The 72089-nt window shown below is 39.8% G+C and overlaps 3 protein-coding genes across 6 annotated transcripts in view; all 3 read left to right on the top strand.

Annotated features, from left to right (window-relative positions):
• Nucleotides 1-27499, top strand: part of GOLGB1 (golgin B1) — a 36809-nt gene extending 9310 nt beyond the window's left edge. Inside the window, exons 4-16 of one of the 2 annotated variants that reach the window (XM_072147650.1) lie at nt 4631-4744; nt 5018-5320; nt 7428-7538; nt 7822-9310; nt 9682-9743; nt 9896-14970; nt 15055-16801; nt 19169-19309; nt 20742-20873; nt 22141-22235; nt 23826-23951; nt 24717-24807; nt 25005-27499. In XM_072147650.1, the coding sequence (XP_072003751.1) occupies nt 4631-4744; nt 5018-5320; nt 7428-7538; nt 7822-9310; nt 9682-9743; nt 9896-14970; nt 15055-16801; nt 19169-19309; nt 20742-20873; nt 22141-22235; nt 23826-23951; nt 24717-24807; nt 25005-25136 (9618 nt within the window). In that variant the 3' untranslated portion in view covers nt 25137-27499. The remainder of the gene's footprint in view (nt 1-4630; nt 4745-5017; nt 5321-7427; nt 7539-7821; nt 9311-9681; nt 9744-9895; nt 14971-15054; nt 16802-19168; nt 19310-20741; nt 20874-22140; nt 22236-23825; nt 23952-24716; nt 24808-25004) is intronic. The other variant, XM_072147651.1, reaches the window with a different exon arrangement.
• Nucleotides 27500-33885: 6386 nt separating this feature from the next.
• LOC140127225 (hematopoietic lineage cell-specific protein-like) lies at nt 33886-66703 on the top strand. 3 transcript variants are annotated; one of them, XM_072147647.1, is made up of 16 exons: nt 33886-33952; nt 41773-41856; nt 42956-43029; nt 43935-44064; nt 47068-47178; nt 47700-47754; nt 50158-50213; nt 55378-55432; nt 57290-57400; nt 58435-58490; nt 58763-58832; nt 60699-60844; nt 61999-62109; nt 62183-62462; nt 64257-64319; nt 66376-66703. In XM_072147647.1, exons 2-16 carry the CDS (start codon nt 41773-41775, stop codon nt 66510-66512), a joined length of 1539 nt encoding a protein of 512 aa, XP_072003748.1. In that variant the 5' UTR covers nt 33886-33952; the 3' UTR covers nt 66513-66703. The 3 variants fall into 3 exon arrangements, with proteins under 3 accessions (XP_072003748.1, XP_072003749.1, XP_072003747.1); XM_072147648.1 differs by lacking the exon at nt 33886-33952 and adding an exon at nt 38377-38544 and having other exon boundaries at nt 62026-62109; XM_072147646.1 differs by lacking the exon at nt 33886-33952 and adding an exon at nt 38389-38544.
• A 117-nt stretch (nt 66704-66820) lies between these two features.
• Nucleotides 66821-71440, top strand: LOC140127226 (regenerating islet-derived protein 4-like). The gene is made up of 5 exons (XM_072147649.1): nt 66821-67836; nt 68231-68328; nt 69203-69340; nt 70144-70258; nt 70801-71440. The coding sequence occupies exons 1-5, from the start codon at nt 67767-67769 to the stop codon at nt 70866-70868; spliced, it is 489 nt and encodes a 162-aa protein (XP_072003750.1). The 5' UTR covers nt 66821-67766; the 3' UTR covers nt 70869-71440.
• Nucleotides 71441-72089: the final 649 nt, after the last annotated feature.

The following is a 72089-nucleotide window of genomic DNA, read 5'->3' as shown; positions in this document are numbered from 1 at the left end:
CTATCTGCGAAACTGGAACAGGGATGATAACATCCAGGTCTAGTAGTTTCTGTATTTCTGTCCACAGCTGCAGAGTAAGTTCTGGTGATGGCTGTCTGGTAAGAAAAAATTTTTGGGGAGGAAGAGACGTTATCTCCAGCCTGTAACCGTCTTCTAACAGTGTTAGAATCCAGGGGTTCCGTGTGATATCTGTCCACTGCTGGTAAAACTTTAGGAGTCTTCCCCCCACTCTGGCGTCATTTCCTGAATGATGGGGTGGTGTTGCTGGAGCTGAGGAGGAAGCCCCTTCCTCTGCCTCCTTTTGGGTAACTCCATTTCCCCTGCTTTCCTTTCCCTCTATAAGGGAATTTCTTCTCTTTTGGGTCCCGAAAGGGCTGTTTCTTCTGACCCACTTTTGCTTCAGGAAAGCCTTTTTTCCTATCAGCTGCCTTTTCGAGGATGGTGTCCAACTCGTGTCCGAAGAGGTATTCTCCTTGAAAAGGAAGGCCACATAATTTGGATTTGGATCTGAAATCTCCTGTCCACTGTCTTAGCCAGAGCGTTCTTCTCGCTGAATTAGAAAGTGCCCCTTCTTTTGCGCTGAATCTTACCCCCTCTGCTGAGGCGTCCGCGACAAAGGCAGCTGCTGACTTTAGTATAGGTGTGGTTTCTAAGAGAATTTCTCTTGGAGTACCATCCTTGAAATGATTTTCTAGTTCAGACAACCAGAAAAACAGGGTACGAGACACCGATGTTGTGGCAATATTAGACTTCAGATTCCACATGGCCGATTCCCATGTTTTTTTCAGCAGACTATCTGCTTTCCGGTCCATGGGATCCTTTAGTTGGATAGCATCTTCAAAGGGAAGATAGGTCTTTTTTGCAATTTTTGTTACTGGGATATCCACTTTTGGAAAGGAATTCCAGATTTTCGATTCCTCCTCATCAAAGGATAAACGATTTTTAAACTCTCTTGATAGAGATATTCTGTTTTCTGGATCTCTCCATTCTTCAAGGATTAGATCCTTTAGGGTTTTATTGATTGGAAAGACCCGTCTCTTTTTTTGCTTTAAGAATCCCAAAAAGCTCGTCCTGGATCGATTTTGGCTCTTCTATTTCTTCAATCTTAAGCGTGTCTCTCATGGCCTTTAATAGAGGCTCTAGATCTTCTGACATGAACAAGTATCTGGATTCCATCTTAACAGCAGATGTGGATGGAATAGAGTCTAAGTCTATCGAATCCTTAATTGAATCATCAACTGACTCAGCTTCGGACTCAGATTGGTATTCTACCCTTTGCCTTTTTGATAAAGGCTCCTGGGGCAAGAGATTAGCTAAAGATGAAGCTAATGAACATTGCACCTCCCCCTTAATAAAGCTTCTCATTTCGTCCATAAATGATGTTTTCTCCTCTTTTAAGAGGCTATCAATACAGTCTTTACAGATGGCTTTCTTATAGTCATTAGATAACTTATTAAAGCACATATTGCATCGGCGGGAGGTGACTTTTCTTTTTGCTGCATCTTTTGGAGGCAAATCCTTCGGATCTCTATGTTTCTCCTTCTCTTTCGGTTCCTACCAACCGAGAAGGAGAATAGTATTACTATTAAATAGTAACATAAATACTTGTGTATGTTAGGATATAACCCACAGTAACACATAGACACCCCGAAACCACTCACAGGAGCTATAGGCGGGGGATCTATAGACACAGCTTCCATGGTGCAGGATTCAATACTGCCAATGGTTATATACAGCACCTATGTGTACATACACATATATATAAGCATGTGTCAAAATATGACATATATATATACCCATGAGGTATATGGTACATACTTGCCTTTAGCACACAGCCTCGTGAGGTAAGGCAAAAAAGATGGCCCGGTATGTTAATCCTGGAAGATATACAGCGTTGTTTTTACTAAACTGGCCATCACAATGCACAATCTTACCCTGCTTAAGGATCACAAACGCTGAGTTTAAGGATCACAAACGCTGAGTTTAAGGATCACAAACGCTGAGTTCACCTAACGTATTAGACCTCAGATCACTGTGCGTCCCCGCTACATTTAAATCTTACCGCTCCACGCGCCTGTTTCCACGGCCTGTTTGCGACAGATTACCTCACTTCCGGTGCGCCACCGGAAGTTGTCACTGGCGGCCGTGTCAGACACGCCGCCGCCATTTTGTTGAAGTCCGGGTGTCGTAAACCTCGCGGGGTCGCGGACAGAGCCGGAACTACCGGCCCAAAATGCCGACAAGGGAAGGGTCATCTGTACCGATCGCTGTCCTGGACCGGAGGGGTAAGAGGATGATCCCCGCGCCACACATGCTCCCCTCTCACTGTCCCTCTTGGATGGAAGGATCAGAGGAGAGATTTTCTCTACAACCTGCCCTGTGTAGGGACAGGAAGACACTGGAGTGTAGATGCAGGGGGTGGGTATTTAACTTCTCTGCTTCCTGTCCCTACAGAGGTCAAGGGGTCATCCTCCAAGTGGGGCCGTCATGGGGGACGCAATGGAAAGAGGACAGGTCCTGAATTGTTGCACTTGCCAGATCCTAAGGCTTCTCTGCTTAAGTTTCTTTTTTTTTTTTTCATACAGGCTGTCAGTATACGGGGGTGGGGGGGGGCTGGCTGTATACTGTATAAACATAAAGGGGCACATTTACTTACCCGGTCCTATGGTGATTCCCGCTGGTGCGATTCACTAAGAACGTGTGCCGGATTATCCTGCATGTGTCGCTTCCCCGCTCAGGTCCGCCGGAGTTTACCTGGTGCATGTAAGTGTATGGCTTGTGACACAATTAAAATGTTAAATCCCACGCTCAGTCAGAATCTGTCGGATCGTCCAACGGCTGCCCCCCCCCCACCGATTTCTGTCGTATGAAAGCCGGCGACGGTCCGCCAAAATCCGATCGTGTTGGCACAATCCCCTTCTAAATGCCTGTCTAAGTAAGCCTCACTGTCTCACAGAATTATATTTTAAAATATGTGGTACTTATGGCTCTCTCAGCCAAAAAGGTTCCTGCTCACTAACCTAGAGCCATCCCTCCAGACACTGAATTCACTTCCGAAGGTTCCGCTCTCCTGAGTTGCCTTCCTAGGTTGCACACTTGGGATGAAAATGGCAAAACTAGTGCACTACCATTTGCATATAGGACATTAAAAATAAGTATTTTATGATGCTCACAAAACATATAAAACTCCTTTTCTGTATGCAGGAGTATCATCCGGCTCAAGTTTCACCAATTCTGGCTTCATCTGGGGCATAGTCACTTCCTTTCCAATTAACCACCTTTATAGTGTTGTAATTACCACTAAATCAGAGCCACAACATAAAGTGTATATTGTTTCCATCCATCCCTATGTCTAACATATCACATCTATATTACCTTAGGCTATACAAAAAATAATTACGTTTTAAAAGCACTTTAATTCTACGTCTGCGTTTATTGAAGTTTTAATTGTAAAAAAGGCGGACTTTGAATTAAAATGTCTTTTAACGTAAATATTTTTTGTATAGCCTAGGGTAATATAGATGTTTTAAAATTAAGCTCATTGTTTCCACGGTGGAATTTAGTCAATGGACCAACTCGGAAGAAGACCCCGTGTTTTCCACATTGCTATCAAGTGACCCATCAGTATCTTAAACCCTTTCATCAATCGCATACCTTCTATTGCTAACAGTTTGTACCACTTAACTTGGTTCCTTAACCCAATTTTATCCTCTCCTTCTTCGTAGTAGTAAATGTCCTTCATAGCACATCATAATTGTTGGGGAATATGCCCTGCTTTATCTCTTCAAAACCAAGGAATTTACATTACAATCTGCTTCACTATTTGCTCTGATTTCTCTATGGGTTTTATGATCTTCTTCCTGCAAAGTACTATTTACCCAACCATGTTTATGGCCCAGGATCATGGTTCATATGAAAGCCACGGCAGAGACCATGAGCCTCTAAGTGTTTTCACCTGTAAGCTTTGCAGCAGGGACACATCATATTTTTTAATGTAGGATTTATTTACCTAAATGTAATTCAGTCCATAATTGCTAACTTTGCATTGTATCTTCTGAAGATGCCACCCTCGACCAGTTTCACATAAACAAATTGTAGTCCTAATATTGGGGCAGTATGGCGGCTCAGTGGTTAGCACTACAGCCTTGCAGCGCTGGGGTTGAAGTCCCATTCATGTCAACATCTGCAAAGAGTTTGTATGTTTACTCCGTGTTTGGGTGGGTTTCCTCCGGGTCCTCTGGTCTCCTCCCGCACCCCAAAAACATACTGGTAGGTTGATTAAATTGTGAGTCCCATTGGGGACAGGGACTGATTTGGCAAACTCTGTGCAGCGCTGCATAATCTGTGTGCACCATAAAAAATGAAGGAATTATTAATTAATATTGTACAAGTACTATAACAATATTGCAGTCCACCTTGAGGTCTTCTGACCAATCTTGCAGAACCATAAGGTTCCATTAGATAATATTGTTTTCCATCAATATACATACAATTGAGCATTGGCTGTAATAGTGGTGCAAAAATAGGGCCATAATTTGTTTGTGTGTGAACTTTCCCCTATTGACTTGTTTGCAGTACAATATTTTATCAGTTGAATGATCTACTGTCATTTTACTCTTTTATGCTTTAGTCGGAAAGAGAAGCTTCAGATGCAAAATTTGCCAAGCTCAAACTTCAAGCAAAAGCGAAAGTGACAACTCTGAATAAGCAGATTGAAGAACTGAAGAGAACAGTCGCTAATCAGGTACCTACCTGTCTGTAGTCACTGCTGCATTTCCTTTGATGTTTATACAATTTTGCAATCATTACAATGTATATGGAATTCTCTTGGTATCTTGTGAACAGTTTGTGAATAAACATCTTAAAGTGACTCTGGGCCAAGGGGGAAAGGATTTATGATAAAGGAATATACTCTTCTAAATGTTTTTTGAATATCGGTGTTGTGCACCATATACTTTGGCAGCTAAATGTCTCTTTAAGTTTTGTTTTAAATCTGTTTGTTGCTTTTTGCATTTAGACAAGCCAAGATGGAACTGTAGACCCAAACAGTAATGGGCTAAATGAATCATTCAAAAATGTGCAGGACCAAGAAGATGCTACTTCAAACTTCCAAGATAAGATCAATGAACTTACAAGGCAGCTACAGGAGAGTCAAAGTAACATCAGTGAGCTCACTAAGCAGCTTTCTGAGAGTCAAGAGACTATTGCTGGTCTGACAATACAGCTTCAGGACAGTCATGAAAGTGTGAACCAACTCACAAAATCCCTCCAGGAAAAGGACGATGCTGTTAATATGGTTCTGGAGAAGCAAGAACTTGAAGTAAGAATAGCCACACTAAGATGCATTTTGAATTTCTAGATTTTCATAGTTTTTCATTGTTGCCATGACCAGTATTCTAACACCTCTTTTCTAAGTTTTGCGCAACTCTTTTGTTCACTCAGAACATCAATAGTTAACAAACATTTACAAATCTAGCCACACAACTTATATCAAAATAACAATCATGTCTCACATTATTCATTCATATTTACATCACCTTCCTATACTCACCCCTCATCTATCCCACACCTCAGTTGAACCTACAGCAATAATTGAAATCCTAATTTATTCCAGCTCTCGGACAACACCTTTTAAATGGACTCTACGAGCTCCCATATCACCCTAAAAGGGAAATTGGCATTGTGTAGGGCACTTTACAAGCTTCCAGGTCGCCCCTATCTTGTTTTCTACTGACCTGTCAATTTATAGAAAATAAAATTTTTAACTTTATGCAATTGAGCTTCCTGGTGCACCAAGGATGGGGCCATGTCTGTTGTGCACATTTCTTCTTTCAACACCTTCACTGTGAAATATGCCTATCATTGTATAAAGCCATTGTGTAAACCCAGACATGGCTCCTTCTCTGATGCACCAAGACACTTGCATGAATAAAGGAAATGTATATCTTGAAAGATTGTAAAGTGCCCTTTCCAAAAAAATAATATTACTTCTTACTTTCATTTGGAGCTGGTACACTCCCTTTAAAAGGAACCTGTCATCGGGATCACACATTTTCATCTAATGACAGGTTCCCAAAGGCTGTTAAAAACTGATTTTTAATCTACTATTATAATTGACTTGACTTAATTTAATTAATGGCTCCACTCACTTTTAAAAGATGATAAAAGTATATTTTGCTCCCCTCCAGCGAACAGAATCAAGAATCGTGGGGCATCTGTGCAAGGCTGCGAGTCCATGTTTAACCATCATAAATATATATAAATATTTTCTCTCTGCTCTGCTAGCACTTCCTCCTTCTCCCCTCCCTCCTGTTGATGTGAGCTGAAAGAGATTTTCTTGGAGAAAAATGGCTGTATGAGGAAGGGAGAGAGCTAGTAGAGCAGAGAGGAGATGATGATGATGATGACACAGGAACTCTGATACCCTGTGGACAGATTAATGAATCATCCATGTCTAAACATCCACAATATTTACTGGAAAAAAAATGTAATGATTTCAATCTCCTCAGAACATGCATCCCATTTCCTTGAATGTACCATTATAACATGTAACATTTTTCACATTCTCAAGCCTAACCTTTAAAGAAAATTTACCATCAAAATCGAGAATGGAAACGGGGATAATTATTCATAGATCCAGGCACTGTGGCTTTTGGTAATCTTCTTATATGTGTTATCCATGGCCTCCTTCCTTCTAAACTGTACTTTTAGAACTATGCTAACGTGTCTGGAAACTACTCCAGTACCCTTTCAGAGCCCATCCATGCTGCAGATTCACAGGCTGTTACACTGTCTTACCCTCTGCTCTGCAAACTGCCTCAGTAGCCTTTCCGTTTCATTAGCATAATTTAAAAAGTTGATTTGAAAAAGAGTGAGGCCTTGTATAACATATTTAAGAAGCTTACCACAGTCACAGTGCCTGGATCTATGTGTGTAGTAGGTTTTCCTGTTTTTTTTTCATGATGGATTTTGATGGTAGATTTTCGTTAATATACATTCAAGCTACCTTAATGCCTTCTCTTACAAAATTTTATGGAGTATTTCTCGAACACCAGATTTACCTTGAGTTCACAATCCTATTTTCTCAACAATTTCTCCTCATTGAATATGGATTAATAAAAACACTTGAAAAATGGAAATACCTCACTACCAATCCACTGACTTCTAAATAAGAGTAAGTGTCTTCAACTGCCATTGCAGCTTTATAAGCAAACTGGAGCATATCCAGATCATAGCTTATTGCTCCTTTTAACCAATCAAACTGAATGTTCTCAAATCTGTTCATTATTTGTAGTTTAAGAAGGCAGTGGACCTGTAGTCTCAATACTCTACTGGGTTTGTAAGCTAGGGACACCTCCTTCATTGGAATTAATGTTTCTGCTATTTTTGTTACTACATGTATTCTTATGATATGTTGTTTGCTCTAGATTTGTCAAATACAGAGGACACTGGAGGAAAAGTGTGAAGCCCTCCTCTCCCGCAATCAGGTAGTGGAGATGTTGGAGCAGGAATTGCAGAGTGCAGAACTTCAGAAGCAAGTAAGAGCTCTCTTAAATTCTGTGGGAAGAAAATAAAAACCTAAAACATAAATGCAGGCTTACATAGTGTGTTGTTTCTGGATAGATACAGCTAGACAGGAAGGTTCATAGGAAGGGAGATTTTCTGCATTTCTTTAAAATGTTTTACTAATGAGAAATTATAGTTCATAAATAAACAGAGCCTTATCTAGTCTTCTATCTTTTGCATAGACTTATATTCATTATGCTTTACATTCATTATTAAAGTTGCTTTCCAGTTCTCACTTTAATGCACTCTTTATAGGTTCTGTCTGAGCAGTTTCGAGAGATGGAACAGCAATTGGTATCTGTGCGAGAATCTCTGGTTGCTGAACAAAATGGAAATGCTCAGCAGACTGAACTGTACGAAGACTTGTTGAAAGAAAAATCTATTTTATGTCAGCAGTTAGAAGAAGCTCTTAACAAACAGAAAGATTCAGCAAGTGAGAGAGAATATCTGAAGTCGCAACTAGAGATGGCACAACAGCAACTGGACAACACACCACAGCATGATATAGGGCAAATCAGAGTAGAAATAGAAAGAGGAATGGAAGAGGAGCTAGAAAGGTTAAGAGTAGAGTTGCAGAAAGAAAAAGGAGCCCAGGCAGAGTTACAGCAATTAAAAGCAGACCTCAAAAAAGAGAAGGGTGCCCAAGAGGAGTTACAGGAGCTTAAAGAACAGCTTGAAAAGGAGAAGGGTGCCCAGGAGGAACTGCAACAGCTAAAAGAACAGCTTGAAAAGGAGAAGGGTGCCCAGGAGGAACTGCAACAGCTAAAAGAACAGCTTGAAAAGGAGAAGGGTGCCCAGGAGGAACTGCAACAGCTAAAAGAACAGCTTGAAAAGGAGAAGGGTGCCCAAGAGGAACTGCAACAGCTAAAAGAACAGCTTGAAAAGGAGAAGGGTGCTCAGGAGGAACTGCAACAGCTAAAAGAACAGCTTGAAAAGGAGAAGGGTGCCCAGGAGGAACTGCAACATCTAAAGGAAGAGCTTGAAAAGGCGAAGGTTGCTCAGGAGGAACTGCAACATCTAAAGGAAGAGCTTGAAAAGGCGAAGAGTGCTCAACAGGAGCTGCAGGTACTGAAAGAACAGCTTGTAAAGGAGAAGGGTGCCCAGGAGGAACGGCAGCAGTTTGAAAAAGAGAAGGATGCCCAGGAGGAGTCGCAGGAACTAAAAGAACAGCTTGAGAAAGAAAAAGGTACCCAGAAGGAGTTACAGGAGCTTAAGGAACAGCTAGAAAAGATTGTGCAGGAGGAGTTGCAGAACTTGAGAGCGGAACTGGAAACACGGAAAGAAAACCAAGCACAGTTGGAGGTTGAGCTAGAAAGGTTGAAGGAATCTAATGAGGAGCTGTTGAGTAAAGCAACAGGAGGTCAGCAAGAGTCTCAAAACAGAAATGAATCTGATGGATGTAATCTGCAAATGAAGATGGTAGAAATTGAGCTAGAAAGTGGAAATAAAAGGCAAGAAGAGCTTTCCTTAATGAAGGAAGAACTTAAGAAAATAGAGGAATCTCTCAAAGATTTTGATCAGGTGAAAGCAGAGATTGAAAGAGGGCAGAAAACTCTGAATGAATTGGCGAGTATGAAACAGGAGCTGGAAAAAATAAGAGCTGCTCAGGCTGAGTTGAATACATTGCAAGAAGAGCATAAGCACATTAGTGGACTGGTTGTGGAATCCCAAAGGGATCAAAAGGACTGTCGAGCCTCCCACTCAATTGAAAACCTTAATATGCAGCACCACACTGTGACAACAGGTAAGCTACATGTCTAAAGCTAAGTATTCAACTTTTAGTGTCTCAATGGTTACATACTAATATATATATATATATATATATATATATATATATATATATATATATATATATATATATATATATATATATATATATATATATATATATATAATCTCCTATTTGTGAAATAATTATTCGTTTATCTGTTATTCCACTTCCTTTAGAAATGAAATTCCTTTAAAACAATTATTTTCCATTTAAATTCAGATTAAAGACTTTGGATATTATTGGTCACACAGATGCCATATAGACAAACTTGGGGGCAGAACATTTACCTTTACATTTAAGAAATTTACTGATTTTAAAATGTCATATTAAACAATGTTTTGTAGGTGATGATACTGAAAACATATCATCTGTAGGGGAATGTCGGGAATCTGTCAGTACCCACCAGGTAAGGTACAAGCTGTAATACTGGAGTACAGATTTTATTATTATTATATAAATAATTTTTTTTTTTTTTAATTGGCATGTGGATAATGAATGTGAAAAGCGTTCATATGTACTGATCATTGTCAATGATATAATCTTTTCCTTGTTTTTTAGATATCGCAGGCTACTATTCTGAATGTGAAAACCAGCTCTCTATCTCAAGAGCTTGTTTTGGATGTAACCCTTGAGGACGTAAAGGAAAAACAACTGTCTATTCTTATGATGGACCTACTAGATACCCAAAAAGAAATAAATCAACTAAAAGGACAAATGCCAGTGAATGAAAAAGTAAATGAATGTTCACAAAATGAGAAGGCTATAGAAAAGAGAGAAGATGTATTAGAGGAATCGGACATGCATGTCCATACAAGTGACTCTTTTGACCTAAAATACCAGACTACTATAGTAGACAAAGATGCTGAAATTACTTCAATGAAAAAAGAGGTTGAAGACCTCCACAGCCAAATTGAGATTATAACATCTGAAAAGAAGCAAATTTCACTCAAGCTTGAGGCTCTTCGAAATGGACAGACTATAGCTGAAGAAGGGCTACTCCAGAATGAACAGTTGACTGCATATGAAAGTCAGAATATACTTGTAGAACAAGTTAACAGTTTAGAAAATGAATCAAAATCTAAAGACCTTAAGATCACTGCTTTACAGAAAGACCTAGACCATATTAATCTTCTTGTATCTGAGCGAAATGAAATTTTAAAATTACAGGAAAACCATCTAGAAGAAAAGGAAAAGCATATTGAAAGCCTGAAGGAGATACTTGAGCTTAGTCAAGCTAAAGAGGAGAGACTATCTGAAGAACTTGCCACTAATGAGCATGAAAAAGTCTTACTTCAAGAACTGATTTCACAAAAAACATTGGAGATTGAAGGCCTTCAAGAATCCATTTCAGAAAAGGATCGACAAGTTGAAGAGATAAGCCACAGCTTATCTGATAAGGTGGTGGCTCTTAACGAGGAAAAATATTCCATGAGTAAGGAGATAAAAGCTCTTAAGGAACAATTGAACTCAACCATCCAAGATCAGAATGAGAAGGGTGACGTAGTACTAGAGGCACTAAGAACTGAAAATCTAGAAATGCATGTACAAATAGAAAAGGTTACTATGGAGAAGAGTCACCTTCAGGAGATGCATGACTCTGTTCAGAGAGAGCTTGTGGAGTTGAAATGTCAGTTGGAAAGTGAAGCTATAAAACTTGCTCAAAGTCAAGAAATTATTTTGATTTCCCAGGGAGAACAGGGAACTCTGCAGTTGCAATTAAAAGATCAGAAAAGTGAACTCTTGATGAAACAGAAGGAATATGAGGAGCTGCAAATTCAATTAGATGCCCAGAAGAAATACTATGAACAGGAGTTGAAACTCCTAACAGAAAAACATCAAAATAGTTTAGAAGTTATTGATGGTTTGCAAGTTGAGAAGAGTGCATTGGAGAGTCAGCTACATGCTGACATAACCAAATCACAACCTGAAGCAAGAGAGGTAGGAGGAAGAGAGAATGAAGAACTTCAATCTCAACTAGAGGATCACAAAAAAGAGATTGAGCAGCTAAAGAAAAAGTTACAAGCTGCTCTTATTAGCAGAAAAGAACTAAATCGCAAAATATCTAAACTAGAGAAACAATTAGTAAATCAAGACAAGAACTTGACTAGTGATGTTGAAGTCAAGACCCTTGTTGAAGAAGTATCTCAGCAAAGCATTGTAGAAAGTGATCTAAAACGGCAACTGTCTGAAAGAGAATCTGACCTGGAAGCTGTTCAGAAAGAGCTTGCTGAGAAAAATGCGGCTAATGAACAGTTTCAGAACTTTATTGAAGAATTAACATTCGAGCTTAAAGAGAAATCTAGACAAATTGAGTTATTAAAAACTGAGCAGGCAGAGAGAACATCAGCAGAATCCCACATTTCACATGAAGGAAATTCTGAGGATCAAGAGGCAAGAATTGAACTCAAATCCAGAATTGCAACTCTTGAGCAGGACAAGGAGATCTTGCAGACGAAAGTTCAAGAGGTTTTGAATTCTCGCAGAGATACCATAAAGAAAGCACAGGAAAAAGATCGCCACCACCGTGAACAGTTAAAGCAACATAAGGAAGACTTTAATCTATTGCAAGAAAAATACAAAAAACTACAGTTAAATCAAAAAGCACATCCAAGTGAAGTAGCTAATGAAGAAAGAGGTACACAAACTATCCAGCCCTCCCTATCAGAAAAAACACAAAATACAATGCCTAATATTTCTGAAGATCTCATTTCGGTGTCAGTTGCAGATGAGAATTATGATGGATCACACTGGGGAAGTGATTGGGTAGATTTTGCACCTGCCATTACCGAGGACCATATGGTTGACAAATCCTCTGTTTCAGATGGCACTACTAAAAATTACCAAACAGAAATGGAAGTTTCACATTCCCATAAAAATGAACTGGAATTAAAAGCCTCACAACTAGAAGACAAACTAAATTGCCAGTTAGAAGAGATTTCACATTTGCAAGATATTATAGAAAAATTAGGTCAAGAACTACAAAATGAAAAGGAACAAAATCTTAATTTAGAAATGCGTATCTCTTCTCTAAAAGCGGAACTTGAAGGCAGTATGCAGGAAATATCTAATCTGAATGAAATAACAATAGATCATTTAAAGAAGGAATTAATTCATAAAGGGGAGGAGATTGAGCAACTTCACCATGAGTTGGAGGTCGTAAAGGCAGCTATTAAGGATGCAAATATGTTGGTTGTTGAGAAAGATGAAGTTATTCAGTCCCTTAAAACTCAACTCGAAGCTCAGGCTAAAGAGCATGAAGAACACCAGAGAAAGATTGAAATGCAGTCACTGGAGTCACAGAATAAGCAGGATGAAGAGATGGAGGAAGCAAAGGGCAAGCAACAGCTTCAAAGAAAGCTTCAAGCTGCATTAATCTCTAGAAAAGAAGCGCTTAAAGAGAACAAGACTCTAAAAATGGAATTGGACACTGTTATGGATCTTAAGGCTGATCTGTCCAGCAGACTTCAACTATCAGAGGATTTGGTTAAGCAACTATTTGTAGAAAAAGATACATTGCTTACAACTGTGTCGTCTCAGAAAGAAGAGAAAGATAAACTTATTGCTGAAATTGACAGAAGCTTATTGGAAAACCAAAATTTGGAAGCTTCATGTGAAAGTTTAAAACTAGCGTTAGAGGGGATTACACAAGAGAGAGAGGACTTAATGAAAGAGTTTGAAGCTATGAAATTGTCTCAGAACTCTCAGGTATTTGAATGGCAAGAAAAGCTTGCAGAATTGCAGAAGGAGTATGAGACTCTTCTACAGTCTTATGAGAATGTAAGCAATGAAACAGATCGAATGAAGCGGGCTGTAGAATCTGTGAGACAGGAAAAGCAAGAGTTATTTGGTAAAATAAAAACTGTGGAGACTGAAAAGAAAGAGGTGGAGAAGCAGTTGGAAGAGGCAGAACAGGAGATTGAAAGTATGAAAGACAAAATGAGAAAATTTGCCAAATCCAAGCAACAAAAAATACTTGAACTGGAAGAGGAAAATGACAAATTAAGGGGAGAATTGCAGCCAGCAGCAGGACAGCAGAATTCAGATACAATTAATGCAGAAACCTCTAACTTAAAAGAAGAGCTAGAGCGGCTACATTCAGAAAATCATAGCCTTGTTCTTCAGTTAGAACTGATAAATTCTGAAAAAGAAAGTTTTGCTCAAGAAATAGAAACACTGAGACACCATTTACATAATGTTGAATCTAATTTACAACTGAGTCTGCAGCAGCCTGAATCTGAGATACATGAAGAAGTCATTGCTAAAAATGAGGTTGAAGTGATTGGTTCACAACTTGATGGAAATAAAGAAGTTATTGGAGAACAACAGGCAAATGTAGACAATGAGATAAGCCAACAACAAGAAACCATAGAGGAAAATTTACAAATGACAAAACTGATCAATAAACTGGAGAGTGAAGCCAAGATAAAGCAAAGTGAAACCGAGATCATGAATGAAGAAATCAAGGTTTTGATGGAGGATAAGTTCAGCTTGGACACTCAGTTGTCAAATTTACAAAGTAGGGTTACTAAAATGGAAACTGAAATTGAAGAGTTGGAAAAGAAGTATCAGATAGCTGTTGGTGACTTGAAGGAGGTCAATAAGCAGAAACATGCAATTGAACTTGAAAAGGATGAGCTAGAAGAGCGGTTAATGAACCAGATGGCTGAGCTCAATGGAAGCATTGGAAATTTCCAGCAAGATGCTATAGATCTGCAAGTTAAAAATGACAGTTTACAAAAAGAATTAGAAAACCTTCATCTTCAGTTAGAGGAAGAAAAACGACAACTGGAAAGGCAGAAGATCGAAGCGCTGTCAGAGGCACAAAAGGAGTTTGTGGAAAAGTTAAAATCTGCAAATCAAAGTGCAAAAGGAAGGAAGACTGAATCAAAGGAGCTTCAAGAGTTGCTCAGAGAGAAGCAGCAAGAAGTTAGACACTTGCAGAAAGATTGCATACAATATCAGGAGACTATCAGTGGTTTAGAAAGGGAAATTAAAACTCTTGAATTCGAGCATGGTAACTGTGAAAAAGAAAAACTGGTTTCTAGTAATAAGCTAATGAAAGCAATGGAGGACACAAAAAGTGCTCAGAATGATCTAGCATCTTTTCGTGTGCTGCTCGATGACACGCAGAGTGAGGCCGCTAGAGTCTTGGCTGAAAACATGAAACTAAAGGATGAAATGCGAAGGATAACTGAAAATACTACCGCAATGTTAAAAAAGAAAGAGGAAGATATGGAAAGGAGACTTGATATAGAGAGAGATAAACATACAAAGCAAATAGTGAATTTACAAGAGAAAGTAAATGGGCTTCAACAAGAAAATGAACGCCTTCAGGGAACTATTGTTGACTTTCAAAATCGTATACTTGAAAAGGACCAAGAAATGAAAGACTTGCAAGCTAATTTAAATCAAAATATAGCAAAGCTGGCAGCCTTTACCCGTAGCATGTGTTCTTTGCAAAATGATAGAGACAGAGTTGTGGATGAATCCAAAAAGTGGAGTGAGAAGTTTACTGATGCAATGCAAAAAAAGGACATTGAGATAAATGACAAGGAGAAAGTTTGCATGAATCTTAAGAATGAGTTGCTACAAATCACATCCCATCTTGAAGAACTCAAAGTAGAGGTGAACAGGTAATATTCATTTTATACACATTAACTAAAAATTTTACTCCTCGTTCTTTTGCTTAATCTGTTGTCCTTTTCCTTCCATACCAGACTTCAGACCGAGAATAAGGAACTTGTCACAAGCCAGCAAATGGAAGCCGAAGCCCACCTGAAAATGAGAGATTCTCTGTTTGAAGAGAAGGCAATCCTTTCATCCTCTTTGGAAGAGGAACAGAAGATTCACAGTATCTGTCAGCAGGAACTGAAACGGTGCACTCAGGAAGCGAATGACAGACAGAATCAGCTGGAAGCTCTTGAAATTGAAGTAAACCAGATTAAATCTGAACATGAAAGTCTGCTTGGAGCAGTAAAAGGCTTGGAGGCAGAGGTCCAAAATTTGATGTTGCGCAATGAACAGATACTTAGTGATCTGCAGGCTTCCAAATCTCTCATCGAGCAGCTGCATAAAGAATTGGAGCAAAAAGAGCAAGATGTGGTACAACTTTTAAATTCCCGTGATGAAGCTGTGAGTACAGCTGTGGGTGAACTGCATGATGTGCATGCCATCGAATGCAAGATGCTAGAAGATAGGCTTAAAGAAACTGAGAAGGAGAGACTAGACTTCCAAGACAAAATGGAGATATTAAAAACTCAACTAATGGCTTCACAGGAAGAGGTTGATCGAAGTAAAGGTCAGCTGGATTCATTCACCAAGTCTATGCGTTCATTGCAAGAAGAGCGAGAACGAGTTTTAAGCGACTATCAACAATTGGAGCAACGCCATCTTGATGCAATTCTTGCCAAAGATGGCCTCATTCAAGATGCAGCAGCAGAGAGCAACAAGTTACGGGAAGAATTGAGGCTTCTGCGTAGCCGTACCGATGATTTAAATGCACAAAATGCTAAATTGAATGCTCAGTTGACTAGATACCGCAATGACTTGAAAGAGCTTATTTCATTGAAGGACTCGCAGCTAAAACAGCTTCTAGGTGAAAAATTACAGGAAATTGAAAAGCTAAGACATGAGCAGAGTAACCAAGAGCAGCAGTTGATGCAAGAAAAAGGCCAACGAGAGATTTTACAACAGGAGCTAGATGAAACCAAGGTAGCAAAGCAGCAACTGCTGGAAGAGGTTGATAACCTAAAACTCTTTGTATCTCAACTGCAAAATGAACTTGGTATTCAAGGAAATCAGCATGAACAGGCCAAGCAAGAGATACTGTTGTTGAAAGATGAACTGTTAGAGATGCAAAATAAATTGGCACATATTGAGGAAGAAAGCTCCCGCATACAAGTAGAAGCAGAACAACGAGTGCAGCGTGCAGAAGATGAACTCAATAAGAAGTTACAGAGCATGCAGCATGATACTGGAATCTTGCGGAATGAGACAGAGACAGCAGAGGAACGAGTAGCCGAACTTGCAAGGGATCTTATGGAATCAGAACAGAGACTGCTGACTGCAAATGAAGAGATCTCTGCTCTCAAAGCTAAGCTGCAAGCATTTGAGGGCTCCATGAGGTCTTTGCAGGATAGTCATGATTTGGCTCAGGAAGAAATACAAAGACTCTGGGAGCAGCGGAGTGAAGTATCTGTGCTTAATGCAGAGATATCAGAAAGCAAGGATCTCCAAAGCAGGTTAGAAATGCAGATCAAGGATATAATGAAGACTTTACAAACAAAGGAAGAAGAAATAACTAGAATTACATCTGAACTTCACATATCACAGACACAGCTGCAAATGATGTCCAAAGAAATGTTTATTCAACAGGAAAATCAGAGTGTGCTGCAAGGAAGCTTAAAGGCCCCACGCAAAGAAATTGAAAGGAGTTTGCAGAGCTCTTCCCAAAAAGATACAAAGGTAGGGTATTACACACATGACAAAAATACATTGGCAAAATGAGTGCATGTTGTTTTAACTGAGTTTCCCAGCTGAAACCTCATTAATGTGTCTATGGTGAGACATTCCGCATACATGTCTATGAGCTGAAAGTAGCTGATCACTTTGATGGAAGCTCAGCCTGCAGTAAGCCTACACAGCCACTATTGCTCCACACTTCAGCTGATTCACAAGGGTTTTGTCCCTCACAATATCATGTTAAATTCCTTTTCTATGGAAAGCCAATTCATTCTTTTTAACCTGCAAAATAAGCATGTTTTCTCTTGTCAGGTTTGTAAAAAAATCCAATCTATGAAATGGTTAGAGACTGGTCTGTGAATAATTATTACTTGCTTATATACAGTAAGAGCAGATATATTAAAGCTATCAATGATATCTAAAGTGCAGAAAGTCAACAAGAAAATTGGCAAACCTATTGCTGAAAACTGCCCTCTGATAGCTTGGCTTTAGTTCAGGCAACTAAAATTTGGAGCAATTGTGTGTGTGTGTTATGCTGCTGAAACCTTCCTGCGTTAAGCAACAAAGTACCCTACAGTGGTGCACTTTATAGTATAACTGATAGCGTTACAGCCTAGTGTGAAAAATGTTTTGTTTAAATGGCAAAAGTTGTATAAATAATAAAACAATATTGCTATCAACTGAGCAAAAATGATAGTTATCAGAATCAGGTCTGTGAGTCCCAAGTATTCTGTGGTAATTTACATCATATAATTTTTGAATTGTTTTGATAAATGATATGCAAGGCGATTTAGACATTTTTTAGACTCTTGAGTTGGAGTTGTCATTAAATAGACTGACTCACAAATATAGTAAATTTATAAATAATTGTGAAATGTCCTTTTTAAATGTCTGTTCTGTTCCTGATCTAAAGGTCATGGATGAACAACATTTATTGGTCCTAGGGACATACCGTACTACTGCTCAACTTTAGGGAGCATCTGTAACCACAGTACAGCACAAAATGCCACCACAGATATGATAAATATAATAGTGGAGACCCCCAGATCAGACAGTGATACTACTACTGGAGAGCCACAGAGCAGACAATGATGAGAATGTTAGAGCTTCAAGAAGGGTCTAGATGCCTTTTTACACCTAAATAACATTGATGGTTATGTTATGTAGAATTGTTTCCCCTAAATCCCTTCCTCATCCAATCCCTTTCCTTCCTAGGTTGAAATTGTTGGACATGTGTCTTTTTTTAACTGTATAAACTGTATAATATATATATCTACAAAAATCCATGCTATACACTAAACGTTAAATAATAAACGACTTATACCCGGGTTTATAAAAAAAATTAAACTGAGTACTCGCCATTCCGACGGCCCGAGCAGCTCCTCTTTTATCTTCATGTACGCTGCAGGTCCGTGATAGCTCTGTGCGCACGGCCGGGCCGGCATACTTTGTGATGTCAGCAGCGACTGAAATGACAGTTGTGCACCGGCCGGCTGTGCGCACTTTGCTGTCACGGACCTGCAGCCGGCATGAAGGAAGAAGAGGCACTGCTACATGGGGCTGGCTATATAATTCAAGGGTCTGGCAGGCTATATACTAAAGGGGGCTGGCAAGCTATACATTATAGTGGGCTGGCAGGCTATCTACTAAAGGGGGACTGGTTATATACCACAGGGGGCTGTCAGGCTATATACCACAGGGGCCGGGCAGGCTATATACCACAGGGGCCGGGCAGGCTATATATTACAGGGGCCGGGCAGGCTATATATTACAGGGGCCGGGCAGGCTATATATTACAGGGGCCGGGCAGGCTATATATTACAGGGGCCGGGCAGGCTATATATTACAGGGGCCGGGCAGGCTATATATTACAGGGGCCTGGCAGGCTATATATTACAGGGGCCTGGCAGGGTATATATTACAGGGACCTAGCAGGCTATATATTACAGGGGCCTGGCAGGCTATATACTGGGAAGGCTGTGACCAAGGCTTGACAGGCGACATGTGGCCCGTGGCTTCAGGGTTCCAGGCTATTAGTTGAGATGAATGATCATGATTGGTGGAGTCTCGCCTGGGTTAGGGAAAGTAATGAATTGGAAGTTTGGCTTAAGGACTCCATAGCTTAAAGGAACCCAACTATTTTTTTACATTTTTTTTTTTACTTGAATGGAAGCTCTGCTTAACAACCTTAGTATGGACTACACACATTGTACAGAGCTGCCTCCTTCTGTTGTGTAGTTTTAATGCCAGAGGCTGTAGAGAACAAGATCAGTGGGAATGTTTGTCATCAAACTCCCATCAAAATGTCATCGGTGCCAAAAGTCCTGGAAAAATAACTTTTTTTATATATATATATATTTTATCTTTCAGATCTCCAGTATTGAAGCTGGAATCTCTGTTGAAGAGTTTCAAAAGGTGCAGACTGAAGTGCAAAACTTAAATAGTCAACTTGGTGATACACTTAAACAAGTACACCACAAGGAACTCAGGATCCAACAACTGAACTCAAAGGTCAGCTATAAAATTACCTTGAAGTTAAATGCCATTTCAGTTTATTACAGCACTTGCATTCACTGAATCTTTACAATATGGGTGTTGCTCCAGAAGGTGAGTTCAATGGAGAGGCAGAAAAAACAGGTCTGTACTGCGCTGCTTGGAAGGTACAACGTTTTATTCAAAATGCATTAAGACGGGCGAACAACGCGTTTCGGGAATGGACTGTTTCCTTCGTCAAGTCCAATAAATTCCTGGATATTATATATCTCTGTCCCAGGGGATTCCCATAGGAGGTCAGTCTTAGTGGGACCTTCTATTATCTAAAGATACTGGGGCTCATTGACTAAGGGTCCGCGGAGCGTATTTTCGGTGGGTTTCCCGACAATTTCTGTTTTGCGCCGAATTCCCACGGGATTTTGGCGCATCAGCGCCAGCTTGCACACGTCAGAAATCGAGGGGCGTGGCAACGGACAACATGCAAGATTTAACATTTAGAATTGTGTCTCAAGACACGCACTTACAAGCACCGGGAAGAAGAAGGTGAACTCCGGCGGACCTCGGCGGGGAAGCGACAGAGGCAGTAACTCGGGCGCCCGATCTTCATGAATCGTGCCAGACTTCATCCTTGTCGGACCATCCGAATCGGGGATCACGACAGGACCTGGTAAGTAAATTTGCCCTACTGTGTATCAATTAGCAAAGAAGATTCCGGCGGGATGAGTGGTGTAGGAACCGCGAGCCGGCAATTCAGCGTTCATGCCGGCTCGTGGTTCCTACACCACTCATCCCGCCGTAAGCTTCTTAGCTAATTGATACACAGTATCTTCAGATAATAGACTGTCCCACTAAGACTGACCCCCCTGGGTCAGAGAGATATAATATCCAGGCATTTATTGGACCTGACGAAGGGAACCGTCCATTCCTGAAACATGTCTACCCGTCTTAATCCATTTTGAATAAAACGTTGTACCTTCCAAGCAGAGCAGTACAGACCTGTTATTTCTGCCTCTCCATTGAACTTACTTATCCACTACCTGCCAGTTCCGGATACCAGGTCATCTGCAGCTTCGTTCTGACAACATCCACTCTACCTACCGCTGGATTTACTGCATTAATTGTATACCCTATACAAAAAAAAATTGTATATATTAGTAAATCAGTAGCTGTCACTGCCCCTGTTTTTTTTTGTTTTTTTTTTTAGTCCCTAACAATCAATTATAAAAGTTTTTAAAATCCTGCAGTTCTTGTCACAATGTTGTAAATAAATATGGCTGAAACTGTTAAGAAGTAAAATTGCCAATATCTCCTATAAGGAAATAAATATATTATAAACAAAGGTACAAAACTATTTCCTGTTTTAGCTGAGTATAAATCCTGTTGTACATGTTGATTATTTCATATTTTCCTGAATATTCTATAGTTGTTGTTTTTTTTCCCTGCTTTGCAGCTTTCTCAAATGTTTGAGGAGAAAAATGCTCTATCAATTCAACTACGTGGAAGTAACCAGCATTTGCGAGATGCTACAAGTCGCTGTTCATCTCTCGAACGACAGGTTCAAGTACTGCAGCAGAAGAACTTGGTAAAAATGATCATCTATAAAAGCAGCTCCAATATAACATTTAAGTGTATTACAGCACTTCTCTCTGTCAGTACAGTATCACTTCAGAACTCCACTTCTTCCCCCCCCCTTTTCTGTTTTCCCATTTACCTCTCCCCCACCACATCTGCATGTCCAGAAAAATCTTTCGCTGCTTGTTTTATCATTTTCTCTGCATGTTAATGAAAGGCTGCCTCAAAAGCATTTCCGATTCTTCCTTTTTCTCTGCCCTGATACGTGATGTCATGAGAGCAAGCACAGGGCAGAAGTAAAATCCATCCAGGCCTCCCCAGCCCTCGATGTCTGCAGCCATGTAATAGAGTACATGGAGGGGCTGATTGACTCATTTGCCCTTCCGCCAGATTCTGAACCTGTATGTTCAGAGCAACGCACTCTGGCTATGGACGTGACATAGCAGCAAGTGGCAAAATTGGGGACAGGAGAGGTCACATGACCAGCGTGACGAGCAGGAAACCTGCAATCTGAACATAACTGACAGAGAAGATGCAATACTATTACAAAAATAAAATGTATTTCCTGTAATACCCCAATTTAAACTTGTTGATGATCAATTAAAACCAATTGATTTTCAGTGCTTGGCTGATATTTTACTTTTCCTTAATTCGAACCAGTGGAAATATATTTTAAAGGGTTACAACAAAGTCCACTGTATGTGTGTGTGTGTGTGTGTATATATATATATATATATATATATATATATATATATATATATATATATATATAATTTTTTATTTTTTTTTTCGATCTGTTGCAATTACCTAATTTATGACATTTCTAAGTACCAGGCGTTTTAATATTTTCATTATGTCCTCATACATAGAAAACAGAATTCAAGGAGGGATCTGCATAATATGTATTTGGACAATCTAAGGCCCCTTGCACATGATCTTATGGGGGCCATTGATACGGCTGCACAATTTGCGGCCAAATCATGGCCGTCATAGACCTCTATGGCACCCAGTCACGAAGTCGTGTGCACATGCTGTCTCACCGCCCCGTGACGTGACGTGCCGGGCAGCTTCATTGAAAAATATATGACATGTCATATATTGTGCCATATTACAGCGCAGCATCTTGGCTTTCAATAGAGAGGGGAGGGTGAGGAGGGTGTCTGGACCTCACTCCATTCTGATGCCACAGTCTGTTGTGCTGGATTTCAGAAGTCCACACAACAAATTGTTACATTTTTCATTGGCAGATCTATATTTAAAGAATGTGTCTGTTGTAGGAAGCATTGCCAAGTGATTCTGCTCCTGGAGCACCACAGGAGAAGATGGAACCACAAACAGAGACAGATCAGCAACTGCTGGAGCTACAGCAAAGGTGAGTAGTTTCTACAGTGTTTTAGACACCGATGTTGCATGGTGGCTCCTGCCTCTTGGTATATTCAGACGGTATCTCCACCAGGTTGGCGGAGATGGGGCTTGTTATATGCTTTCCCTACCAGAAAACTGCTGGAGAAGACCTAATATATCTGCCCTGATTTCTAAGTTCTTTTCTGTGAAGGGGATGCCATTCAGTGCAAATTAAATACATACGGTCCCCGGGTTACGTACAAGATAGGTTCTGTAGGTTTGTTCTTAAGATGAGTTTGTATGCAAGTCGGAACTGTGTATTTTATAATTGTAACCCCAGCCAAAATTTTTCTGGCCTCTCTGATTTTGAAAATGTTGGGTCGTCATAACTAGGATTAACGATAAAGCTTAATTGCAGTCACCTTTAATAACTGTTATCGCTGATCATTGTAGCCTAAGGCTAAAGTACAGCAAATTATCAACATCCAGAGGTCTGTTTGTAAATAGGGTTGTCTGTAAGTCGGGCGTTCCTAAAATATACAAGCAGTCCCCTACTTATCTATTCCATCACTTTAAGGTAATTCTGTTCTTAGGATATAGGTTTATTGGTATATGATAAATATGTGCCCCACTACCAGCATGCCTGGCTTTAAATCTTTGCATAAAACACTTGTTGTTCCTGGCATACTTGGCCAATGTAAAACGAAAAACATCTCAGCCAAGCTCCAGGCAATGCGTTTTAGGTCCTTTATTCTTGCATCAGAAAATACAAAATCCACATTGTGGGGGAACAGCAACAGCCCTTAATCATAGCTATGATTAAGGACGGTGAATCCGCCCGAAACGCATAAGCTGTTGCTGTTCCCCCACAATGTGGATTTTGTATTTTCTGATGCAAGAATAAAGGACCTAAAACGCATTTCCTGGAGCTTGGCTGAGCCGTTTTTTGTTTTATCCTGGATATTTTTTGGCCTAGCAGAGGGTTGGTTTGTGCCTCGCTCAGCGTGTCCTAATGGGAGGTGAGCTGGTTTTCTCCATTTACACTATACTTGGCCAATGGCATGGTTTATTTCTTCTTAAAAGTTTTATTGTGAGTTGTGCTTCTACCAGGTTGTGGTTTATAAGTAGTCACCACAGAAAAGTGATTTCGGCAATACATGATACAATGAGAACAATGGGGCACATTTACTTACCCGGTCCCGTTCGCGATAGATCGGCGCGTTCTCCGCTGAGGATTCGGGTCTTCCGGCGATTCACTAAGGTAGTGCGCCCGATGTCCACCAGGTGTCGCTGATGTCTGTCAGAGTTCACCATCCTATCCTGGGTGCAGGTAAGCGCGTGTCAAGCAACACTTTTTTTTTTTTTCCGATGGCCACGTCCACGATTTCCGTCGCATGCATGCCAGCGCCGTTGCGCCACAATCGGATCGAGTGCGCCAAAAACCTGGGGAAACCCGACGGAAAAATAGCGATTCAGGCGCTTACTAAATGACCCCCAATGTTGTTTTTTTGTTGTTGTTTTTTTTTTTTTTTTAAGTAGTTTTAAACATACTTGATGATTTGATTCTGATCAACTCCGGTGTTTTGATATCATTTGTTGTGTGTGTCTAAATACATAGGTATTCAGAATTAAAGCATCAGAATGTTGAACAAGAACAAGTGAGATCGGTTCTGGAACAACAGCTTAGAGAGGAGCGCCAAATATCAGAGTCCAGAATTCAGGAACTAGAAGAAAATCTGAACAAGTGAGAACAACACTGACTAGTTGGAATTTTTGCCCCTTCGTCTAGCTGAGCCTTTGTGAGATCAGACACTGACGCTTGATGGAGGAGCCTGGCTCACAATCTCCATTCTAGTTCATGCCAAAAGTATTTAATACAGTTCTCTACAGGGTTCTGTGCAGCCAATCAAACTATTTATTTACATGGACCATTCATTTTGCATAACACAGTTATTCAAAAATCTCCAAACTTTCCCTCCGGGATGGAAGCATACAATTCTCCAAATGTCTATCCATGCAAAACAAGAGGAATAGAGTCTGTTTCATTGCTGTGTAATAGCTTGACCACCTTTACCATAGAAATCTTTGGCCTACTACTGTGTAGGGTGGCACATAAAGTAACACATATTCCAAGGTAACCATATTGCTGCAATAGTTGTAGCACAGACTGTATAATGTTGTGCTGTCTCTGTCCTATGGTAGTAAAGATAGTGAAGTACTAGACAATACCTTGTTTGAATGCTCATAAATTTCATAAAGGTTGACTAAAGGGAGGTTAACTTTATTTGGGATACTGGTTTGGGTAAAGCTCTAAATAATACGAGAGAAAGCGTATCCCACCTCCATATCATAAGAGTGGTTTTGGATGGGGTTAGATTCATGCCTTCATATGGTCACACCTTTGACAGAACACATGCATATCTGGAAATATCTGTTGTAGGGATGCATAGACGAATATAAAACCCATACAGTACTTTATATGTATATCGTGAAACCTTTTTTCTTGCAGGTTAAGATCACATGACTCTCCAGCTTCTTTGCACTCTGCACCTCACGAGACGTCACTGCTGATTGAAACTCATGGAACTAGAAGTGTTAAGGTAGGTGGTTCATGTTCCTTTATCTACTGGCTTAGTTTTTCTTGAAATAGCTATATTGTTGTTTATTTCTGAGCATTTAATAATCTCCCCCTTGAAGTTCCACTTTTAACTGTTAAGCATGTAATTGGTAAATAGCATACACTTCTGGATGCTATGTGTTATTATCTGTATTCACATATGTCTCTTCACCTCTACAGACACGTGGCTCATCCTTACGGAGATTTCTTCGGTTTTTCTTGTGTTCTCGCACCAAGGCGCCCCTGCTCTTTTCCGTTTACCTACTGCTCATCCATGTATTGCTATTCCTGTGCTTTACGGGACACTTGTAAGAAAATATATTTCTTATTTAAAACCCAGGAGAGCATTAGATCCTGTATGCTGCATAGATCAGGAAACTAAATCAAGTGGTGCCAATTAATAAAGCTAATGTTTGACCTGGTGGACTAGAGGGCTGCTGCACATGGAACATTGCTTAGCACGATCACCAGGAAACTTGTTACAAGACTGCAATGCTCTGAAGAAGAAGAAATGGAATCCGACCCATATCACCTCTGATGCCTTCTTCACAACCCAAAGCCTAACTTTTTTGATTTTTGGAAATTACCTTTAATCTCATGGGCTTTTTATGACCCTTCATCTGCAGCTTTCTAGCAGTATGATTATAGAAAAATTATCTGTAAATAAATTTGTATTAAAACTGTACAAATCTGCAAAATCTGCTCCCACAAGGAAACGTTGAGGACAGAAACTTGCTGTATTTATTATAATTATTGCACAGAGACCAAGGTCTTTCATTCCTGTAAGTGTTATGTCTTGATTTCTTTATAAAAAGCAGTGCAATACAGGTGAAGTATTTTATACCAATGAAAATGGTGGAATTTTTTTTTCTTTTCCGCTATAGACTTACCCCCTTCAGTTTTAGGTAGGCAGAACTGAATAGACATTGTGAGTCAGGTACTGAGTGTTCGAGAGAGACATTCTGGCCAGTACACACAGCGAGTTTGTCTGATCGAACTCGCTGGAGTATACATTGGTACACCTGCACCATAAAATGACGAATTTGAGCCAAAAAAAGGTTTTAACCGCCTTCCGATACATTTAGCAAGACATTCAGGCCATTTTTTGGCACTTTTCAATCTTATCTGGCAAACAGTGTGTCGTCTCCTTGAAAGGTGTGACGCACCCTTTAGACCATCTACAAGTAGATCTAAAGATAGAACTTAGCAATGATGGTTCTGGTGCAGCACTAGTGTTGTAGAGCTCGACAACCACCAGAATGTGGGCTCGAACACTAAGCAGTCAGTACCAGACTCCGAATGTCCTTTCAGTTTCGATTGCTTAGTGTTTTGGCTGGTCACGCAGAGCAAATCCGCTTGTGTGAAAGCAGCTTTTCGCTCATTACCGCACACCTTCTTCTTCGCAGTAGAAATGTTTTTATAGAACGGTCCTATTAGTTTAGATCTACGGCGCTTTGCACAACTCTGTATCACTATTGTAACCAACAACCCTGTTTATTCTAAACCTGCAAACCTAATGTTGTCTTTGTTCCTCAATTTCTGCTAACATACATTCAGTAGTTTACCAAGAAAAGGACTGAAGGGAAAAGGGTTAAACTTTTTGGGGTTTGTTGGTAGTCTGCTACATAAGCACAATAATTAAAATTGGGAAGGTGCATATAAAACAAAGGTGTTGTGCATAAAAAAAAATAATGGGGGTTGTGTGTTTTTTTCCATGGGACCTACACCTTGTTTGCAGCTCAGCCCCATGAGTTGTGATAAAGGGGGAGGATTGCAATTACAAACCCAGCACTTCTCCAACAATGACCCTGTTTCTGATATAATAATGTATGTATTTTACTTATTCGGGTAAACATAATTTAACTATGAACATGATTTATTTTTTTTTTATCTCTGTGTTGTAATCAATTGGTCCAAGCCTCCTTCCAATGGTGGGCAATGAATAAGTTTCCTATTTCCTCTACATTGCATTTCTCCCATATGACACTGAAGCCAATAATCTTTTACACGTTATGGTATGAAGAGGATATTGCAGAGATTAAAGCCACTTAATTTTGGAGTTGATAACCTAATGTTCTGGTTAATAAAGATACTGTACAGTCAGGATGTTCATGTGTGTATAATATGAAATAATAAAATTCCTTTAATCCAGCAGTGACCTAGTCTGGCACAAACTATTTGGACTTAGAAACACCTATGAAGGGTTATTTTGTGACATCTAATCATCTCACATCTCTTTGAGCCTAAACTGTGTCAAGAATGGGGTTTACAGACCCCAGTCACATAGCCCCTATGAGAGAAGGGGTTGCACATGGTTGGCTATCTTTGTTCATCCCCAAAAAATATTTGCAGAAAACATGTTCTACTGTCTTCAGAACTAAAAAAAGAAGCAACAAAGCAGGATCCACATTTATCTCCATGTATCTATAACGTGTCCTCTGTATATGCCAGAAATGTCTGATGTACTGTAACCATTTATATTTCTCTATGTATTTGAAAATCTGACACCTATTGGGTCACTATGACATCAGATTAAAGGAATTATACACACATGATCTCTCATCCTGTTATGTTTGGGATGTTTCTACACTTCTGGAAACCGGATGCATTGCCTATGATTACTGTACAACAAAGCTGCAATGTTAATTATAAATGAAAATTATTTTTCTAATTAAACAGCTTGGTGATTTTTATTTTATTTTTTTATTTTGGTGAGATAAAAATGTAGAAATCCAAATAATGTAGTTTAATAATGCTACGTTTCAATCTACATAATTAATAATTAAGTTTTTTTAATACACCGGAGGTTTCACAAGGCTAAGAAGTTATAATAAGAATTAAACAGTAAAATTATAAAGATTGTAGTATATAAAGGTAACTTGCATTCCTATAACACCCTAGCCAGGGCTACAGCCGGCATCATGAGCAATCAGGCTTCTCACTCAGACTGTGCTGTTTATCATAGTTGAAAGCCTCCATAGAAATATAAAGGACCGCAATATCCAGAAAAAGAATCCAAATCACATGACGATTTTCTACTTGTTTTAGTGGTGTATTGTCACTTTTTGCGAAGTACCGTATTTTTAGCTGCAATAAAGTTAATTCTTATGTATTGCACATACTATATAATCAGTGAATCGGCTTACTAGGGAGGTGAACAATATATATCACCCCTTTTTTCAGTAAATATTCTATAATATCAGAAAAGTAGGAGGTCAGGGTTACAGTACAGAGGGAAATTATATATAAAATAAATAATATCTGGCAAGACCCGCACCATACTGTCTGCAGGGGACTACATTCACTTATTTTTATCCCCTGGATTTTGATACAGAAGTTTCAGCTTTTATTTCACATGTTTTTGGATTTCTATTGAATTTATGATTAGATATTATATAAAATAACAAAGTACTATACAATGTCATTAACATTATTTAAAGAGACTCTTTTACACCACTGAGCTTAAAACAACTTCTGGTAGTGTATGTAATGCCCTTTCTAGAATTCATACTATGTTAAATTTCGCCTGTTTATCTATAAAAAAAAAAAAAAAAAATCATCTCCAAAGCATCTGCAGAAGAGTCACAATTTGAGAAGGGGACGACATAATTTCAGATGCCCCTGTATTGGGGTCCAAGGTTCCTAGAACCGTGTTTCTGGTATCATTTTAAAGAAAATCTCATCTTTTCAAAATGCACCCATAATACGATTCTGTGAGCCACAGAAGCAGAGAGACACACAGTTCAAGACATAGGAGGAGATGTATTAATGTGCAGAGTACAACAAGACAGGTATCTGCTACTCCAGATTAATCATTGTGTCTGATACTAGATGATTAAACTGGTGCAGTATAAGACTGTGGAGTTGTACTGTGCACCTCTCCTATTAGTTGGTTTAGTTTGCTGCACAACAATGTTGAATTTTCTGTCCAGTCACACCCCTTAGGAACAGAGGACATGCCATTTTTCAGTTGAGTTGGAAACTGCCTAAAACTGGTCTAAAACCTTCTTTAAATGTGGGGCACGGCATGTGCAAATTTCTCCGGTTTCCTATTGTAGGATACATCTCCCCCCTGCCACTGTGTCTGATGCTAGATGATTAACCTGGTGCAATATACGACTAGTGAGTCGCACTGTGCACACAGTGCACTAGTTGGTCTAGTTTGATGAACCACAATATTGAATTTTCTGGCACACAGGCTATTTTCTGTCTAGTCATGCCCTCTGGTTACTGAGGACACTCCCCTAATCTGGATGAGTCAGAAAAACTGACAAAAGATGATCTAAAACCTTCAGTGAATGTGGCTAATTTTCTATTCCAGTTTTCTGGCATAGAAAGATTAGTACATTTCCGCTATAGTTGGAAAAGTGAGCTGCTGATAAAACTCACATCCCATGTAATGAAATCCTTTGAGAGAATTCTCCAGTCTCACATGAAGGAGGCTGTGAAGGGCAGACTTGGCCCACTACTATTCCCATACAACAACAAAATGTGTCTGGACGATGCAGTGCTTACCCGCTACACATGACCTACTCCTATCTGGAACATAAGGGCAATATTGTAAGAATAACTTGACTTCTCCATTGCTTTTATTACCATAGACCCAGCATTGATGAGGGGCAAAATGACCCACCTCAACTTACAGCCCTCTATTGTCAATTGGATACATGACTATCGAATACGAATTGGCCGCAATTTGTACAGCTGGGTTGCACGAGATCTAACACCGTTGTCAGCAACAGAGGTGCACCTCAGGGTACTGTTCTTGCACCATGACTCGGTTATAGTCAGTTGCATTAAGGACGGTGAGGACAAGCACTATAGGGACACCATCAACTCATTTGTAGTTTGGAGTGAGGACAAAAACCTTATTATTAATACTGAAAAAACTAAGGAAATGATACAAAGGCACAAAACAGCTCTGAGTCCAATCACCAAAGACCAAGCCATTGAACAAGTTAGAATTATAAGTACCTAGGAGTCATAATCAATGACAAACTGGATTGGGCTGAAAATGGCAACGTGGCAACAAAAAAAGCAGCATCAAGATATTATTTTCTTAGGAAACTCAGGTCCTTCAATGTATGCAACAAGATTATGAGAATGTTTTACGAATTCTCAATCGCAAGCGTGCTATTCTTTGCTATCACCTGTTAATTATTAAGAGTGCCCTAGGCACTGTTGGCCTTCAAATGGGTCGGCACGAAAGATGCATCAACAAATTCCCTGTGATTACAACCAACAAATCGCAACCATTGTACACTATACTGCACCAATACATAGCAGATCAGCTTAGCACATTCAGCGAGCGCTACCGCCAAATTAACTGTCGTACCGAGAGATTTCGTAACTCCTTCATCCTGAAAGCTATGAAAATATACAACAAAGCCACCAGCTCCAACAGGCCAATAACATCAAAAACCAATAACCCCCCACAGGATTAACAATTCTTAACTGTGTGAATTTCCCTGTGTGTTAACATGTATATGACCATATGCAATCCTGGCAATCCAAAACAATTTCTCAAAAGGTCTTAATAAAGCTGTATTGAATTGTATGACTTTAACTACCAGTATTCCTGGTTCTTTAGCTCGAAGAATCACAAGTTTGTGATTGGAAAGATGAGATTCAAATTTGTAAGGAGAATCTATTTTAAAAATCCAGCATGATAAACCAGGGACACTAACTCATAGATCCAGGCACTGTGACTGTGGTAATCTACTTATATTTGGTATCCATGGCCTCCTTCCTTCTAAAATCAGCGAGCCTGAAGGGCTCTAGTGGGTGTTTCCAGAACATCTCGGTGCTGTAGCTTCACAAACAGTTACAATGAGGGAGGAGGGAGAGAGCACAAGGAGTGTGAGAAGTGTGCTGCTGATTGTAACAGCATGCGCATCTGCAGCACTTAGGAGCTCTGCTAACACCCCATATCCCTTCAGACTCATTACCAGAATTTTAAGTTGTTGGAAAGAGGCCATGGATAACATTAATGAGAAGATTACCACATTCACAGTGCCTGGATCTATGGGTAAGTGTCCCTGGTTTATAATGAAAGATTTTGAGGGTAGATTTTCTTAAAGCACGGTTCTAGGTACTATAGACCTCAAGATATTGGCATCAGAAGTGATGCCCCTCTTCCAGCCTTTAAAAGTGAACCTTCTCAGCTAATTTACATATGACTTCCCTTCTATGACAAAAATCTTTGACACAAATTGCTGTTGGCAGCCATCATTCTTGTTGCCAGTTTTCTTTTCAACCTTTTACAAAATAAAAATCAGAAACGTGTTACTTTACTACTAGTCATGGGTGCTCAGGTGGATTGGTAAACTGAAAGCAATGCTCTACAAGTTTTATTTGCAAGTTTTATCTACAAATGGGTTCTTAAAATAATATGTAATTAGTTGTTATTTAATATATTATATAAATTTTGTTCCCCTTAGCAGAAAAATGCTGTTTACATCCACTGTAATGGAGAATCAAAATGGTACTGGCCCTTTAATCAGTCTGCTGATTTCCTTCACGTGGAGCGTGGACTCAGGATAGAAGATGGCCGCTGGTCACATGTCCACATCACAGAGAGGAGGAGTTACGGAGAACTAAAGGATCATGGGACTTGTAGTTTTCAGTGGCGGCCATCTTGGTGATAACTTTAGAGAGGCCATAAAATTTTATGAATCATAATATTAAACTATGTAAGCTCCATTTTGTGTATAATGACATTGAGTTGTGTTATATTCAATTATTTCTAGCATTATGGCTTTTTGTATCAGATGTTCATATTCCCGGCATACCCCTTTAAATATGATTGATGTAGACTCATTGGAAATAATAATTATATGCTATTCGTTAATAAATTGAAACTCAAAAATAAAATCAAAGCAGTTTCTTCTATGCAGTGAGTGGCACTGCTATCTGAATTAATGAAGTTCATTAAAAAATGTTGTATTCCTCTAGGTGGCAATATTTGGTACGATATTGAATAAGACAATAAGGCCCGTTCCACACTTGCGAGTGTGATGCGATGAACTCGCATCACACTCGCAACGCATGCTGCCGGGAACGCACGGCCCGAACGCTGCACACCGGGAGTGAACTCAGCATGTCAGTTCACTCCCGCGGTGCAGCGTTCGGGCCGTGCGTTCCCGGCAGCATGCGTTGCGAGTGTGATGCGAGTTCATCGCATCACACTCGCAAGTGTGGAACGGGCCTAAGAGTAAAATGCAACATAGAAATTACCACCATGAAGAATAACATAACAAATTCAAGGAGTAACTAAGACATTGGTTGAGTGATGGCAAAAAAAACTAATTTTACTGGTGATTAGAATAAGGAGTGCAAATTTTATACTCAGAAAAAAAAAAACTATAATATTCAATATTTTATAATACCTAAACATCTTAGTAAAAAATAGGGGGATTGTAAAATATAACTTTTATTAGAATTTATTTGATAAAATTAGCCTAAAAACATGGCCATCCAGTATGTGCATACAAAAACTGGCCCACGTTTATAAAAAAAAATAGTGCAAACTACACCATGTACAGTTTGCATGTAGAGTGTGTAGTGTGCGACAGATGTGAAATGTGTCACACGGTCTTCAGGAATCTGGCGCCCCCTGCACTACTTCAGCAGAATGCACCATTTTTTTGTGCACTTTGTTCATGCTGCAGAATTGTGGTGCACCATGCCCCTATGGTGCACATTTTTTCTGTCTTGTCAGATACAGTTCAGCTGGCAAAACTGGCACAAACACTTTATAAATACATGTGTAAGCAGTTTGCACGTTCTTCTAGTATACATCTTATAAAAACATCTTAAAAAGACAGCAAAACAGTCTAAAGCAGACAGTGGGTTAACCCCGTTACAGTATATCTCCTAAGGTGCAAAACAGTATACATATAGTAGTCATGAAAACTCATAATCAATCAAAAATGGGGAAAGGAGTGACCAGCATCATAGTAGTACAAAACAAAAAATGTATATGTATTAGTAAAACAGACCCTGTTGCTTTTGATAGGTCAAATAAAGTTACCTTCTTGAGAATGTGATGCAAATTCTTCATTTTCAAAGTTTGAAATGTTCTGCTTTCCAGACATGAAGTAAAACTACCCAAAAAGCTTGATACTTAACATTTCCGGAATGTCTGTTTTATGTTGAGATGATATTTTATGCATCCTCTCCTTTTTCTAGGATGTTATGAAGCACAGAACGATTTTTCTCATTTTTATGAAAACCGACAAAACTCACATTTTGAGGGACAACTCAGCTTTCAAGTGACTTTTAAAAGGCCTAAATAATAGTAAAACCCCATAAAGTAACCCAAAATAGAAACTTCACCGTAGAAAGGCATTTCCTCAGAAGAAGTACCCTTAATGACCACCATACAAAGTCATTAAGGGGTTAATTAGATGACTTGGGAAGTGTGATGGTTTATTGCCTCTAAGTTAAAAACACTGGAGTCTCTGATGAACCATTATCTCAAGATAACACGATAATGAATAAAGGTCACCCATATCACTAGTAATTGCATTTATATGGCTTTTATTGTGTTTTAATACATTTTCAAAACCTAAACGAATGTGTGCAATAAAAAAAATAAACTCTCGCCATCTTCTGAAGCTAAAACCTTTATCATACTTTGGTGTATGGAGTTGTGTGAGGTGCCTTTTTTATTTTTATTTGGGTGCTATTTACCGTTACGGGGTTTACTGCCAGCAATAACAGTTTTTATATTTTAATAGATCTGGCGTTTTGAGACTTGGCGATACCTAACATGTTTGTGATTTTTACTGTTTGTTACATTTTATATCAGTTCTAGGGATAGGGGGGGGGGGGTGATTTAAACGTTTAGGTTTTTTAAAAAAATTTTTAACTTTTTTTTTTAGTATTTTTTAGACCCTTTAGGGTACTTTAACCCTACCATATACTGCAATCCTACTGTATTGCCGTATATGGCATTTTTGCACAGCATTCATTACAATGAGCTACTGGCTCTTTGTAACTAATCTGCAGAGACCAGACAGCTGTCATGGCAACCGACTGTCGCCAACCCCTAGCAGGGAAGCAGGGAACCAAGATGGCTGTGCCCACGCGCTGTTACCTTTTAAATTGTCGGCGGCATCGGAAAGGTGGGTGTTTTCTGCAATATGCAGAATCTGTAAATGTGTCGACGTTTATAGATTTATGTGCAATCAGTTTGCACTGAAAAAAATGGCAGGCAAAAGTCAGACAAAAAACTGGTGCAGAGGCTTTAATAAATGTGGACCATTGTGTCCGATCCTACGTGTTTCATTGAGAATTCATCAAAAGTCTTATATTAGCTCTGGTTAACAGATGAAACCTAACAGACCATGCCCACACCAACACTGACAGTGATACTGGAGTATTTTTTTCAAATGCCCAACACAAGTCTATGGAGACCAATCAAAAAGCATTAGAGATTTTACAGCTTTTTACAGCGATTCACTGCAATTCAAGGCAAAAATGAAACAAAACATGCTTGTATGCTGCAGTAGAAGGTGCTTTGGGACCGTCAGCTCACGTGACTTGCTTCTCTTCTATGCATCAGCCAGGGAACTAGACCTGGGTACAGTGGGGGGACAAGACCTGGGGATAAGGGGGGGACTAGACCAGAAGGGGGGGAAATAGACCTGGGGGCTGTGGGGAACCTGCTGGGGGCAGGGGGGACTAGCTAAGCACATGTGGGAACTAGACCTGGGGAGGCTTGCTTTGTAAGACCTGGGATGTGGTTTACTGAATGAGAAGGTGGTTGCAGACATTGATGAGGGCTACCTGATCTGAGAGACAAGACCCGGTGGGGGCAGTATTATCCCTTTAAAGAACGGGCCCTTTTTAGTTTTTTCCCTTACATTTTTCACTCCCCACCTTCAAAAATCTATAACTTTTTTATTTTTCACGTTAGAGAGCACTGTGATGGATTGTTTTCTGCATAACAATTTGCACTTCATAGTGATGGTATTTAACTTTCCATGTCGTGTACTGGGAAGCAGGAAAAAAATTCCAAATACAGTAAAAATGGTGAAAAAATGCATTTGCGCTGGATTCTTGTGGGCTGGGATTTTACGTCTTTCACTGTGCACCCGAAAAGACATGTCTAAATTATTCTTTGGGTAGGTGCGATCACGGGGATACTAAACTTGTATAGGTGTTATAATGTTTTCATACATTTACAAAAAATAAAACTTCCTGTACAAATTATTTTTTGGGGGATTTTGCCATCTTCTGGCAAAAATAACTTTTTAATACTTCAGTGTATGGAGCTGTGGATGGTGTCATTTTTTGCGACTTTTGATGATGTTTTCATTGCTATCATTTTTAGGACTGTATGACCTTTTGATCACTTTTTATAGATTTTTTTATAATTTTCAAAATGGCACAAAAGGGCCATTTTCCACTTTGGCGCTATTTTCTGTTACGGGGTTAAACGCATCGAAAAAACGTTATTATATTTTGATAGATTGAGCATTTTCGGACACGGCGATACCTAATGCATTTATGATTTTTACTGTTTATTAATATTTATATCAGTTCTAGGGAAATGGGGCTGATTTAAATTTTTAGTCTGTTTCATTATACATTTTTTTAAAACTTTTTTTTTTATTTTTACTATTTTTCAGACTCCCTAGGGCAGTGGTGGCGAACCTATGGCACGGGTGCCAGAGGTGGCACTCAGAGCCCTTTCTGTGGGCACTCAGGCCATTGTCCAAGGACAGAGTTCACCAAACACTGAATCTTCCTGCAGTCCAAGGCAACTTAAGAGAAGCTGCCCTCCATGCTATTTTAAAGCGACACTTTATTGGATGTTTGGAACTGCAGGGATAGTAAGAAGGTGTTGACAAAACTGCATTATCATTAGAGATCATCCTGCTGGACCCACCATTCTTCCTGCACAGAGAGAACCTGGAGAGAAGCTACACTGATAATCTGAATTTGCCCTCTTCTGTCAACTGTATTGGTGGCCTCAGGCGGCCGATACAATTGAAAGCAGTGGAAGAACATGTAGCAATAAGTTACTGCTTAAAATGCCATGTTGGCACTTCACGGTAAAGTGAATTTTGGTTGTAGTTTGGGCACTCGGTCTATAAAAGGTTCGCCATCACTGCCCTAGGGTACTATAACCCTAGGTTTTCTGATTGATCCTAACATATGCTGCCATACTACAATATATTCCACCTCACTCATTACAATGTTCAGATAGCAAATTGTAATGATAGCGTTAATACAAGTCAGCCTCGGGTCTTTGGGGAGCGACGATCCTCGGCAAGATGGGGCAACCGGCAATGCTGGCACCGATCACGGGTGTTACCAGTAAGTCTTTGCTGCAATATGCAGCAAAGACTGACCGGCTATGGAGAGGGCTCAGCCTGTGAGCCCTCTCCATGCATCGTGACTCGACGCGCGCCGTACTAGTACGACGCACGTTGGTAAGGGATTATAGTTATATTCTTGTACGTGTAGGGCAGTATTATAATAGTTATAGTCTTGTACCTAGGGGGAAGTATTATGGTAGTTATATTCTTGTACATAGGAGAAGTTCACTGCTCAAAAATATAAAGGGAACACTCAAATGACACATCCTAGATCTGAATGAAATATTCTCATTCATAGTTTATACGGTTGAAAAAAGACACTTGTCCATCATGTTCAACCAAGGAAGGGAAGGGATTGGATGAGGAAGGGATTTAGGGGAAACAATTCTATATAACATAATCATCAATGTTATGTAGGTGTAAAAAGGCATCTAGACCCTTCTTGAAGCTCTCCCTGCTGTGACCAGCGCCTGAGGCAGGCTATTCCACAGATTGACAGTTCTCATAGTAAAAAATCCCTGTCGCCTCCGGAGATTAAACCTTGATTTCTCCAGACGGAGACAGTGCCCCCTTGTCTTTTGATTTGATTTAATCTGAAACAACTTACCACCATATTTTTCGTATGGACCATTCATATATTTAAATAAATTAATCATGTCCCCTCGTAGTCGTCTCTTTTCCAGACTAAATAATTCTAGCTGTTTCAATCTTTCCTCATAACTAAGGCCCCCCTTATCATTTTTGTGGCTCTACGTTGAACCCTCTCCAGCTCCAGGGCATCCTTTTTATGGACCGGTGCCCAGAACTGGACAGCATATTCCAGGTGAGGCCGAACCAATGCCTTGTACAGTGGTAATATTACATCCCTATCACGAGAGTTCATACCACTTTTGATACATGACAAGATCCTACTAGCTTTAGAGGCAGCTGATTGACATTGCATGCTGTTATTCAATTTATGATTTACAAGTACTCCCAGGTCCTTCTCAACAAGGGACTCTCCCATATTTACTCCCCTAAGGACATATTTTGCCTTTGGATTATTGGCCCCGAGGTGCATAACCTTACATTTATCCACATTGAACCTCATTTTTCAAGTGGACGACCAAACACTCGGTTTGTCCAAATCACCCTGCAGCCTATGAACATCCCCCATAGACTGTATTACACTACACAGCTTGGTGTCATCTGCAAAAATAGACACAGTGCTATTAATTCCTACCTCTATATCATTAATAAATATATTAAATAGTAGTGGGCCAAGCACAGAACCCTGGGGTCCACTACTCATAACTGGTGACCATTCAGAGTAGGAATCATTGACCTTCTCTTGGTCTCCAGTCACCGATGCCCCATTTTCAGAATAAAGGGGTCCAACCTGTTCTGACCCATTTTTTTTTGCATTGATATGCTTAAAAAATTTCTTGGGATTTGTTTTGCTATCTTTAGCCACCTGTCTTTCATTTTGTGTTTTGGCTGATTTGATTTCCAGATTTCCAGATTTTGGTAAGTTTTTTGCAAGTATTGAAAGCGTCAGGTGACCCGTCAGATTTATATTTTTTAAATGCCCTCTTTTTCTCATTAATTGCCCTTTTAACTGTAGCTGTAAGCCACGCGGGGTGTAATCTAGCTTGTCTATACTTGTTACCTATTGGAATAAATTTAGAAGTATAAAAACCCAGGATAGATTTGAATTTCTCCCTACTCCCTGAAGGGTAGCGGTATGACATTGCAGCCCTCTGACTGAAAAAGGTTCTGCACCTCGCCACATCGGCGCACGGGAGAGTAGTGCTGCTCGTCCCTGCCCCTCTCCAAAGAAAATACTAGCCGCACGGCCGTAGATATGGCCAAAGATAGAGCAGGCTCTATCTGTTTGCTGCTATGGCTTGGAGCGGTTAGCGCAACAAGCGAGTCTGTGCGCCATTGCTATCTATGGGGGCTTATGTACGGCCGCATGCTTGTGCATGGGGCCTTAGAGACATATCAGAAGATTGTCAGGTTCCATGAGCTGAGATCCCCTGGGTAATTCTAGACTGTATATTATAAGTGAATGATGCAGAGTAGCTACTGTACATACATTTCTGGAAAAAGGTTCTTTGTAGTTTAGATGTCATTTGTTATTCAGTACATTATTTTGTAGGTTAAACAATGTGTGCTTAAAATAACCTATAAAATATATGGGGGAGGCATTCAATCTTGTTTTAACACTGCAAAAAGAAACCACAAAGAAGGAAGTGAATTTGTACAGGCACTTCATGTAAGAGAGGAACTATGACAGCAGGAAATCTATAAAGACGGAACAGCTAGCCACCTACATAGTATAAAAAAAAGAAACTTCATACTAAAAAGAACTTTCATTTAAAAACCTCCCCAAAGAACAAGTGAACACGGTGAGTAGACCAGTATTCTTGTTACTGTTCCTTGTATGTCAGTGAAGGTGCAGAGATGCACCATAAAAATATATCTAGGAGGGGCTGGGGTGCTTTGACATTGGTAGATAGAGTACCTTATTGATTTTTATTTGAGGGAGGGGGTTAACATACAATATAATCCTAAAAAGCAAACCTTGTTTTTTGTACAATATGTGAAATATGTGTTACTAAATAGAGATAAAGGCATCCATTGAGAGGTTATGGTACTGAGTAGTTAATGGAATAAATCAATGAAATCCTAAGTCTCTTCTAGGAAATGACTTGATAAGACTTGATAAGCCGTAATTCTGCTCTGCTGTATTAAAATGCATTTTTGTTTCTTGAAAGGGGCACTGTCACCAGATTTTACTGGTTTAAACTACTGTCTCCTTCAGACCCCTCCCACAAAGTCATGTGAAAATGAGCTAAAAAGCTGCAAAAAAGCTTCAATTAAGGAATGTGATGTTATTTGCCCTTTTTGATGTTGAGCTTCTTATAGCAAAAGTATGTTTTTAACCAATATGTAAGTGAGGTTGTAAGTGCCCAGTGGGTGTTTTCAGTCATAGCAAGTCATTGAGTTCTACTCAATTCCGATCCATCCCCTTTTTGTGCTATACATACATGCGACCAGTGGCGGATTAAATGTCCTGTTCAGACTAGGACCCTCCCAGTATCCAAACCAACCTCGTGCTCCGAGACCTAGTGCCCAACGACACCACCGCAGCCTGTACTGGCCCCCCTTTACACAAATGGCCACAGCAGAGCCCCCCTTTACACAAATGGCCAATGCAGAGCCCCCTTTACAGTAATGGCCACTGAAGAGCTCCCTTTACAATAATGGCCACTGCAGAGCCCCCTTTACAGAAATGGTCATTGCAAAATCCCCCTTTACACAAATGGTCACTGCTGATCCCCCACAGTAGATCCCCCTGTACTCACCTCCGACTTCTTCCTTCCTACGGCTCTGTCTTCTTCCCCATTCCTGTATATTGAGTATTATTCTAAAGTGGAAGATTGTTTGATTAGGACATCCTCTTAATCAATCCTATTTCACAACATTTGTAATATTTAATGCAGACAGAGTTTGTATTGTTCACACAGGGGCAGATAAAAGTATCTTGGTGTATTAGAAAGAGAGTAAAAAACTTTTCAAAAAATGACTTGCACATATAACAGAATCATATAATGTTCAGTTTTCATTGAATTTACATAATTGGTGCACAGTTCCAAAGTGACTGACAGAGACGGTGATTATACATTGTTCTCTAATATTGATCTCCAGTGTATATGTGGTCTATACTGGCTATGGCTCATCCAAATGTGTGGATTGAGGTGCATGAGTGCTACTTGCTTTATTACTATTTCTATAAATACACAAATGGTGCTATTTTTATATATATTTTCTTTTTGGGGCTGTTTTCAGTATTTTACAGTATTTTCTTGTAATCATTCATATAGACAAGCCAACCCTTACCTTTGGTAGATTTACATTAAAGGAGTTTGCCCATTAAAGAAAATTTTCAAATTTTCACTTTTAACCCCTTACTTTACAATTTACAGTTTTATTGCTGTTTTAGCTTATATAACTCCTTTAACTGATGTACCTTAAGTGATGGTCAATGTAATATTCCTGATTATTGTGGGGACTCTGTAACCAGAAACTTCTTGACAATGTGGTTAGATTATCAGGGTACAGGTTTATATACACTTTCATTTAGCTTCTGAACATTGTACTTGTATCTGACACATAGAAAGATAGATGAGACAGATTAGAGATGAGAGATGGTAAGATCCATGAGATTCATATGACACACAGTGACACTCTCAGCTCTGATAACTCACTTATAACCCTGCTATATACCTCCCTCCCGCTCCCCTGGATAAAGATCTTATCTGTCTGTAACTTGTAGCTTTACTATCCTCAAGATGCTGATATTGTTTGCCGGCAGAAAGTCAGTGTCTGTGTGTGAGCTTATCCTGGAATGCAGGTGTGGGGACTAAAGGCAGAATATTTGCTCAAAAAGACTTCAAAGTTTAAAGATGGCAAATTTTTACACATTTTTGTTTTTTTTCAGTTTTTCATAAATAAATTCATAATATATCACTCAATTATTTCAACTTACACGAAGTACAATGGGGCTTGCTTACTAAGGGTCCCGCAGCCGCATTTCGTCGCTTTTTCAGATGTTTTTGTGGATCACGTCGCTGGGACAGGGATTTAAAAGGGGATTTCGGCACACGCAATTGGATTTTGGCGCATCTGCGCCGGCTTTCATGTGACACAAATAAGGGGGCAGGCCGTTGGACAATCCGACAGATTCGGACTAAGTGCGGGATTTAACTTTTAAATTTTGTCGCAAGACAATGCATTTACATACACCGGGAAGAAGAAGGTGAACCTGAGTAGGGAACGACATATGCAGGATATCGGGTGCACGATCTAAGTGAATCGTGGCACAATGCATGATCGGACATTGCGGATCAGGGATTGCGACATGGACCATTAAGTAAATGTGCCCCAATGTGTCACGAAAAAACCAATCCCAAAATCAACTTTGTACATTAAAGTGTTCCAAAGTTATTCCAATTTAAATTGTCGAATTTGAATAATGAGGTTGTATCCATAATGTCAAAATAGACTTAGTCCCTAAGAGGTTAATAGATAATGCAAATTGGAGGTGATGCTGGTCCTTTTTAACTGGTTTGACCAAAGTTGGGATCTAAAAGTTGTAGAACTTAAAAAAAGTTATTTATAATGCTGTATGCATATTAGGGGGAATTTATGAAGAATGGGACCAGTGTCCACATGACATTAATCGAAGAGGCTCCGGCCAGGATTAATTCTACATCAGATCCTGCCTGGTGTAGAATTCAACTATAACCTGTGCCATTGTTATATAGTATTATAAGGCTAAACAAAATCCGTCCCTATGCTTACCCAATCACACCCACTTGGCGTGGAGCTGTTGCATAGGGGAAAAAGTTGCAATACCTGTCCGTGCACCAGCAACTTTTTCATGCCTTGTACGCCAGAAAACTGGCATACAAAGCATGATATATACCCCCAATATTTCCTATGTTTGTGTGTATGTAAGTTTGTGATAGCATTTTACCTATATTTATTTACCAAAAGAAAAAAATGTTCTTAGGGAATTTTCTGTAACTATTATTCATCTATATTTTTATTAAAAAAAACTCTATATATAGATGTGGAAGGCAGCTATTGGACGCAGTGCAGTAGAGAATAAAGTTACAGATGGTGATGACTGGGAAACTGATCCAGATTTTGTGGTAAGTACCGTAATGTAGTTCTAACAATTCAGAAATAAGATTGCATACGCTTACTACTAGCACTGGACAGGTAAAATAAAAATACTAAAAGTAAATATTATTGCTTAGCTGCCATTTCTAAGGCTTCGTTAACAAGCTCCTAACATATGCACTAAATGTAAGATGCCACTGTAGAGTAAACAATAATTAGCAAAATGCAAAGACCTCTCACCATTTCCTCCAACTCTTAGGCTACAAAAGGTTTACAAATGCAACACATGTGACCATAGGCGGGCCTCAGCCAGATAGCATGTGTGTTTCCATGGAAATGCATGCGATAGTCAACAAGCACCTGATGTCTTGAATTGTTTAAATGCAAGACACCGTGTTACTGGAAACACATGTGATCGCAAATGCGATTGGGTTGAGACCTGCCTACAGGAGCTTTTGTTGTGCTCATAAATGCAAGCGCAATGTGTGACTGCACTAATGGAACTACCTTGAAACTCTGCTAATTAAGGTCTCTATTGTTGGTTATATGGATGGTCTTGGGCTAAGAGTTCTCTCACAGTGTTTTCCAACTCCGAATGCTATCCATGATTTTTACAGAGAGTTTACTGGCCTTTTATTTTTTATCTCTTTTTGCACATTTGCTTTTTTTATTGATCCATGGTCCATGCTTTAAAAAAAATCACAACATACACTATTTTTTTTTACATGAAGTGAATGGATCCCCAAAAAATACAGAATTGTGCCATTTTTGTGCTGTCCATTTTTTTCTCAGAAGATGCTGGATGTTTTGCCATCTAATATGGGCCAATTATCTGTTTTTTGGGTTTATTTGGTAAATGTGAAAAAAACTGATGGCATCCAGATGGGAAAAAATGCAGCACAGACAAAAGAAGTGAGCAATACATGTACTGCCAACAGATGAGATTTTTTGCAGACGTGCAATAGGTTCAAAAAAAGATCAAAAAGGCCAACTTCCTCAACATCTGAAGTAATTTGTATGCCTCTATTAAGAAAAAATGGTGTCCATATAGGCTTTTTTAGCTTAGTTACTTCTATTTTTCTGTGTAGATACTAGAAATGTATACTACTGTTGGTGTTTCCTCCTCAGAATGATGTAACAGAAGAAGAGCAGCGGTGGGGGGCAAAGACCATACAAGGATCTGGCCGTCCACAGCATATAGAGTGAGTCATTATCAGGGGCAGTTTAAGACTGCCATGGGTCCTGGGCTGTATAGTGTTATAGCATCTACAAGTCTGGAATCACTTCCTACATATGGTACTAGAATCAGCTTCTGGGGGAATGGAGGATGAGGCCCTTCGGACTCCTTTCAATCTGTGGTTTCAGGACCTTTGGAGGACCTTCAAAGGTCCTAAAATGGCTCTTGTGTACATGTGTATTGAGAGCAGGAACATATGTTAAAGGATTTCATGGGTGAAGGCCCTTCTCAGTATAAAATTTGGTGGGCTCCGGACTACCGCCCAAACTGCATATATCATAATCTACTACTGGTCATTATATCCAATCATAATAAAATATTATTGAATACTGTATATACCTCTGTTTAAAATTAATTTAATTTGAAATATTATTACTGCCTTTTTGCTGCCCATACCGACTGTGCTCTGTGTTCCAATCTTTCAGCTATATATGAAACTTGGGTCTAAGTCAACAATATAAAGAATGTTATGAAAAAAATGGCAAATTCACCTTTTACCATAGAGTGACATTTCCAAGCATGGTCATTTTAAATAGTATTATAGCAAATAACTGATAGCAGATATCCCTTTAATATCTATCAACATATCATTTTGGGCAAGAAATGAGATTGAATTAGAGGTTAAAGCTGAACATATGGCATGATGTAAGTAAACTTATTTGAATCTAGCACACAATCTGATACTCTATATTTGTTCAATCAGAACTTCATGCCCACATTTTTGTCATCTATATTGTATGTTAGAAGATTGACAGTAGAAGAAGACCACATGGTTCATGTACTATGTTCAGTAAAGCAATATACTAAGAAAGATGAATGCTAGCAAAAGATCATGAACTATCCAATTTTTTACTTTTATTTTACAAAAAGCATAAAGGAATTGAGAAGCAATGTGTCTAAAGAGCATGAAAAAATAAAGAAGAAAGAATTTGAGCAAGGCCCTAAAGCTTCTTATGGATATGGTGGACAATTTGGAACAGAGAGAGATAGGATGGACAAGGTACTCTATATAATATATCTTATCTTGCTATTTCTTTCCTTTGAAAATGTTCAAAGTTAATACCACTGTGCACGCATAACATTTCAAAAAGATCAACCAAATAGGTCAACTCAGTGGTTCAATATCATTCCTTTACATCTCTTTAACTGCCCACTTGATAAATGTAGTGTCAGCTGGGCCCGAAGCAGGGATTGCTGTGGTGCATACACTTCCACCGAGAATTGCAGGACATCACTCACTGCATCCTGTTGCCTCCTGCTCCACTTCCTCTTCTCCTGCCTCCTCATCTCTTCTCCAACAACCAGTTTCAGCAGAGCCATGGGGAAACGCCAGCAGGCCATTCTGAAACTCATCTGTCTTGGGGAAAGGCCACACACTGCCCAAAGAAGGGAAAACTTCCCTCTCGACCCCTAGAGTAACTCCCTAGATTAACTGAAATTATTTACAAAAACAGAAACTTATGTACTTTATACAAAAAAGAGAAATTTTATAGATAAACTAAAACATTTTATAAAAACTTTATAGAAAACAGACACTTTATAGAAAAACTGGAAACTTTTTACAAAAACAGAAGCTATTTAACCCCTTCCCGACGCGCCGTACTAGTACGGCGCGCGCCGGGTCCCGGTGCATAGAGAGGGCTCGCGGGCCGAGCCCTCTCCATAGCCGGTAAGTCTTTGCTGCATATTGCATCAAAGGCTTACCGGTAACACCCGCGATCGGTGCTAGCACCGATCGCGGGTGCTTTCACCGCGATCGCCTCCGGCAATGCTGCCGGAGGCTTCAAAAAGATGGCGCCGCATGGGCGCCGCCATCTTGGCGCGGATCTTCGCTCCCCGATGACGTCACGGGGAGCGGTGATCCGTTGCCATGACAGCATCGGGCCTCACGAAGGCCCGAAGCTGTCTCGTTTTAACCTATTCATTACAATGTGCTATCAGCACATTGTAATGAATGAGGAGTAAAATCCCCATATACTGCCATATTGCAGTATGGCAGTATATGGTAGGATCGATCAGACAACCTAGGGTTAAAGTACCCTAGGGAGTCTGAAAAATAGTTAAAGTAAAAGTAAAAAAAAGTTTAAAAAAAAAAAAAAAATTATATTAAAAATTATATTAAAAAAACCTAAAAATTCAAATCACCCCCCTTTCCCTAGAACTGATATTAATATTAATAAACAGTAAGAATCATAAACACATTAGGTATCACCGCGTCCGAAAATGTCCGATCTATCACTGCGTTTAACCCCGTAATGGAAAATAGCGTCCAAAGTCAAAAATTAAATTTTTTTGCCATTTTGGAAAATATAAAAAAATTTATAAAAAGTGATCAAAAGGTAGCACAGTCCTAACAATGATAGCAATGAAAACGCCATCAAAAGTCGCAAAAAATGACACCACCCACAGCTTCGTACACCAAAGTATGAAAAAGTTATTAGCGCCAGAAGATGGCAAAATCCCAAAAAAAAATTTTGTACAGGAGGTTTTAATTTTTTTAAATGTATGAAAACATTATAAAACCTGTACAAATGTGGTATCCCTGTGATCGTAGCAACCCAAAGAATAAAGTAGACCTGTCATTTGGGGCACACAGTGAAAGCTGTAAAATCCAAGCCCACAAGAAAATGTCGCAAATGTGTTTTTTCACCATTTTCACTGCATTTGGAATTTTTTTCCCGCTTCCCAGTACGCGCCATGGAATATTAAATACTGTCACTACGAAGTGCAATTTGTTACGCAGAAAATAAGCCATAACACAGCTCTTTATGTGGAAAAATAAAAAAGTTATAGATTTTTGAAGGTGGGGTGTGAAAAATGGAAGTGAAAAAACTAAAAAAGGCCAAGTCGTTAAGGGGTTAAAAAAGCTTTGTTCCCATGCAGAGTAGGAAAGGGTGTCAGGACAGTATACACATGGCTCAAGTAACAAAACATAACCATTTCAAAATTTGTGTCAAATAGTGGGTTTCTTTTTGTGTATGTGTGTTATTTTCTATATTACTTTCATTGTTACCAATTGGTTATGAAGCCCTGGTCACTAGATGTATTAAGTTGTATGTCATTGTGCCTGCTGAAGCCACTTATTGGCTGCAGCAGTCTGGTGAGTGGTTACATTTCTGATCCTGATGGGAATGTCAGCTAACGGACTAGGATTTGTGACACTGGAGAAGGGAGCCAGAACCAGGTAGGTATACTTTTACATTGCTTATGAGGGGTTTTCTGAAATGACTGGAAAACCCATTGAGCATTGGCTATATAATGAATAGATGGAAATTTTACCATCTTTACAACAACTTTAATAGCTTTCTGTGTTGCATAGTTTAGAAAAACACTCAGGGGGAGATTTATCAAGTTTCTGATGTAAAACAGTTGTAGCTGCCCATAGAAACCAATTAGAGCTGAGATTTAATGTCATAAACAGCTGTGGGAAAATGAAAGATGAGCTCTGATTGGTTGTCATGGGCAACTAGAACAGTTCTGCTGTAAGAGGATTATCATAAATATCCCCACAGAGCTTATAAGACATGTATACAGGTAGTCCCTGACTTAACCACTTATCGACCATGCCCTTAAGGACATCCGACTTACAGACACCTTGTAATTTACTGAACCTTAGCCCCAGGCTGCAATAAACATCTGTAAGAGTTTTCAAAGGTGACTGTTAATCCTTGTGCCCATGACAATTCAAAATTAAGAAAAACAAATTGTCATAGGGAACAAAGAATTTTTGTTTAGAGTTAGACATAGAAAATATTCTTGTTCCGACTTACATACAAATTCAACTTAAAAACAAACCTACAGGACGTACCAAGGGGACTGCCTGTATATGTAAATATAACATATGGGCTAATAGTTTTCTGTGTATAGCTCTGCCCACAGTCGCTACTATAAATTGGTCTACAATACTAAAGTCATTGGTAGATTTTTATTCTGTAGTGGCCCTATTATTATGTGACTTGGTAATGAATGTGATATGCTTACCACTCATTCACTCCCATTGTAGAGTGCCCTGGGGCATGATTACAGGGCAGAGGTGGGAAAGCATTCCTCACAGACAGATGCCGCTAAAGGATTTGGGGGCAAATATGGTGTGCAGAAGGAGAGATGTGATAAGGTAAGTAATGGTACGTTAAAACAATATCATACTGCACTGGAGAATAGCTCTGGATACAAGCTAAGATTATTTTTGGTCAGTTTGTTTAATGGATTTCACAATATTATGTGATATTAATATTAGCTGTTTTATATATAAATAGTTTTACCATGTCCCGCATTGGCTGCTGCTAATAGACAAAATGTGAGTTTACTGTATATCACTTATTAGTAATATTAGTGATAACCAACACACAGGATGTTGTAACAGTTTTATGTTACAAATTAAGACAGCATCCTGGCACATTTAGCTAAGTGAATCCCCCGCACCAATTGTCATATATAAATCATATATCATCTGCATAATAGCCACTGTCTTATTTTATACTTGCAATATTACATTTAGGTATGGCTGTAGATATGGATATCATCATTATTTTCATAATTATGAGTGGTAACAGGGATGGTCCTAGAAATAGTAATAGTGTGACAAGTAGTAGTAGTTAATACTTACAGTCTAATTGATATGTCATTTCCCGCTAGTCTGCAGTTGGATTTGATTACAAAGCTCAAGTAGGGAAGCATTCATCTCAAGAAGGTGAGTTACTCTGTTACTACATCATTTAGTAAATCACAAGGGTGACTATGTGTCTGTGTGCTACAACTTTTGCAGTATTCTAAAAGTTAGTTCCCGAAGGGGAAGAAATTTGTTGGAGGATCGATCAGACAAAGCACGCTCTCACATAGAAAGGAAAAGAAAATCAAATGCTCCACTCTCTCCACTCCAACATAACCAGGAATGGAAGACCCTTGAGGATCCTTCAAACAATAGCAGCCGCCAGACAAGGTCCACACTGCTGGCATCAAACCACTGTCCAAAGCCAGTTGTGGATGCTACGTGTAAAAGGGACATACAACATCGAGCGGATCACCCAGGCAAAGAGAAAAAAGCCTTTTATTGTTATACTTACAGACGAGCTTAAAAATGTGCATATAAATTTAAATATCTTTAAAATGCCAAGACACCAGAAGACCTCAAAACTGCAAGGCCCATAATAAGCCTAAACAGGTGAAACCTGAGGTTGGGCGATACGTCTTGGTGTTTAAAAGATTTTAGAGTTTATATGTGCATTTTTAAGCTTGTCTGTGAGTATATCAATAAAAACCTTTTACCTGGGTAATCTGCACGATTTTGTACATCTCATTTACATGTGGGTCTCATCACTGGCTTTGGACACGGAGGTGGTTTGACACAGGCAGTGTGGACCGCTTGTGGGGGCTGCTATATTTGAGGGATTGTCAAGTGTCTTCCACTCCTGGTTATGGTGGAGTGGTGAGAGTGACTTTTAACTGGACAGAACTGTCCCTTTGAGAAGGAGTGAAGCATTGGACTTTCTTTTCTATCTTTTGCAGTTAGAGAGTCCCATTTATAATGCAAAAGGAATCTGACTTTATATGGACTACTCATAACTACTCTAGAAAACTAATAATCTTAAATAATACTGTGTTTACACTCAACATTGTAACACCAAGAAGGACAAGCTATGAGACTATGCTAGTCAAGGACGTAGCAGTTGTTGTTACGATTTATGATGATGGTATTAATGACAAAAGGGAAGGGGAATACAAAGTGGCAGTCACCAGGGCATGTTTAAAATGTTATTCTTGAAGTAGCATTACAGGAGAGATGCAGCCACACTGAGTCACACTCAAATCTTTGGTCAGAGGTATAATAAAGCTCTACTTGCACAAAATGGAAAAGCATGGAATGGCCCATTGCCTTAGATGCCACTAAATCTCTCCTGTAATGTCATATCATGTTTTCAACACAACGTGGTGAGTGCCGCTCTGTATTCCTCTGTCTTCCTGCATCATGCTGCTATTGCTGAGCACTACTATCTATTGTTTCTACCTCCCAACTACACGCTTCCACCCAAAGTGGGGTCAACTCCCCCCTCTCAAGACAGTGTCGGTCTGTTGTCTTCTTCTTGTTGCTCCAATCTGTGGCATAAAAGCCAGATCAAGATCAGGATCAAGCCAAGTATCTGTCAGTGTCTACACACATCAGCAGGTGTTTGTGTCTTCTACAGATGTTCCTTTGACATCATACCACTTATTTAAAATGCTATTGTAGTGTACAGCAAGTCAACAATAAAGTCTGAAATTTATCCTCTTATGAGATGAGTCCCATTGTTTTCATGGATGCATTGAAAGCCAAAAATTGGTGTAGAGAGCATTTTGGCCACACTATAAAGAGGTCATTACAACTCCTTCAATACTTCTTGGTTATTGTGCGGGGAGGTATAATGTACAGCAGTTTTATTTCATGTATCCTAACAGCTTGGCATTACATAGATTTGGTTTTGGAACCAGTTGCACAGCCTTTTCTCCAAAGTGTCCTGGGATCCAATTTTCAATGCATCAGCTCTAGGCCACATATTGCTCCTTCTATTGTGAAGAAACTGCATGACCTAATTGTGCTTCTATGGCCTACAGTCTCTTTGGACTTGTCTTCCATCAAAAGTCTCTGGAATATCACTGGTCAGCCATTGCAAAGGATGTTGCCAGCAATGGATCTTGATGATTATTGTACCCAAATACATTTAATTTGACAGAACATTCTTCAGTGAACCTCACATAATCTCATAAATAACATGCCAAGACATGTAAGTGCATGTATTAGTGTGTTCCCCCCTCATATTCAAATAAATCAGAGATTAATGCAAGTGATAGGGCATCAGTATCTAAAAATACCCTTATCATTAGTTCCCAGCATATGGTACTATACATACACTATAAATTCATCAATGCATGAATGTTTGCACTGCAATACAAATATACAGTTTACCATAAATTCAAGGAACAGATAAAAAAATTAAGATTTACAAGCAGCAACCTAGATAGAACATGTTTGCTACGAGAATTCCATAACCTCTCCTATTTCATATGTACATATGTACTTAGCAGTGCCATAAATCTGTTATTCATTTTCTCTACGCAGATCATTCCAAAGGCTTTGGAGGGCGTTATGGGGTTCAGTCTGACCGTGTGGACAAGGTGACTGCAAAAGTATTTACAGTTAGGGTGGACAAGGTTTATGATTACTTAATGATTAATTAATTACTTAACGGGAACAGCTGGGGGGTAAGACATTATTAGTCATTAAGCAGTAAGAAGTATAGAAAAATTGAGATAAGTTCATGTCATGTAGCTGATATACAGCATTAAGTTCTGCACATAGCACAATTTGTCACAAGTAGGTTCACCTATTAAAAATATATATACAGGCAGTTCCCTACTTAAGGACACTCAACAGACGACCCCTAGTTACAGATGGACCCCTTGTGACCTCTGGTAAAGCTTTCTGGATGCTTTACTTTAGTCCCGGCTGCAATCATCAGCTGTAAGGTCTCTGTAATAAAGTTTAATTGATAATCCTTGTTCCCATGTCACAACAAATATTGGAAAATAAAATTGTCACTGGAACAAAAAAAAATCTGGAGCTACAATTATAAAATATACCAATTCCGACTTACATACAAATTCAACTTAAGAACAACTTGAGAACTTACTGCCTGTAAAAGCATAGTTTAAAATTAAAAGATTAAAAAGTGTTAAAAGTTAAACTGGCATTACCTGGAAAAAAGTGAATACATTTACATTGGTATTATGTGGAACAGTAATTGATCAATTGTAGATCATTACACTAGAATTATGTGGAACAATAATTAAAAAGTGTAGAAGGTTACACTGGAATAGCAAGTGTTTGATAAATATCAAGAGATTATAAATAAAGTGTCTTGGGTTTCTCAGGGGGTCTACTGAGATAGCCCTCAAATAATCACGTGGGAGTTAATAAAGAAAAAATACAACTCGTGATTTGAAAATGTGTTAGTGCTTGTTTATTTACAGCTATTTACAACAGTTTGTGTGTTCTAGTTTTTTCAAGTTCAAGTCCTCGGCATCAGTGATCGATCTAGAAAATAAGATGGATCAAGAGGGGTATGAGAGACGGCTCGGAGCGGCCTATAGGTTATAATATATGATGATAGGATGGGCTCACCTCCGGGGCTGCGTACATCTCAATAGCTTCCGAGTATGGGCTCCGTGAGGCTCCTTAGGATATAGTGTTGTAGCATAGGGTTACCCCAGAGTCAGTGGTCAGGTGAAAAACTGGTCACAGTGGGGTGGATCGATGATCCAAAAGGAGTGCACAGAGAACGAAAGGTGGAGGGTGAGAAGATAAGCGTTGTGTCCGTATGGGTTAGGGTTTTAAATGACACTGTAGTCACAAAAAAAGTCCCTATTACACCCTAGTTTAGGACGCAAATCTAGTATACCCTGATAGCCTAGCCTCGGGACTATGGTCCTATTTTACCATAGGCCCGACTGGAACCTGACCCTGCAATAACTGGCCCTATTATAGACCTAATTGGCAGGTGGAGTCAGGTTCTGGTCTTAATATTAACACAAAGGTGCCGAAAATAGGTTTTTGGCTCCTATGTTGTGGGATGCAAGTCCTGAGGGGAGTATGGAAACCCGAATCCCGACAAGGCTTGTTTCGCCCTATGGGGCTCGTCAGGGGATCATTGGGTTCATCCAGCAGGTTGTCCTATTAACAGATGGGGAGTCTGCTTTAGTTATAGACCTAAATTGCATATGCAGTGTAAATGGTTTGCATAAAGAGAAACTTTGTCCTACCTTGTCCCTTGTGGGGGCAACTTCACAGGTAAGGCGGCGTAGCCAGGCAAGATGGGCTTAGGGAGTCTAGTGTCGGCTCCTGGTCTAAGTCCTTGGGTCCAGTGGGATCTCCTGGAATGAATCTGGGTGCCGAGGTTTTAAATGAGCGCGCCGTAATGAGGAGGAGTGCCATGCCCCGTCCCCAACAACGACGTCCATGGGCGCCAGCCAATCAGTAGGTTTGATCAGGAGGCTGCCTCCATGGGCGGCGCGGGCGCACGCGCCGGGTACACGGCGGCTAAGGGATATCGCCGTGAAGTCGCGCCAAAAATTGGGCGCGACTAACGCATGCGCACGAGCGGCACATTGCCGATGTCAGTGCGCATGCGCCCGGCGCGTGCGCACCGCCGCCCGGTTGCCCACCAGGGAGTGGGTGGAGATCCACTCAGTGGGCAGAGATGGGCGGCAGCGGGGAGGAGTCAAGGCTAAGGTGAGTATAGGCAGGTAAGAACGGGCGCATAGGGGGAGGCGGGGTAGAGTGAGACACCGCCGCATGTTGATTGTAGCCCAACATGGGATAAATAGCACATGTTGGGTACAGATAGATGTGGTAGGGATTTTTGGCATATTTGTCTCAGTGGTCAAGGGGTGGCATGTGGGTGATCAGTGGGTGTCTGTAAGGGGAATGGAACTAAAATGAAGAGATCATGAACTGAGTATATGGGAGGAGGAGTGGAGGAGGGGTAGTAAGGAATTATATTGCTAGGTCATATTATAGAAAACAAGCAAAGCTCAATTGTTCATTGAGACCTAATGGGGATTCAGTCTTTAGTCTGAAAATCCATCTCGTTTCCTTTTGTCTAAGGTAACGATCCCAGTCGCCCCCTCTATCTGGTGGTTTCACCAGGTCAATGCCGATGAAGGATAGGCCTGTTGGGTTACCATTGTGCTCCTCATGTATGTGTCTGGACAGTGGTTTGTCTCTGTCGTGTCTGATATCGCCTAGGTGTTCGCCTACCCTGCGTCGGAATTCGCGGAAGGTTTTCCCTACGTATTGTTTCCCGCATATGCAGGTGGCTAGATAAATGACACCTAGGGATTTGCAATTAATAAAGTGGTTGATGTCATATGAGAGTCCTGTCATGTTACTCGTAAATCTCTTGCAGGTTTTCACTACTTTACAGGCGACACAGCCACTGCAACGGTAACAGCCTTTGCTGGTTTGGGTGAGCCACGTCTGATCAGGTTTGGGTCTCACGTAGTGGCTGTGGACTACCCTGTCCCTGATGTTGCGTCCCCTCCTAAAAGTAATGGAGGGGTGTTCTGTAGTTACCGGGGATAGGTCCGGGTCCATTCTTAGTATATGCCAATGTTTATTCAGAATTTGGCGTATGGTATCGGTCCCCCCATCGTAGGTGCCAATAAGTCTTATGGTCTGTGCTGTTGTGGGTCTTGGTTGACTGGTGAGAAGACTGGTTCGGTCCAAAGTCTGTGCTTTTTTGTATGCCGATTTAGGTATTGTGTCAGGATAGCCACGTGCTAGAAATCTTGATCGGAGTTCTTTGGCTTCTTTTTGAAATTCACTCAGAGTTGAGCAGTTCCTCCGGGCCCTAAGGTATTGACCAAACGGGATACCTCTTTTAAGGGCGGGGGGGTGGTTGGACTCCCACCTAAGGAGTGAGTTGGTTAATGTTGGTTTCCTGAAGATGGAGGTTTCTAGGTCGCCCTGGTTATTCTTTTGGATCATGACGTTCCAGAAAAGGGATGCGGGATGTCTGGATTTCATACGTGAACCTTAGTCCCAGGGTATTGTCATTAAGATCGTCAACTAGCTGTTTGAACTGGTCAGATGAGCCTTCCCACGTTATAAAGACATCATCAATGTAGCGGGCCCACAGGCTTGCCATGTCCTCCACTCCTCCTCCCATATACTCAGTTCATGATCTCTTCATTTTAGTTCCATTCCCCTTACAGACACCCACTGATCACCCACATGCCACCCCTTGACCACTGAGACAAATATGCCAAAAATCCCTACCACATCTATCTGTACCCAACATGTGCTATTTATCCCATGTTGGGCTACAATCAACATGCGGAGGTGTCTCACTCTACCCCGCCTCCCCCTATGCGCCCGTTCTTACCTGCCTATACTCACCTTAGCCTTGACTCCTCCCCGCTGCCGCCCATCTCTGCCCACTGAGTGGATCTCCACCCACTCCCTGGTGGGCAACCGGGCGGCGGTGCGCACGCGCCGGGCGCATGCGCACTGACATCGGCAATGTGCCGCTCGTGCGCATGCGTTAGTCGCGCCCAATTTTTGGCGCGACTTCACGGCGATATCCCTTAGCCGCCGTGTACCCGGCGCGTGCGCCCGCGCCGCCCCATGGAGGCAGCCTCCTGATCAAACCTACTGATTGGCTGGCGCCCATGGACGTCGTTGTTGGGGGCGGGGCATGGCACTCCTCCTCATTACGGCGCGCTCATTTAAAACCTCGGCACCCAGATTCATTCCAGGAGATCCCACTGGACCCAAGGACTTAGACCAGGAGCCGACACTAGACTCCCTAAGCCCATCTTGCCTGGCTACGCCGCCTTACCTGTGAAGTTGCCCCCACAAAGGACAAGGTAGGACAAAGTTTCTCTTTATGCAAACCATTTACACTGCATATGCAATTTAGGTCTATAACTAAAGCAGACTCCCCATCTGTTAATAGGACAACCTGCTGGATGAACCCAATGATCCCCTGACGAGCCCCATAGGGCGAAACAAGCCTTGTCGGGATTCGGGTTTCCATACTCCCCTCAGGACTTGCATCCCACAACATAGGAGCCAAAAACCTATTTTCGGCACCTTTGTGTTAATATTAAGACCAGAACCTGACTCCACCTGCCAATTAGGTCTATAACAGGGCCAGTTATTGCAGGGTCAGGTTCCAGTCGGGCCTATGGTAAAATAGGACCATAGTCCCGAGGCTAGGCTATCAGGGTATACTAGATTTGCGTCCTAAACTAGGGTGTAATAGGGACTTTTTTTGTGACTACAGTGTCATTTAAAACCCTAACCCATACGGACACAACGCTTATCTTCTCACCCTCCACCTTTCGTTCTCTGTGCACTCCTTTTGGATCATCGATCCACCCCACTGTGACCAGTTTTTCACCTGACCACTGACTCTGGGGTAACCCTATGCTACAACACTATATCCTAAGGAGCCTCACGGAGCCCATACTCGGAAGCTATTGAGATGTACGCAGCCCCGGAGGTGAGCCCATCCTATCATCATATATTATAACCTATAGGCCGCTCCGAGCCGTCTCTCATACCCCTCTTGATCCATCTTATTTTCTAGATCGATCACTGATGCCGAGGACTTGAACTTGAAAAAACTAGAACACACAAACTGTTGTAAATAGCTGTAAATAAACAAGCACTAACACATTTTCAAATCACGAGTTGTATTTTTTCTTTAAATATCAAGAGATGCAAGAATTATGGGGTATTTTTGTGTTTATTTCTGATGCTGTGTATTTTTTGCAGTCTGCTGTAGGATTTGACTACAAGGAGCAGTTGCAGAAGCATTCATCCCAACAAGGTTAGTATAGAAATGGAAAAAGCAATAAGTGTTGGAAACTGTTCTATGCATTTGAAAGTGGTGTGTAAAAAGCAATGCACAAGCCAGAGGAAAAAAAAATCACTATTTAATGAGCCCACTGTGATTCCTCTGCCCCTTTATCCTGGGGTTCCCAAACGCATGGCTCAGGCTGCTGCCAGCCAGTGACTCCTGGTGTAAGGTGTGTGCGCGACAAGTACAGAAAAGTGGGCTATCATGTTATGGAGCAGGAGGAGCAAAGTATATTTCCCCTGCCAATCAGTGCCCCTAGTTTTTAAAGGTAATTTCCTCCAATGGAGTTGTCAAAGTATTACATAATAGTAAAGGTGTAGAATTTTGCTGGTTTCTGGATCTCTGTTTTTGCCCCCAGCTCTGTTTTACATTTAAATACCAAAGACCAACTCCTATCACAATATGAAAACCCACTAAGAATTGGAGTATACATCAGTTTATAAAAATACTTCATCTTAATTTTGTCTTAAAAACAAAACATTTCTAACAAATGCAATAACACTAATATATAGTGGATATTTCCAATGGAACCTTATTACACCTCAAAATCTAAATCTCTATAAATATTCATGTGTAAGTCATGAAAAGCCCTTGAGACAAACAACACAGTGGAGTGGCTTTTTATACAAGTAGGGAGGGGGATAGGGCATCATACGACAGGAAGCACTACAGCCTGGATTCTGTCCTTGTAGCAGCAAAGTCCACATCCCTGTAGGGGCTAAATAGTTAAAACGTATGGGAACACTTGGATAAGGCCCTTTGTAAGTGGCCCATAAATATCCCAGTGATGTGACACAGTAGTTCTCCAACTCTCTCGCTGGATCTTGGCGAGGTAAGAGACTTACTGGGGGACCGGGGCAGCGGAGAGGGGCACGGGTGCGTCTGCAACCCGGACGATGGGTCGCAGGAGCACCCGTGACACACCTTGAAAAATATATACTGTCCACATATACCTCACTAGATCTATGCATACAGATAATGACCTGGACTCCTATATTACAATTTAGTATTTTTGTAAAAAGTTGTTCCATTAACCCCTGCCGTGACAGCTGGTCCTCCTTTCTGTAATTTTCATAGAGAATAGTGTAAACATAATATTATAATTTTTATAGTAAAACTGTCTTTTTTTTAAAAAAAAAAAGATAGTTAAATCAAAGTTTACTTTTCTGCATGCAGAGCTGTGTCATACTGCCCCATGGGAGTGGCCAATGAGAAGCAGCCCCCTCCCACCCTCTTCCCCCGCTGCTTCCCCCTCAGGACGTTATACATGTCTGCCCCACTCCTCACCTGGCCACTCCCATGGGACTATGGACACAGCTCTGCATACAGAAAGGTAAACTTTCATCTAACATCTTTTTTTTTTTCTAGTTTTACTAGAAAAAATATTTGTCAATATGTACACTATTCTCTATGGGTACATGACAGGTTCCCTTTAACTTTGTTAACAGATTTCATAGCTATCTATAGAGAGGAGATGGATGAATAAATAAGTTGACAAAAACAGACAGAAATTGCTAGAGTTAAATACAATGAGACCTCTTTTCCAAAACTGAAATGAAAAGTGTTTTTTTATAAGAAAAAGTCGGTCAAAGGAAACCAGATCTGGATAAGGAGTTGGACTTACTGAAGTCACTTTATATCACACAAATCATTTATTGTCCAGAAATAATGTTTCTCCTTATATACACTTCTAGACTATTGCTTTGTCTAAAGTCTATAGAATGGAAAGCCTTCAAAGCAGCCATATTTTTTAAGTGTCTACAGTTTAATTTATATGAAAAATTAATATTTGTTTGTCACTGATTGTTATTGTTCTTTTTGTCTCAGATCACTCTATAGGATTCGGTGGCAAATTCGGTGTACAGAAAGACAGACAAGATAAATCAGCTCATACTTGGAGTCATAAAGAAAATGTAGAGCTTCATGAATCTCAGAAAGGTATAGTAACCCACACATCCAACCTTTCTCTTCCTTTTTGTTTTTTCTATGTGTCATTCGCATGTTACAAACCAAGGCCAAGGGAGCCCACATACTATTTGGAACATTCCAATTCCAATCAAACAAAAAAGTGTGTAAGAACTTGTGCTAGCCTTGTATGTAAATGGTCTCATTTATACAGCCGTGGTTTCCGTGGCCCAGTGAGCCAACTGCTGACCGCAAACTCTGGAAGGAAAAGGACCTGCTCTATAATTTGTGGCGTAGCTAATTGGCTCATACAAAGGGCCATGGAAACCATAGCCATGTGTATATGCTCACTGAAATTGATGGAGTCATGTTCTAGCTGTGCATGGAGCCTTTACACACAACACTCTCCATGTTCCTTTTTACTTGTGGTGCTGTCCGTGACTGCTGGCCTCTGTTTGTATACAGAGGCTGGCGGGACATCACAACCATAGCCACCTGCCTATTACAGTCTGAAACTAATGCTGTAGCAGGGTTTGGTTTCTGTATCATGACTGGCCTCTATATATCAGAGGTGATGAGCGGAGTTGCAGCTGAACAGGAGTGTGGAGAGAGGTCAGTATACGATGTATTATTTTTATAGCCCTCCACCCCCAGTCATATACAGTATAACACTTTTTTTATTCACCGACAACCCCTTTACTTATATACATCTAAATTAATTATATTATATACAGTGCCTGTTCCCCCCCCCCTAATTATTAACATAAAATATTGTTATCCCTTTATAGAATCTAAGTAATGGATGATCATGTTAAAAAAGTCACAACTGCCCATTTCTACAAACATTTTTATCTGTATCCATGTCACCTTTAGGCTGGGGAGAAGTGGAACAGTACATATTCTGCACTATGCCCATTAATGTAGTGATATAATTTATATCACTTATATAATTTTTTATTCCCTGGAGACGAAGTAGTAGCACATTATAAAGTAATAGTATAGTTCTCAAATACAGTACATTATTTATGTATATTTCTGAATCCATAAATTATCTCTAACTTTGGCAGATTACGCAAAAGGGTTTGGAGGTCGTTTTGGTGTGCAGACTGACCGTGTGGACAAGGTAAGAAAACAATTAAAATACATACCCATTGGACAAATTTATTAATTAGTTTCATTTTCAATAAAGTAAGTGGTTATGTGATTTAAGTTGCACAAAAATTAAGTTGGAAAGTAATACTAGACCACCCGAAATCTCACAAGATTTACATTACAGTAAAATTACAAAATAAATCTAGTGCAGCATAAGATGAGTATGTTAATACATAATTACAGAATGAAAATCTAGGGATGGTAGTAATAATACCATGATGTTTGTGACACTTTTCTTCACAGTCTGCCTCGGGCTTTGGGGAGATTGAATCACCCAGTTCTGCATATGAGAAGACTCAGCCTCTGGAAGCCAGTGAGTGTTACACACATGTACAAATCATTATCAGAGACAACCTTTAATAAAAGAAATATCTAAAAATATAATATTGATTATGGTCCTTTCATTTATGTTGGAGTGGGGAACGTATGATCACTCATGACTTAAATGAATATAAGTTACTACAGATACCAATTACTGTATGATTTAGCATGATTTTCTTAGAGCATTTCACTATATGTTCACTATATGGCAAATGGTGGGAGAACTATGTTATTCTCAAATATGTTCTTGGGTATTTTCAGGAAGTACAGGCAGTCCCCGGATTACAGGGGATAGGTTCTGTATGTTTGCTCTTAAGTTGAATTTGTATTGTTGAATTTGTCTGAACTGTATATTTTATAATTGTAACCCCAGCCAGAATTTTTTTTGGTCTCTGGATTTAAAAAATGTTGGGTTGTCATGAGAACTAAGGTTAACAATAAATCTTAATTGCAGTCACCTGTGATAACTGTTATAGCTGTTTATTGTAGCCTAGGGCTAAAGTACAGTATATTACCAATTACCAGAAGTCCGTTTGTAACTAGGAGTCGTATGTAAGTCGGGTGTTCTAAAGTAGGGGACCACCTGTATACCAAAATGTAGTGTATAGTATTGGCACTAACTATAATGTCTGCTTTTCACTCAATTCTACTTGATGGCACTAAATAATTGTGGGTTTTCAGTTCAAGTAAAATTTTTATTTGCACAAAGACCATAATACAATACAATACAATACAATAGTAGAAGTATTGTATAGTACAATAGTACAATAAAATATTGAAAAATACATTTAGGAAATTTAAAGGGTTTGCCCAGGAATAGAACATTTTCATATATAGCTGGGGAATTATGGGTGTAAGTCTGCACTTCTGTTCAGCTGTGGTGCAACCCATCACTGCTGATTTCTGTTTACTTCCAGAGGCAGGCCATGACGTCACTACCATAGCCACATGCCCTCAACAGCTTGAAACTCCTACAGAAGCAAGCGCTACCACCAGCCTCTGAAAGAGAAAGAGGAATATAGGCTCCTTATTATTTTAATTGCTTTCACTAGCCATATATTTTATATTTTTAGTTTATTCCTGGTCAACCCTCTTTAAAAATCAATGTGATAGTATAATACAATTCATTTTCATATGAATTCAGGATGAGGAATATTCAACCTGTTTAAATCAAAACTGTGTTAAGGGCCATTGGGGTGGATTAAGACTGCCATGGACCCTGGGCTGTATGAGTATTATAGCCCCTTCAAGTCTGGAATCACTTCCTACATATGGCACTAGAATAAAACTTCTTGGGGAATAGAGGTTGCATCCCTTCTGCCTTCTTTCAATCTGATGTGTCAGAACCTTTAGAAGACTTTCAAAGGTCCTGAAATGCTTCTTGTGTACATATGTATTGAGAGCAGGATCAGATGTACAAGGATTTCATGGTTGAAAGCCCTTCTCAGTATAACATTGGTTGGTGGTTTGGGTGGCCATGACCCCCCTAGAAGGATACTGTTTTTTTCTATCTAAGACACTATTTTATGTAATTAATTAGAGTGCCGGAAATATAAGAGCGTTGTGCGTGGAAATGACACTCACACTGTGCTAAATGGAGTAGCAGGTTGTATGCCCAAAAGGACTCTGATTCTCAAAATGAATGGGGGTCCTAGTGGTTGGATCCATCCATCAGATTATTTTCCCCATATCCAGTAGATAAGACTTGGCACCACCCCTATAAATCTCTATGATTGTAGAGGTCAATATCTATCTGGCATCACTGACTCCACCAATGCCTGCTTTTCGCTTATGTCCATGACAAAGATAATAATTTTGATTGGATTTATCTCTTAATTGTTAAATAACATTCTTCCAGTGACAAGTGGGGCTCAGAATCTAAGATCTCGTTTTGAAAATATGGCTAAGGTAGCAGAGGAGGAAAACCGTCAGAAAGCAGAAGAAGAGAAAGCTAGGAGACAAAAGAAAGATAAACTGGAACGGGAGACGCAAGAGAAAGGGGAGGTAAGACAAAGAAATTACAATTCTCATTGCTACTATCCAAACACAGTGGGCCAGATTTAGTGTACTACGTGCGGTTTGCGTCACTAATGTGAAGGTGGGGGCAACACATTCATTAAGACCGGATAAATGCATAAAGTGCATGAACTGTGTGCTCCAGATTGTTCAAGGGGCGTGCGTCACATTTCTGTCAACATAAATGTGGCATCCGTAGCGAATATGCACTGGAACACCCCTTTCTGTACACATGGTGTGTCTCTGTGTGTATAGTTTGCACATGTATTTATGTGCACTTTTCAAATTTGGGCCAGTCGTCTTAGCTCACCATATGCATTTTATTTACTTTATAAGCTATAGAAATACATTTCTTCAATTGATGGTATTTTGTACATCCATGACCACACTCCTGGCATTAACATAGCTATGCATTGCTAGTTGCTCCCATTCTAGCTGCTGATAAAATTTTATTTTACAGCGTTATGAAGCATTTTATGAACTAGATAAGCTCAATAAAACAAGGTTAGTGTACAATTAACATGCAAATGGGATAAAGAAACTCCTCTGTATATGACTTTTGAGAAACAGGGATCATGCATTATCTTACACATGCAGGATATTGGCAATTAGCTAAATAAGACATAGAAGATAATTTAGTATGTCATTAAGGTGAACTTACAGAATTGTAATTTTTTTTTTTTTATATAATTGTATTTTTATTATCATTTTCAAAACAATATAACAAATAATTTGCACGTATTTCACATTGAGATTTTCCAATAATAGTACAAACGAGAAAACAAGTGTTGTCCCCAAAGATATTGACAGCTCAAATTTCCCATTTACATACTGGGGTACAAAGTTTGACAGTGCAATGTTTTCCTGATAGTAAACCAAATACCAAGGAACGCTTGAACTTCATGCTCAGTTGGTCTAGAAGGGTTGGGGAGGGGGGGGGGAAACCAACAGAAGACATTCAGACGAACTCACCATGACAGCAATTAACACTCGGGTAGAAACGATAGGGGTGACCACCTCACTCTCCTCCTCCTGCCCGCTCTTCTATCCAGTAGCGATCCCAACGTTCCCAGGTTTTGTCGAATCAGAATTGTAATTTTAACAATTACTAGTAGAACATGCAAAGCTTACTCTTTTTGCAGAATCAACAAAGCTCATACATTGATCAGTTTCAGAAACAGCAAGTTCCAGTGCCAGCGCCCCCTATTCCAATTCCTCGTATTTCTGTAACTCCAGAAACTCCAGAAAATGAAGTAAGTATCTTCCTAGAGACTGAAACAAAAGATTACCACCCAAACTTTGATCCATTTCACTGTTTTTAATTAGATACTGCAGGATGCTGAATATGAGGCTCCTCCATTTCTTCCACCAAGACCCCCTGGAAAGATGATGAATACTGATTCCACTCCAGAGGAAACATATAATGAGGATGAGACTTATGAAGACATTCCTGCTCCCACCCATGATTCGGAAGATGAGTATGAGGCCATTCCAGATCCACCTCCAAGGCTAGAAGAAGAAGAAACTGATGAGTATGAAAACATGGACCCACAAGTTGAAGAGCAAGATTCTTTATATGAAGAAATTCCAAAAGAGAGCATAAAGGGTGAGAATGAAAATAACTTTAAGATTAAATTCCATTTTCCAGGAATTCAGGAAAATCCAGTGGGACCAGGGGCAGAAGTGCCAATAATAATAAAAAGTATAATTACCCTGCTATGGCTCCTGTTTAAAGCATCATGGGGCATATTTACTTACCCTGTCCGTAGGAGATCCCAAAAATGCATTGTCCGACGACAATGCACTGTGCCGCGATTCAATAACATTGTGCACCGATTTCCTGAATGTTCTGCTATGGTTTAAAGACATTTCCAAAGTTTACCTAGTGACAGGACATGGATAAAGGGAAGGGCTGTGGCAAACAGGAATTCTATACAATTACATAAGCAACAATGAAATTTAGCAGTAGGAAGATACCTATGTCTCCCTGCTATGACCAGTTCCTGAGGTAGCCTATTCTCAACCCATAGAGGACTCATCTCAAGACTAAACACAGTTAGTTGTTCAATGTTTCTCATCACTTTCTTCTATTTTGTATCTTTTTCAACCACAGGCCATCCTTTTGACAAACTGATTTTATATAAATTAGGTGTCAGAACTCTCTAAGGCTTGCTGCAATGTTCTGATTTTTGACGAGTGCTGTTTGCCTTGATTGAGAGCTGCCTTCCAGAGTTTTTTTTCCTGGGAAAGCTGGGTGCTGTCATTTTAGAGTGCAGTTGTGTATCATCTGTGATTTATGTGATGGATGGCCCATCCAGTCAGCTGCTGAGGACGACATCCAGAAACTCCTTCATATATCTGCCCAGTTCCATTATACCTCTCTCCTGACACTTTTGTCTCATATCTGCTTGCTATTGCTTCTGTGTATCTGACCTCTGCTTCGTTATTTGACCATTCTATTGCTATCTGATTCTATGCTTTGCCGCAATCTTGGATTTGGAATGGTTCTGTCTGACCTCACTTGTTCACTTGATACTATGAAATACAGTGAAGGGGGGGGTTTAAAGGCAGGGAATTTTCCAGAAGTTTTATTTCACTCATGTTTTGATATATTACATAGAACTACACAATGGGGCAGATTTACTTACCCGGTCCAGTCACGATCACGCGGCGCGTTGTCCGACGTTGATTCGGAGCTTGCCGGGATTCACTAAGGTCGTGCGTCCAATGTCCATTAGGTGTCGCTGCTGCGCTGAAGCCCGCCGGAATTCACCTCCTCCGTCTCGGTGTATGTGAGTGCTATTTTTGAAACACAACTTTTTTTTTTTTATTCCGCGGTTTTTCTGAATCCATCGGGTTTCCGATGGCCACGCCCCCCATTTCTGTTGCGTGAAAGCTGGCAATTCGGCACAAATCTGAAAAATTAGGGAAACCCGGTGGAAAAAAAACGAATCGGACCCTTAGTAAATGTGCCCCATTGCCACACATTTATCAAAAATAGTGCAAACTTCATTATGTACCGATTGCCTGTAGAGTGTGCAGAGTGAACTAGATGAAATGTGGCACACATTCTTCATGAATCTGGCGCCCCCGCACTGCTTCAGCAGAATGCACCATTTTGTTTTCTGGTCCACTTTGTACATGCTGCAGAATTGTGGCGCATGTTAGAAAGAAATGGCGCACAGTCCAACTAATCACTAACACACCCTTTTTCTCTGTCTTGTCGGACATAGTGCAGCCATGACATGAAACTGGTGCAGACACTTTATAAACATATGGTCAAGCAGTATTTGCATTCTTTTCAGTGCAAAGTCAGACTGAAAACTGGTGCAAACACTTTAATAAATGTGAGCCAATGACTTGTAGATTGATGTAACATCTTAATATATATCATTTTCAGAACACGGTGGACAAACAGGAGCCTCAGGGATCACTGCTACAGCCATTTATGATTATGAAGGAGGTAAGTTTTTTATTGACACATTGGTAAGACATATTACTAATATTTTTTATTGATTGGTTCTTTTTTTTTTTAATTTGTTTTTATTGGTAGTAAGAGTACAAATAAGGAACAGGAATGCAGTCCTTGTAACATTGCAGACAAGTATAAACCATAATTAATGACAAAATTTACAGTTGAGTAACCTTTGGTATACTTCTTCATGTATACGCTCCGGCCCCCTTCGCGCTCTCACCATTTTTATGGAATTAAGAAGGAGAACTATTAAGGAGTCCTTAGGCTAAATAAAGTGCCCAAATGGGGCTCCCTAAAGAAACAAAGTAGAGAGCAAAAGGAAGTAACAAGATGAGGGGAGTGAGGGAAAGGGATAAGGCAAGAGGGTAGACAAGAGGGTGGGGGAGTCCAGGACGGGTGGCACAGGGACAATTGAAGCAAACTGGGGAGGAAACCACTTCAGGTCCTTACATAAATTGTCTGTACTCAGCAGATTGTTGGAAGAGGATCCATGGTTGCCAGGTTTTGCCGAATTTCGCATAAGTGCCATGCAAGGAAGACGTGAGGTCTTCCATACGCATTATATCACTATTGATTGGTTCTTATATGGATCTGTTACACATGGTGTACACAAGTCCATATTAACTTTTGTAAAGACAAAGATTAAAGCTAGAATTCAGGTCATTCCTCTAACAAAGTGACTTCTGGTTTACACTATAAAACCCTTAATGTCACAAGCTGTGTTAATTGTCATTAGAAAAACATTGTAACATGAATTCCATCAACATAATTGGCACAATTATGGTAATAGACTCTCAGCTCCACCTGTGTGATGTAGGATGCATTTTTCATCTCTTTATAAAACATATTTCCTGTTCCACAGTCCTTTGTACCTTTTTATACTAAGTAGTGTGAAAAGACTTACTATTTTACAGGCACCTGATTCTCAGCATAACAGAATGCAAAGAAATAAAAGCATCAATTACTCTGAATGACATTCATTTTTCGTAGTATCTCATTGACCTTGTTTGCCAGGTTTTATGTCACTGGTGACTTTTACAAATATATCTGTTTAAACAAGCAGCAGCATATCAGCCAGATGGTCAGAAGGTTTAGTGAGATCACAGGATTATATTTCTGCCATGCAAACAAGGTCACAGAGGATCATTTAATAAGCTGAAACTAGGTAAATATAAATTGCACAACTAGCATTACTATACATTATGATCTTTTACATTTTAGATGCTGCTCTAATTACATAACATTGCATCCAGTTAAATGCCATACATGTCCAATACACAGATCTACAAATTAAATTTTAAGGATCAACGTAAAAAAGTAGTTTAACAAATGGAATTTACAACAGAGGTTATTCATTAATAGTTTCACCTGAAAGGGAATGTGTCAGCATGATACTTCCCCCAAGAGGTACCCATATACTGTCAAGTAGGCCTCCTTAAATGCCTTTCTTTTTATGCTTGGTAACTAACCACATTCTGATATTGATGAGCTTTCCTAAGGATATATAAGAATATTTTAGTGGAAAATCCCTCACATGTCCTCAACAAAAGCAGATACAGGCAGTCCCCGGGTTACGTACAAGATAGGGTCCGGAGGTTTGTTCTTAAGTTGAATTTGTATGTAAGTCGAAACTGTATATTTTATAATTGTAGATCCAGACAAAAAAAAATTTGGCCCCAGTGACAATTGGAGTTTAAGCATGTTTAGCTGTAATGGGACCAAGGATTATCAATAAAGTTTCATTACAGACACCTTACAGATGATTATTGATATCTGGGACTATAGTAAAGCATCCAGAGATCTTCACCAGAGGTCAGAGGGGTCTGTCTGTAACTATGGGTTGTCTGTAAGTCGGGTGTCCTTAAGTAGGGGACCGCCTGTATAGAGAAATAATAATATATAGTATTACATTTAGTAATGTAGGATTACCCAACTAGAGCTCAGGAGGTTTTTTACAGAGCCATAATACATGACCACATATATGACCCCAAACATGACATACATGAAATTGCATAATGAATATCCATTGGCTTGTTTTCCACAGGTGGTGATGATGAGATCTCATTTGAACCTCAGGATCTTATCACAGATATTGAGATGATTGATGAAGGCTGGTGGAGCGGATTCTGCAGAGGGCGCCGTGGTCTTTTCCCTTCGAATTATGTGGAGCTTCTGCATTAATACATTCCAAAATGTACAATTCTTGGACACTGTATAGAGCTTTGCAAGACATGAAATGATGATACATATACCACTTAAAACCTCTTACATGCCTTTTTAACAAAGAAGCAACTTCTCATTTTTTATTATCATAGGCAATATTCATCGATGTTAGCTTCAATTATCTAAATAAAGTTTTAAACTATGACCTATACAGTCGTATAATATATTGTCTGGAATGTAATTCCTTTTCTTTGTAACTCTATCTAAACATACTTTCATGTTACAGGTTGTAGTTTACTTTCAATCTTCCCCATATCGTGTAGCTTTGTCCATATTATTCAATGTTATGGGATAATGGGAAAGATCAGACCTCTAGTGCAGAGTTGCCAAGAAGTTAAAATGCTTAATTTGATTCTTTAGGACCACAGGTTATGATAGTTTTAGCAGTCCCCTAGAAGTTAATCGGATGGTAGTCATGAATGTTCATCAATCACCACCATTCTTTTTACATGTAACACTCAGGGACCTTATTTCGTATATTAGGGACAGGGAATAAATATCATTTATGGGTCAACCTCTTTAAGAATATAGTCAATTCCCAGTAATTGATCACAAAGTGATACAATTGTTTAGTACCTAGCAAAGTACCTAATCTTGACTATACAGCACCTGTCATATTGTGTTCCATGACAATATTCTGTGTGGATCTAGGGCCTTTAGATGTTTTTTAATATATATACGTATTTACTGATCGGTCATTTTAATGACTAATACCTTTACTGCAGCTATTCAGACTAGATAAGTATGATGAGTTCATGAAACAGTGTCTTACAATTTTTCATGGAAATTATTGTGTAATATCAGGGTTTATGAGCAAGTAAATGGGAGGTTTGTGTATGTGCGTGACAGCACACGTTTAAAAAAAATACAATATTTTTGACACTTTTACGTTTCACAATTCTATTTGTTTTAAGGCAAATGGGCTTATTTTGTATCGCTAGTATTAGCATTGTTAAACAGATGTCCTTTTTCTTATCAAGGTGTGGCTCTAGGGAGAGCACCATGTGTACTCTAATCCATGAAATATATTGGAGTTTTCCAATATCTGACTCACCACCACCAAAAGACAACTCCCAGGGTAAATGACCACCCTTGCAAATCTATACTATAAAGAGGGCTAGAAATCAAACACAACATACCAATAGCACTGTATAGAAAACTCCAACACAATAGCAACTACAATCTCAAGACCTAGTCTGCTATAAATACACAATGGCTGCCTTCTCTGGATGCCTCTTTGCTGTCTTTGGAATTTTACTCATTATCATGGGGATCACAGATGGTAAGTTATTCTTTTTTTTCTTGACAAGTGTACAGAGTTCATCTATAATGTTTGCTAAGAGTTACTTGTAAGGCTGCTTTTATACTGAACGCTTTCACAATTTTGCAGTATTTAGAAATTAAATGAGCTAAAGCCAAGTTTGAATTGATAGAGTTACACCTCTTATATGTAACTTCTCATCACTGGAGCTTACAAAATTGGTGCATAATGCTAACCAGAATATAGAATTCTAAATGAAGCCTGAAATGGAACCAGGTTTTGCCAACAACGAAAGTGTAAACCACTTTCTAACCTATATGAGAACAACCACATAAATATAGAAATTGTCATAATAAAAACTCTATGCAAAAGCTGTTATATGCTATAAATAATAGATTATTATTTTTTATTCAAGCTGCTTCTGTCCGCATTTCATGCCCCCCTGGTTGGTTCTTCTACAAATCACATTGCTATGCCGTCAGCAAGAATCCAGCAAAATGGGCTGACGCAGAGGTATTTTTTATAATGAAACTCAGTCACAAACTGCTATATTTTTATACCCCTTAATGTGCACTCTATTTGTTATGACTTTTATATACTTTCATATACTTTTGTGCAGAGCGTGAAGCCACAATGTATGCAAATGTGTGACATACACCATAGCTCTTTATCCCGCCATCAGGATGTTTTCTGTGATGAGCACTGGGCCAGTCTGTATATAGGGGCATTGATTTGGGTTTCTTTGGTACTAATGGCTGTACTGGGTCTATATCTTTAGAATTCAAGCATGATTTGTGGTCTACATTCACTTGGCGGTGTGCTGCATTCATGAGAAAGGATAAGGGTTAAACATCACATGAGCAATTAATTTGTCAAAAAATTTAATACAGAATCCGGATAGGATTTTATGGATTGAAGCTGAGAGCACAGGCCACATCCTATATTGTTCAGTTGCTCTGAAGCAGAGTATGGCCTAATTTATCAAAAGTAATATTAAAGAAAATCACAGTTCAGGTTCATATTATCAAACAGCAAAGAAATAATACATTTTCTGTTTCCCAGTTTGAATAAATGAGATTTGCAATGGTGAATACTGGAGGGTTGAGCTGTTAGTGGTGTGTAGCAATATGTGTCACCAATCTTTCTGTTCAACATCTAAACTAGTTCTCCGCAGGATTGTGGACATTTGGCCATACAACCACTGACACATACCACTGGCACCTAAACTTACTCAAGACTTGCAAAATTCATTATGAAAAATTTAAAGGAATAATTTTTAATTATATTTATGAAAAGTTCTGTTTTATTCTATCAGCTTCAATATTACTAGTCTGTACCTTCTACTGGATAAACACAACACTTAAGAAATCTCCTCTTTTTTTATTAGTATGATTGTGTAAGTTATGGACATGAAGCGCATTTAGCCTCAATCATGGATGATGCTGAGGCAGCAATAATTGCAAGCCATGTGTCTGCTAACCAGGACTCAGAAGGAGTGTGGATAGGGCTGCATGACCCTGACAAGGTTAGTAACATCTATTACTTTAATTTATCTGCACACGCAGAACAAAGAATATGTGTCTTTTTCTAGGCTGAGCAGTATGTTACTTGTAAAGCCCCTTATACACTAGCATCACACTCTCAGTGGGTGCTGGCTGGAATGTCCAGCCAAACGCTAACAAGCGGAAGTGAACTGACATATAGGGGCTCATTTTCAAAGGGCTCCGTGGCCGAACTGTTGTCGGGTTTCCCAAATTTTTAAGTTTTGCACCGAATTCCGCTTTTGGTGCACGCGATCGGATTTTGCGCATCAGACAACGGATTCAGAAAAACCGCAGAATTTTAAAAACGAAAAGTGTCGCAAGATCACCACTTACATCCCCCGAGAAGAAGAAGGTGAACTCCGGCGGACCTCGGCACACCAGTGACACCTGGTGGATATTGGGCGCACGACCTTAGTGAATCCCAGCAGAACACGAATCCTCGTTGGACAACGCGCCGCTGGATCGCGACTGGACCGGGTAAGTACATGAACCCCATTGAGTTCAGTTCCAAATGCTCAGTGTCCAGGCAGTTCAGCCAGCACACACACTCACTGATGAGTAAGGGGCCTAAGAGCAGTATTTAGGCTTCAGAGCTGTTCTTCTCACAGTATTCTTCTTATGATATCTTTGCTTACTTACTGTAGGAATAAACAGAAGGCAAAATCTATTTCAAATGAGAATATGGTCCAGGGGAATAAAAGCACATCTATAAAATGGATTTGCTATAATTGAAAAGAAACCCCATACAAAGTTACTATTCAACTGTCCATGGTTTCATTTGCAGAATGGCCGATGGAAATGGACAGATGGATCCACCTACAATTATCGTGCCTGGAAAAACGGTGCTCCAGACAACACCAAAGGGAAAGAATATTGTGTGGTGCTTGCCAGTGCCTCAAGTGAGTAAATATATTATGTAACATATTTCATTTCAAGGGTGTCACCTTATAAGGTCTGTAGTAATGATTATCTAGAGATTGTATGGATATGTACTCTTGATTTTATGGACACTTTGATCTTGTAAAGCATAGATTTCACAATCTCCTCTTTACATCCTTTGAAAAGTTTAATTACATTAATTCTAGCATAGTTAGATTTTTTTCTCAGGTCCCTGCCTTTCTTATGCAATTGGTGCTGTTAGTTTTCGCTCTCTACTATCCGGTGGTTGCTTTGGGGCAGGGACTGTCCTCCTGACACTAGAGAACCTGGTTAACATATCGGAGAGAATATCTTAAGACTGTTTTTTTAATGTGAATGTCACCCTTTGGGTTTGATGGGGTGAAAATCCACAGAAACCGGTGTAAATTGAGATATGTACATGCCTAACACTAAAATTTGTGGATTTACTCACATTACCAGTTGCAAAAACTTGAAACTGAATGTTAGTCCATGCAGTTGTTCTATTATGTCCCAATCACTTACTTCCCTCTTCTCTTTTTAGAATATAAGAAATGGAATGATGTTGGATGCTGTGGACTCAAGAACTATGTCTGTAAAGCCAAGCCTTAACATCAGATTACATTGTTTGCTTAGCTCCATGTTATTGTCGTACAAACTTGGTTATGATTACTTTTACTGTATGTGAAATGAACAACTCACACCATATTTCAGTCTCCAAATTCTCTTTTCGATCACCTGTGATGCTAATTAGTGGACACACTGCACTTTAACATGTCCCTTTGCTTGCATTTTTTTCAGGAGTACCATTATTATTGTCCAAGCCTGTTTCATGAGTTTTATTGTTTTTTTTTTAATTCTCTTGAAAAATAGTTGAAAAGCAATGTCTGTTTTTCATTTGTTCACTTTCATATAAATTTAATTTATTTTTACTTTTGTCACATTCAAGTTATTTTTGTGACCATTACGTGTTTTTCTTTCATTAAAGGAGGGTTACCAACCATTTTTTTTTCAGTAGTTTCCCTAGTACTCTGGTCCATGTCTCGTGTTGGTTTCTTCCTCCAGGCACATTAACTTTATACTATGCAGTGGGACAGGTGTTCACCTGGATCTTGGGCATAGGCTGGCTACGACTAAGTGCAATATGTGCCTGAAATGCATCAGGAATTACAATTATTTGGATAAAACATGTTTAAAATAAATTAATAAAGAATAAAAAGTTTTAAACCACAGTGGCAGGGGGCTTTGTGTTAATATGGCCACTAGAGATGAGCGAGCACTAAAATGCTCGGGTACTCGTTATTCGAGACGAACTTTTCCCGATGCTCGAGTGCTCGTCTCGAATAACGAGCCCCATTGAAGTCAATGGGAGACTCGAGCATTTTTCAAGGGGACCAAGGCTCTGCACAGGGAAGCTTGGCCAAACACCTGGGAACCTCAGAAAAGGATGGAAACACCACGGAAATGGACAGGAAACAGCAGGGGCAGCATGCATGGATGCCTCTGAGGCTGCTTAATCGCACCATTATGCCAAAATTATGGGCAACAGCATGGCCATGACAGAGTGACAGAATGAAGCTAGATAGCATCTAAAACATCCAATAATTGACCCTGACACTATAGGGGACGGCATGCAGAGGCAGCGGCAGGCTAGAGAGTGGCATGGCGACATACCCTAAATGGACCCAGGCTTCAAACCAATGGGTGGCAGAGAGGAACCAAAGGAGGTGAGCAAGAAGCGCTCAAATAATATCGGTACATGATAAAAGTTTGCCAGTATATTTTGTGGATTACACAGCAGGGTGGCGACAAAGTTAACATGGAAGCCATGAA

The sequence above is a fragment of the Engystomops pustulosus genome, chromosome 4 (genome assembly GCF_040894005.1).
Source record: "Engystomops pustulosus chromosome 4, aEngPut4.maternal, whole genome shotgun sequence".
Classification (NCBI taxonomy): domain Eukaryota; kingdom Metazoa; phylum Chordata; class Amphibia; order Anura; family Leptodactylidae; genus Engystomops; species Engystomops pustulosus.
Note: the sequence above shows the minus strand (reverse complement) of the source record. Positions and strands in the feature narration are given on the sequence as shown.

Coding starts and splice junctions, on each gene's coding strand:
- LOC140127225 (XM_072147647.1), top strand. CDS start 41,773: ATGTGGAAGGCAGCTATTGGACGCAGTGCAGTAGAGAATAAAGTTACA. Junction 50,214..55,377: donor AGTCTGACCGTGTGGACAAG/GTGACTGCAAAA, acceptor TATTTTTTGCAG/TCTGCTGTAGGATTTGACTA. Junction 57,401..58,434: donor GCTTCATGAATCTCAGAAAG/GTATAGTAACCC, acceptor TAACTTTGGCAG/ATTACGCAAAAGGGTTTGGA.
- LOC140127226 (XM_072147649.1), top strand. CDS start 67,767: ATGGCTGCCTTCTCTGGATGCCTCTTTGCTGTCTTTGGAATTTTACTC. Junction 67,837..68,230: donor TATCATGGGGATCACAGATG/GTAAGTTATTCT, acceptor TTTTTATTCAAG/CTGCTTCTGTCCGCATTTCA. Junction 68,329..69,202: donor CAAAATGGGCTGACGCAGAG/GTATTTTTTATA, acceptor TTTTTTTATTAG/TATGATTGTGTAAGTTATGG.